General features: G+C 40.0%; 2 protein-coding genes and 3 non-coding genes across 5 annotated transcripts; 4 read left to right on the plus strand and 1 right to left on the minus strand.

The window, feature by feature from the left end:
* Window positions 1-3698: 3698 nt before the first annotated feature.
* Window positions 3699-6341, plus strand: LOC108043186 (protein gooseberry). Its single transcript, XM_017121759.1, has 2 exons — window positions 3699-3922; window positions 4966-6341. Exons 1-2 carry the CDS (start codon window positions 3868-3870, stop codon window positions 6204-6206), a joined length of 1296 nt encoding a protein of 431 aa, XP_016977248.1. The 5' UTR covers window positions 3699-3867; the 3' UTR covers window positions 6207-6341.
* Window positions 6342-17017: 10676 nt separating this feature from the next.
* LOC108043194 (protein goliath) lies at window positions 17018-40010 on the minus strand. The gene is made up of 8 exons (XM_017121774.2): window positions 39422-40010; window positions 21609-22243; window positions 21413-21545; window positions 20119-20236; window positions 19914-20065; window positions 19754-19850; window positions 17581-17937; window positions 17018-17519 (listed from the first exon to the last, which is right to left on the minus strand). The coding sequence occupies exons 2-8, from the start codon at window positions 22165-22167 to the stop codon at window positions 17094-17096; spliced, it is 1842 nt and encodes a 613-aa protein (XP_016977263.1). The 5' UTR covers window positions 22168-22243; window positions 39422-40010; the 3' UTR covers window positions 17018-17093.
* Window positions 20399-20470, plus strand: Trnaa-cgc. The gene has a single exon. It is a non-coding gene; the product is annotated as a tRNA-Ala (tRNA).
* Window positions 20902-20973, plus strand: Trnaa-cgc. The gene has a single exon. It is a non-coding gene; the product is annotated as a tRNA-Ala (tRNA).
* Trnaa-cgc lies at window positions 21267-21338 on the plus strand. Its single transcript has one exon. It is a non-coding gene; the product is annotated as a tRNA-Ala (tRNA).
* Window positions 40011-72089: the final 32079 nt, after the last annotated feature.

Consider the following 72089-nt stretch of genomic DNA (forward strand, 5'->3'; position numbering starts at 1 on the left):
GTGATTATTTCGTCTATGATACTTCGGGGATTTTTCCCGCGGTATCTGGTTAGAGTCTGGCCATGCTAATAATTCAATGTCAAATTAGTTGTAATCATAATGTGATAATAAATTAATTATTCTCCACGCGGACGTGGCTACGGATGAAAGGAGACGGAATCGAAGTGGATCCAAAATGCATATATTCTGAAAAGCTTAGCTGCTCACAACTCATAGGTAGCTCAAGGGTAGATCGCGACGGCGAATCCCTTTTATTGAAAAACATGGCCAGGCGTTATAATTGTGATTATTGACATCACACATTCAGATCACGGCCGCGCAGGTGCTAAACGAATTTTATGGCTTGACGCCATACAACACGAAGGGCTGAGTCGACCAGGAGGTCGAAACGAAGCAAAGGAGTTTGGCCTAATGTCCCTATTAGAAGGCGAGCGGAGTGCTAATCAAGGATCAGATCAAAATTAACAGGAATGCGTTAAACGAAGGCGCTACGCCGGGGCCAATTAGGCTGGGTCTCAATCTTCATCTCGATCATTTTCGACGTTTCGTCTCCATTCGCCCTTAGGTTTCAAAGAATCCTTACATTTCAGCGACTGTGACCGAATCTCAAACGCATTATTTACGACGAAACGCCGACGCGGGCTGTTGCAATTCACACATCGATAATAGCGGACCCCGCCAGCGGCTTGGGTGTCCTCCCTAACTCAGGTCACCCCTCCCCCGTTCTGTTCACACTCTTGCCGACAAAGCGCTGCAAACGGAGCTGCGCGGAGTGAAAGGGAAACCACAGATCATGCACACAATGGCCTCCTTTGTGCAGCCATCCAGAGTCAAGCAGTCCTTGGGCCTTGGGTGCAAGGCATCCTTTTGCCTCGTCATCCAGGAGGTGCTCGTGGCCGCCCGCACAACACTCCTGATTGGCTGACACGTCCTCCGGGCTGCCTCCGCAATTAGTCGATTTTGTTCTTGAATCCGCCAACTGGCACTCCACTTTTTTGGGGGCGGCCTCCGATCACACATTATTAATTCGTTTTTAACCGTTCCGAAGGAGTGATATATTTGTACATATTACTCTTCTCACCTCGCCGGCCAACTGTCCGAGCTGTTCACCCGATCCTCCTCTGCCGAGTAGCCGCCTTAATTAATCATCTTCCGGCTCAGCTCGCTCTGGGATTTCGGTTTGGAGTCATTTGGAGGCTTTAGTGCGCCAAGCCGCCCCTTTGTGGTAACATTTGCTGTGTAAACAGTTGCGGTTGAGTTTTAATTTAGTTTTCTTGTTTCACCGCTTCGCCCTTGCCACTGCCACTGCCCCAGCAGCTGTTGTTGTTGCCTACGGCGAGCGGGCAGTAAGGGCAGAGGGGCTTTTAGCTAAGCTGACATATGGGCGTTAGTGGTTATTTTTCAGTTTATTTATTGGGAGCGCTTTGGAAATCATTAACTCAGTATTTTGGCGGTCTCTTCATTACACACAGATGTACGACGCTTATGAAAAATTATTTCCGACGAGAAAGGCTTTCGGGGAGCTACTTTTATCGACACTAGAAAGAAGCCTTGTTGGAATCGCCTGTCGCTTTTGGTTCAAGGGAAAAATTTGAATTCCACAGCATTGTAAAGCCATCACTCAAGTTAATTCCCTTGGCCGCTTGTCTGCCAGTTCGCAAACGAATTTTCCAACTTGAACTGATACTCGCATTGCGAAGCTCGACAGCTTGGAAAATACATTGCCTTTGGCCCGAAGTGCCTTCCGTTTGCGGCTGGCTTACAGCAAATATTAAAAATTCCCACAAAAATGCCAAAGTCAACGAGAGAAAAGTATTTGGCCATCTGAGGCGTCGGGACTATTTATTTGCTGCAAATAATGTGTTTCGAAAAGTTGGTTCAGCTCAATGCGAAACTGAATGAAGGGGAGCTGAATGTGAAATACATGAACAGTCTAAGCAGATAAAACAGAGGCCGCACACTTGCCATTTGAATGCTCAATAGAGACAGATTCATCATTCCCGCTGACACACAATCAATATCGGTATCTGCATCTGAGGCGATGTCGGCATAGGCAACTTTGCCAATCGCACAGTAGCAGTTTCAGTTGTCGTTCGAATTGAACGATTGCCTCGCGGCAAAGCCACACACAGAGCGTGGCGGCCAACCAAACAATAGACCCACAATTATTGCCAAATGGCACACATTCAGCGACGCACCCACGCTTAAAGTATCTCACAGATACATGGAGACATGTGTACATGCTCGCTCGGCAAGTATCTCGGCAATTGCCTGCTCCCAACAACAGTGGCAACAACTTTGTCTATATTGTTCACGTCCACAGCCTTGCCTTGGGTATGATGCCGCATAATTTCAATGGTCGCACACGCGGCGTATACGCAACATGGCCGAAACCTCTTTGATTTACACCGCCAGCTAGCCAGCTAGCCAAGCACTCTCACAAAATTAACCAAAAGTCATGCACTCGGAAATGGAGTTTCCTTTTTTCTCTTCCATTTTGGCCGTGCGAAAATGTTTTTGTCAGCTTCCCACTCGGCCACACATATTAGTGGTCGTTCCGAGTCTCTTTTTCTCATGAATATTAATTTTGGGAGTTGGTTTGGGGATGGGGCCTTTTCTAATTAGTTTAGGCAAACAGCGGCTGGATTGGATTGCCTCAGTAATTGAATTACAGCTGCGAAATGAACTTTTAATGAAGCGTGTCCTCTGAGTTAAACTACGATGGTTTAAGTCGCAAAATAACAGTGTTGCCCTTCCGGTCGAAAGCAAATTAACAAACAATAAATAGGTTGAACTTGTTTAAAAAGGGAAATCTTGCCGCAGACTAAACAAGACACGGGTGCCTGAGCCCCAAGACATTCCCCATTTAGCCCAAGGCCATTGGTTTGGCCAGGCGTCTATCAGCCAGATAGGAATGCAATAAAATGCGCGTCATAGCCTGTCCGGGCCGAGTTGAAGGTGGAGCAAGGAAGAGAGGTCTGAACGTCACGCATTTTGAGGGCTTAGTAACTTTTTGCATTCTGCTTTCCTCTCCGGTTCATTCAACGCATTTCAATGGAGAGGAAAAAGTGTTTGCTTTTCTACGGGTTTCATAATGGAAATCTATTTTTGCGTCGCACCAAAATATGGTTTCAGGAAAACAGTGTACTTGAGAAGGCGTTGGAAATCGTATTTATAATATGAATACGATATGCGCAATCAACTTGGCCCTAAGGCCACCACCCACCCACCTCGAACCTTAGATCCCGGCTCCAAAGAAGCATAACTCCAAATCAAGCGCAAATAAAATAAACAATCGTAATGGAGTGCCAGTCTAAGCCCACTCGGAGTTATCCCAAATCTAGCTCCGCCAGAAAGGAATGTAAAAGAGCATTCAGTTCGGTTTTCTGGGGGCGGAGCCAAGCCAAATTGCAGCCATGCTATGAAAACTCACTGAGTTTTCTCTCTTGTTTCCGTTTCCCTTCACTGCTCTAGCACACAGGAGCAGGGCAGGCAGCCGCCCTGCTCTAACCACCGGCAGCGCTCTCGTGCGATCGCCGCCTCTCGCTCTCGCCTGGACCGGCTGCCAGACCGTACTTCCACCCTCGCCCGCACTGCCTCTCCGCCGACCAAAACTCGTTTTCTTGGCTCTGAGAATCTCACGGATTCGTTTTAGTCTTGCGGCTGACCGTTTCAAAATCAGTTTCGAGCTGTCAAGCAAACGAGCAGCACCACCATTCACTGCGCACTCGCCTTACCAGAGCTGGGTCTAAACCTATAAGTATTCTAACTTGTGAACTGTCGGGCTCTCTGAAGATTGTTAACCAAACGTAGAAAATAAAAAGTGTTGACACCGGAAAATCTCCCCAACGGATTACTGAAAAAGACATGGCTGTTTCGGCTCTCAACATGACTCCCTACTTTGCTGGATATCCCTTCCAAGGTAAGCACCGATTACAGATAGTATATCAGAGCCCACAACGAGCATTACCAATTACCACAATTACGAGTACAAAACGCCAGACTCGGACATAGAAAAGAGCTGGCTCATCATTTGGGGCAGCGCTTTCGCCCGCTGTTTTCAAACGAGAGATCATTACCCGTTCGGCAGCATGATCAGCTTTTTGACTTATTGATTGTGATCGGCCTTTCGGCCGGCCAGGCCCAGAGCCAGCCGTATCGCATCGCTTGGATCGCATCGCATCCCAGCTTCCAGTGCGGACTTTGCAGACTTTTTGGCGCGACCAGCCAGCTCTGGCCAGCTCATGTCTCGGCTCGTCTCTTTCGCTGGCGGCTTCGTGGCGCTGGGCTTTGATCTTGGATCGGCTCAGTGTCTGCGATCGAGCCGGGGTCTTGAGTAGCACGTAGCCGAGCAACGTCAGCGCCCCAAACAACAGACCCTGCGCATGGACTGGGTTTTATTTCTCTTTTCGGCTGTTTTGGGGCCGCCTTTTCACATACACACACTTGTGTTAGCTGGCACAGCTGGGCGTCTGCAGCGCTTATGGATTATTAGTTTGATTTGATTGCATGAGGCAACCCAGGATGCAGATGCGTTCGCAGCTCCGTTCCCCGGCGAGATCGGCATTTTTCCCCGCCACCGCCAGCAAGAGCCTTTCCATTCTCTGGAAAACTAGAAGAGGTCTACGCAAATTGCCAATTTGCGTTTTGTTTTGTCTACAAATGGCCATCGAATCGTTTGTACCCATCTGCAACAAAAGATTGTGCGAATTGATCCTCGAGCTTATCCAGCTTAGTGCGTTCCGAGTGCAATGCAGTGAAGTGGTCGATGCTGGCTAACTAGATTACTTGCTTCCGCTCAATCGAGCACAGAGAAAAGGTTAATTGAAAGATCGACCCAAAAACAAGGTCGCAAACAAACCTACTTGAACCTTTGTAATACGATCTGACTTCAATGGACGGACTTAAAGAATAAAAGTTGGCTTACAAATTTACTTATCATGCCCTTTTCTCTTTTGCTTTCAGGACAAGGTCGCGTCAACCAACTTGGTGGCGTCTTCATCAACGGGCGCCCGTTGCCCAATCACATCCGTCGCCAAATCGTTGAGATGGCTGCCGCTGGGGTTCGTCCCTGCGTCATCTCCCGCCAGTTGCGCGTCTCGCACGGCTGCGTCTCGAAGATTCTCAACCGCTTCCAGGAAACTGGCTCCATTCGACCGGGAGTGATCGGCGGCAGCAAGCCCCGCGTGGCCACGCCCGACATCGAGTCCAGGATCGAGGAACTCAAGCAGTCGCAGCCCGGCATCTTCAGCTGGGAGATCCGCGCCAAGCTGATCGAAGCCGGGGTCTGTGACAAGCAGAATGCCCCATCTGTAAGCTCTATTTCGCGCCTGCTGCGTGGATCCTCCGGATCGGGAACCTCCCACAGCATCGATGGCATCCTCGGCGGAGGATCTGGATCGGCCGGTAGTGAAGATGAGAGCGAGGACGACGCCGAGCCCAGTGTGCAGCTGAAGAGGAAGCAGAGACGCTCCCGCACCACCTTCTCCAACGACCAGATCGACGCCCTGGAGCGCATTTTCGCCCGTACCCAGTACCCCGACGTTTACACCCGCGAAGAACTGGCCCAGAGCACCGGACTGACCGAGGCCCGCGTCCAGGTCTGGTTCTCCAACCGCCGTGCTCGTCTGCGCAAGCAGCTGAACACTCAGCAAGTGCCCAGCTTCGCCCCCACAGCTGCCTCCTACGGTGCCCCTGCCACCACCAGTTCTGCCCCTGCTCCAAACATGGGAATGGGACTGTACGGTTCCCAGACCTGGCCAGCATCGGGAACGGCCTACGAGAACCACGCCGGCTATGGAGGCTCGTTGGCCTCCATGTCCCCGGCCAGCAGCACATCTGGCAGCAGCTCCGCCGCCCACAGTCCCGTGCAGACGCAAGCCCAGCAGCCAGCCGCCGGACACGAGTTCATGAACTCCACCTACGGTGTGGGATCGGGCAGTGCAGCCTACCCGTCCACCGGATCGGCAGCCTACACCATGCCCCCGGCTGCTGCCACTTCGGCGGAGCAGCTCCGGTCCCAGTTTGCATCCGCTGCCGCCTCGGGCTCCCACCACCCCTCTACGTGGGACAGCTACAACTTTGCCGGATCCTTCTTCCCCCCCACCGCTGCCGCAGCCAACCACGTTGGCGCCTACCATCATCAGGTCGACCAGAAGAGCACAATGATGCCCACTGCTCCATCCTATCCCTACTTCGGATTCTAAGCCGATGGGAAGTTAACTTTTTAAGCGTTTCGTACTTTAATGTTAGCAATAAGTCGATATCTTAAGACCTTAAGACTGTTTAAAATTATTTTAAATCATATTTTGGGACTTGTGTTCTTAATAGATGTAAGATGAAAGAGCGATAATCAAAAAAATAAAATTTTAAATATAAAATTAAAATATTAACATTTTGTTTTATTATGACGTGGTTCACAACACATTTGAAAAGGGGCTTTTCATTTTGTTTTGAAGCTATCTGGATGAAACTTTCCCAACATGTCCGGGAATAATTTAATCGACATAACTTCATTGTTTATTAACATAAATAAATAATGCAGAATATTTCAAGAATATAGTGTGAAAAAGTTTCATCAATCGGGAATACATTTTTTGTATTGCCAAAATACAGAACAATTCCACTAGATTCTAAGATTTGATCAAAACCCAAAAATGAATTACATTTTACCAAATCAACCTGGAATTTATTATATTAGTTTTCAGCTGCACAAAACAATCATTCTGTTTGCCGTGCGTATTATTTTGGGAAAGTTACAACAAAAAACCCTTAAAAAAATTTGTGTTTTCCAATCCATTGGTATTCTCAGCTAAAAATTTTTTTTTGGGCCAGTTTTCGCCAAAAATTATAGTGTTGCCCCTTATGAAAAATGCGAAAATCGGTTAAAAAATAAATTCTAACAAATCAACCTGGAATTGATTGTATAGGTTTTCAGCAGCACAAAACAGTCATTATCTTGGCTGTGCGGCCTTTTTGGTTAAAGTTACAACTAAAAACACTTCAAAAATGTGTGTTCACATATAGGTTTTTAATGACCAATATCCGGAAAAAATCATCTAAATTTTTTGGTTTTTTTATCAAAACCCTTGAAAATAATGGTCAGATCTTGGAATGTCATACCTCGTTGGATTCGGTATAAAATTTCCAATCCATTGGTATTCTCAGTAAAAAAATTTTATTTTGGGCCAGTTTTTTCCCAAAAATTATAGTGTTACCCCTATTGAAAAATGCGAAAATCGGTTAAAAAAAAATTTTTCCAAATCAACTTGGAATTGATTGTTTAGGCTCTCAGCTGCACAAAACAGTAATTTTCTTGGCTGTGCGTCTTATTTTGGCACAATTACAAAAAAAAACCTTAACAATTGTGTTTTTAAATATATGTTTTATATGGCCAATATCAAAAATCAGATCGATAATATTTCATCCAAACAATCGGATAAATTTGAATATTTCTTAACCATTTCGGAACACTTTCAAAAGGTAGAACAAAAAATAATGTGAAATATAAAACCATATTAATAAAACCATCGGCAGTGTTTCATAAAGCTGAAGAATATGAAATATACTATATTTTCCTTTTTTCTGAGAATGGAGTTTCACTATATCTGTATGTTAGTGGATATTATCTCTAAATACTATTTCTTATCGACATTAAATGTATATCCCATTATAAAAAAGCGCACAATGAAGACAAACCTCTCACACTCCATTAAACTAACAGCATTGTCTCTAAGGTTCAGGACCACACACATGGCCTTTTTTGGTCATGTCCCAGCGGCAGGCACTACCTAACAGGTTCACGAGCACAAGCAACTAATCCCTCAAAATAGTACAGATACTGTTCCCCTTAATAACAAGTTGACAATGTACAATGTACTAACATGTCGATCGCCCAAATATCCCTCTTAGCCTTGTAACGTGCATGGAGGTGGACGGGGTCTGGATGAAGGCGCTCTCGTGACATATCCAGACAACAAGCCGACTCATGATCTGACAATTAAACAATTAGAGACAAAAACGACAAACACGTACTGCAGATTCGATAATACGAAAATAATTTAGGAGCTGTGCATTGTCCAGGGACCCACACACACCGCAGTAAAATAGAGCAGTCGACAAAGAAGATGCGCAAAATATGAGCAGTGGAATCCTGCGACCACCAACGTCACTGAGGCAGGACTTTCAAGATGCCGCCAAAATGTGGGCCTGGCCAAAGATGAGAGGACCCGAAACAAAGCCATTGACAAAATGACAGCGAGGGAGGGAAGGACTCATACTTGTCCGGCCAGGCATCTCCCCATGCCCTAGTTACGGTAGTAGTAGTTTCGGAATCTTGGGCGATGCTGCTGGTACAGTCGTAGGTAGCCCATCTCGGACCCCGGCGATCGGTGTCTTTCTTCAGGTCCTTCCCGCTGCTCTCAATTATGTGTGCTCAGCGGGCGTCGTACTTACCACCTAGAATGAAAACGTTCTCCGGCCGTCAGGGTGCCCAAATGAAAACATCAATTAGCTCATATCGCCGGACCCTGCCTGCCACGACGACAGGTTCGGGAACTTTGCGAGGGCGATAATGTGTGTCAACTGTGACAATCATAATTGATCGCACATCTTGTCCTGGGGACTTCTTTCCTGCCCAAGGCATTTGCCTGTTTCCACTTTGTCATTCCATGCCATACAGTAGCCTGCGGCTTCGTTTGTCCTGACTGCTCTTATCCTGGGCTGGGTCCTGGGCCACCAACTTCGATATTTTTAAACAAATTTAATTTGGGTGGCCAGTTGAGAGCTGAGATACAAGTCCGAGTGCGAGTTCCGCAGCGGCTCATTTGACAAGGCTGTTGAAAGGCCTTTCCGACACAGAAAAGAATTCCGTGATTTATGCGTTTTTGATAGACGGACCCAGTCTCTTTGAGTTGGAGTCGGTACCATGCGAATTTTGTGGCCTCTTCATCTCAACGCAGACTTCCTGTGTGGCCAATTTGACTGAAGGTAGCTCTGGTAGCTGTATTCACTTTAGGTTCGTTTAGCGACGGTATCCTGTCTTTTGATTGATGATCGCAGGGCACCATCGCGAACGAGGTGGGATAATGCGAATTAGGTGGGAATCATTATAGTTTTCGATCTATATGGTGTCGACAAAACCGCGCCCGAATTACTTACATCCAATTGAAAATGCAGCCGTTAATTGCCCCCGATCTGAGGACGTAATCCAATAGCCCGGAGCAAAACAACCGTGTGCCGACGAATTAATATTCACTGTTCAAGTGTTGACGTTTTGGGCATTTTCCGCTAATTTTTCACACACTCATTCGCTTGTTTCGAGCCGCACGCCAAAAAATATTTATCATATATTCATTAAAAATTATATACGTATTAAACAGCACAGCCGAGGAGCAACAACAACCGTTCAGGCTCATGTTTATGTTCATGTTCATGGAAGCGGTGAGCAGCGAGCGTTGATAAAACATCAAAACCAATCTGATAAGGAACGCTTTAAATTCCGTTACGTAACGCAAATTTAGAGCGTATCTCTGTGTTGTTTTTGGATCGCTGTGTGGTAATGAGAGGGCTGGTTTTGCCATCGCACAACATTTGGATGCGGTTCGTCTTCCCCTGGGAGGGTTCCACTTTGCTGGCTCTCGCGTGCCCTTTTCATCCAAAACCGCTGTAAGGCAATTACGCATGAATTATTGATCGACTCGCCGGGTGTTTGACTTACGCATGTAAGCTTTTTACCAACAGTATTCTCGACACTGAGCGAGATGCGATTGTGTCTGTATTAAGGACCCTTTGACAGGTGAGGAATCAACATTTCTGGTTATGCACTTGATGCCGGCACTTATAATCCATCTAATCATATGCCTCCTACAATGTCTTCATACGCCACTGAAAGCAGCCCCATCGATGTTCCAAAGCTCCAAGGCCCCAGGCGACGATCGCTTCCACAAAGTCTGCAATCCACAGTCGATGACGTCGATCGAGGAGCTGCAGCGGCAGCCGCAACTAAATAACATTATAATTCAATAAGGGACCCCTCCAGACCGGGAGGAGCCCAAAGATCGGCTGAGTAATGGCAATGCAGCTGCGAGCTGATTTCGATGCCGATGCCGATGTCGATGCCGACTCGGACCAATTGGACCAGCGATGAAGCGGCAGCAGCCAGGCTGTCTGCACCGGCTATGCGAACAAATTGTTGTTATTGCCGCCGATGCCTGGCCAGCAATTGCAGAAATCATCAGAGGGGCCTGGAACGTGTAATTTCCATCTCCGATGGTGGCAGTTTGAACCAAGTTCGGGGCGGGGGCAGCGGTGGAGCCGTCGGCAGTCTTTGTGCCCGGCACTCGGTCGTTTTAAGCAAGCGTAAAAATATGCGCAAACGTCAGTCGAGGGATTTGGAAATGTGGATCGCAGAAATGTGATTACAACGGAGTACTTTGATTATTTATTAAGGCAGGCTTTTTGATGATCATCGAAGGGCGATCTGCGATCTGCGATCACCGATCTGGGCCTGCTGTAATGGTTTGATCAGGTTCCACAAATTGAATGTTATTTTACAAAATGCGCGCACGTAGTTAGTATCCATGCAGCGTGCGATGGCAGAAGATGTCCCAGGTGATCAGAGGGGATGGGATCGAGGCCGGACCGGACCGGACCGTGGCCAGGGTGGAGAGGACTGCCGGTCGGACTTGGCACAGCGCGCGAAGATTCTTTGATCTTTTTACGCTCATTTGCCGGCACACACAGTCACTGACACCCGATGATCTTTAGCATATTTTACGCTCAACTTGTGATCAAACCGTAGCTTTGGTGTCGTACCTGCTCTCAGCTTGCGGGATCGAGGAAGCGGCCACCAGGGCGGATGACTCATGGAACATTGGCTGTACCATCCATCAGGCAACTAGCCAGCCGGCGATATATTTGCATACTCGAACTGCTTGGGAAAGTTGGCGATGAACTCCGTTTGGCTTGGGTGCTGCAATGGAGATGGTATACAATGCTTCTTGTTGCCGTTGAGTCTGTGCCATTTTCGGTACACTATTTTTCCTTGGCTTATATTTTATTATTTTTATCTTTATTGCCATTGTTATTGTGCACGCTGGCAACGTTTGTATCTGTTATTTCCTAGCCTGCATAGCTTTGTGCTTTGCTTTGATCTTTCGCCGACCCAACTGGCATTTGTAATTGTAATTGTAGCCTTATTGTGCTTCTACCGAGTCGGACTCGAATACTTAGGTTCGTAGATTCGTTTACAGTTTTCTTCGCCTGCTTTTCTATCGGAACAAAAAGCGAGACAAGCGTTAGTTGTTATGTCAATTGTTTGTAATTTGAACAATTTACAAAGTCTCTTGTACCTGCAAAGCTCTGTCCCAAGCGAAGGTTGTGGTCAAGCAGCAGTTTTCTCGTCTGGAATTTATTCACAAAATTTCCCTAAAAAGCTAGGGCTTTTGCTCTTTTAATGTCCATGTTTCTGAACAACGCAATTTCGCTTGCATACATGTCTCTGTGAACGAAAGGAAAAACTAATTTCCACGGCTAGCAGAGCTCAGCTCCTCCCCTTCTGCCGTCCCCGCATCTGCAGTCTATACAAACAACCCAATCATTCAAATGAATTATATTCCGCGCCATCGGAAGTGATTCCCATGTCAGGAGAGGAAGGACGAATGTGAACAATATGCGAAAGGATGCAGCAGTTGAGGCCAGTCCCTATCGGAAAACTAGGATTGCATACAGACCCGGGATCGTAGCAAAGGGAAGTGGGAATGGGTTTTGGTATGAGTGTGGTATGGGTTTGCGTATGGGCACAGCAGCAACACCACCACCATCTCCCAGTTGATAAGCGCGCAAATTGGCGTGAAGCGTGCAGAAATCACGGGAAAAAGACAAAGACAGGACCATTATTTTTCAACAGATCTAAAATGAAACATTTTTTGACACTTTTTTCGCTGCCATTCTCTCCACGGCAGCTGCCCTGCCCTGATCCTGATCCTGGCCATGAAAGGCGACTATTCCGAAGGGAGGTCGAGGCAGGCCGTGCGCCCAAGTGTCAGAAGGGGCGAGGTGACGGGAGCGGACTGCAGCTTGCTTAGCGGAAAGATGGATTATTTTCACGCTTATTTCGAAATGCTCGGTGGATGTTTGCTTTTGGTGGTTATAAACGCTTGGTGTGACCGAGCCCAGGCTGAAGTTGCTCCGAGCTCAACGTCCCTTTTCTTTGGGGGTTGAACAATCCACACTTCCTCTTCTCTCCGCGGCAGCCATCATGATTTGCAATAGTTCTTGCCAAAAAGGGAAGTCATGAAAACGGCGGCCATTTCTACTCTGATGATCTCTAATAAGTCTTACTAGCATTTGAGAATAAGTATTTAACTATAAAATACATATATACGTGAGCCGTCTAAAATTCGGATAGTGAGATATTAAACATAAACCTATTCTGTATAATTGCATACTAATCTAGTCCTGAGCATAGTCTCTAATAAGGAAATTGGTAATTACGATTTGCCACACATTCCACTGCTAACTGGGAGTCCACACTATCCTTATCCTTTCCGGATTAGACGCCTGATCATTGATAATTTGACAAAAAGCAAAAAATGCGACTACAAGATGATCTGCACTGGTAATGAAACTGCACAAATTAATACCCCATGACCAAGTTGAATTTGTTTCACCCAAGGAGGTGACATGGAAAGTCACTGGAGGTGGACCGTTCATTTTCCAGCTTCTTAGTTTAAAGATTCACTTGCAAAATTGCGCATTGCTCTAAGCCTAAGCTGAAAATCCAATAAAAACTAATAAATATTGTCAAACCGTGCCCAGTGCTTTTTAAATGCAAGGATCAAGGGGAGGCCTTGATTTTATCCCGCAGCAACAACTGTACACAGACAAGGGTAAAAGAAATTGTGTCAGTGGTAGGGCAAATCCTTTTTGGCCCAACATGACATGACTTTTGGCCGTGTAGGCGTTTACTCGACTTAGCACCCTCTCGGGAAACTAATCCGCATTTATTCCAGACCAGGCAATCGGGATCAGTGCCGGTGTCCGACGGCTTTTCGGTTGTCAGAATCTGTCTGATCAGTTCATCTCCTCGCCTCTTGAACTTGGCCGTCTTTAAAGTCCCTACGACTGCGGTCTCCTGCAAGGATATGTAACAAGTGCACATGGATAATCTGCTGCACACGCGCAACTCCCGAACACATCCTTTCTTAAGGCGGACGCTCCTTATCCTGGACTTTTCCCACACGCTTGACCAAATAAATAAATTGTAATCTGCTTTTGTGTTTGATTTCAATCAAAATGCGGACACGCCCACGTTGCCTTCGGCAGAGGTTGATTCCTTGACACGCTCTTCATTCTTCTCGACTTCATCTCCGCGCATCGTCGTGCTCGGGTGCGAAGTCCCAACTTAATCTTGGCCTGCGGCTGAGCCAACTCAACGTTTGACAACATGCCGTTCTTCTGTTTTTTTTCGCCCGCTTGTTTTGTCCGCTGATCGTGCTGATCTATATAAGCGGATTTTTGGATATAGTTGTTCTGACTTCGGAGAATTCCAGAGTGCCTACGGGAAAGGGCTTAGGCAGGTCTTGAAAATATTTTGGTAGATTTTGATTTTGTGACAATTTAGAGATTAACTTTTCGATCAGCTTGAGCAGATTTGCAACTTGTGAATGAACTGGTCAAGAGCCGGAAACTATGAGGAAAATTCCCTGAAATCACTGAAAGGTACGTTTTTTGAGAGCACAGTAAAGTGCAAAAGATAAATTGCTAAGCGGTCGGGCTTAAAAGATTAAGATCGCGGTGGAGAATCGAAAATGCTAATCTGAATTGCCGTTAGTCTTCGCTTTGTAGTTGAGCCGACAAATCAGCGCAATACTCGCCCATTTATATTTATATCAGCGAGCAATCGACACGATCGCTATCTCAACAGGTCTAACGCAACGAAAAAGGCACCTAGGAAAGGTTGCCCAAAGAGCCCACCGGCATATGAATCACTCACAACAACAAGACGAAGTACATCATATTCAGAAGGAATATGGCTATGAAGTTGGGTTGTCCGCCGATCTATTTTGATCCACCACAAGAGGCGGAAGTTGGGCGCTTGTAGAAAGTCTTAAGTTAAGTGCATCCCATTGCCAATACAGATATCAAATTTGGATATTACAATTGAAACAACCTTATTAAACGAAAGCATATACGAACGTTTATTAAACGAGAACAAAAGAGAAAATTATTGTAGCTGGGATGCCGAATGGTTGAAGGAATCGTACCTTGTTGAGAATGTACATTACAAACACAAGGAAATTCGGAAAAGAAGAATCCGGAGGAGGGGAATACGGAGACGGAGACGTAGATAACCCCAGATTCCAAAATTATGGATTATGGATTGGCGATTAATTACGCCAACTCGTCTCCCCATTCCACGGTGCCGCTGCCGGCACCTCAACTGCTCTGGATAGCGACGACAAAGCGCCGTCAATTTATGACTTCTACTAATAAATATATTCATGTGTATTAACATTTTTCTAGGGAGGTGGCTTCTTCAATCTTTTGTCAATTTTACATCACTTAATTTGGAATTTCGTGCGGGCAACTGGTGTGAAAGATGAGCTTCAGCTTATCATTTCTAGGATTTGTAATCTTGGAGATACAGCTAGAGATTTTTAGTCTCCTCCACATAAAACAAAGCACAAAACAGTGATTCTTTTGCCTGTGCGTCGTATTTTAGCCAAGATAGAAACTCGCGGCTTTTATTTGATGGACAAATTCGAAAACATCAACGAGTTTTGGTTTTTAATATGTATAGGTTTAACCAAATCTGTGGACGTGAGTGAGACAGCACAAGGTAGACATTCACAATGGTGTCACCACACCCACTGGCAGATCCAGTTTGAGTCTCCGAGAGGGCAGTCGGGGACGATCGACAAACATGACAAGCTGGCGCATCGAATCGCCATTTTTTTGCTGTCCTCTTCTTGATCCTAGTAGCGGTCTTCCTGTCACGTGAGCCATGATCAGTCTACGTAATATTGGCAATAAAATTCTATTCCTAATCCTTGACCATGGCTTGCTCTATGATTATACTTACCTTGAAAATTCGTATGAGGGTTGAACAAAAATTTTATTATTCCCAATTAGTTCCGATTGGGAGAGCGGATTCATGGAGCATATGCAGGATCGTCAATAGCTGCCATGATTTCCATTGCTTCGTGTTACTCATTTACAGCAGATTATCGACGGCCCGGGTGATCGCATTGTAGACTGACCTGGGTTTGAGCCATCAACGATCTGATAAAGGAGACCAGAACCACATCTGCCGGCTGGCCGATTGGTTTCGCCTAAATGCCATCGCCTCCTACTTGCCACATTAGCTCAGTGCATTGTTTTTGTCGTGTGCCTATTTATTTATAGCCTGCAGCCCGACGAGAGAAATTTCGCGGGCGGGTCCAAGACATGATTTTGATCATCTATTGATTACATCAGGATTGGTTGATAAATTTTAAAACAATTTTGAGTACTGACGCTTTTAATTTATAATTGTCTTCTTAACCCCCACGTGCCTTGAAAACGATTAAACATTTATTTATTTAAGTTTATTTTTAAGAATTATTTTTGGCAATTTATTTAATTGGTAAAATAAGTCAATCAAATATTAATCTTGAATTTGGTTTAATGTTTATTAACCCTTAGGAGCAGAATACTAATTGTAAATGTATCCAACTAAATTTAATAAAATATCAAAATTGAATATTGTCATAAAGCTGGGTGCGAAAAGTTTCTTAGGTTCTGCACTTTCCATTTTTCTATGCCGCCGTTAATTATTATCTAACAATTCTAATCAGATCAAAAACTCTTTGTCGCATTGGAAGTACCATTTTAATTTTACACGAATTTAATTTACCTTACGATTATACATACATTCTACAGAGTTTCCACAGAGTTTTTGGCGACATCTAGCGCTCAAGCGCTATACTAAGCTGCAAAAGAAGGTTTTATTTAAGTCTTAAATTTAAATAAAATATTCATATTGTTATTTATTTAATATTATGACTCCAATTCTCACCGTCTTTGTTAGAAATCGTGACAGAGTTACGGAATGTAAGCGCGAGGGACGAACTCATTTTCTGTTTAGTTCCTGCCACGGCTTTAGAACGGCTATAAAACGGCGGCCCTCCAACAATATAATAATTTTATCATGAATGCTCAGTACAACGCCCACCTTGGACACGCCCCTTGTGCCCAGAGCTCACAAGAAACACAACGCGGCCGTGCCTCCAATCTCGAAAAGGGGCACCCAGACTCGTACGTGCTGTCATCGATCGCGATCGCGGAACCAGAGGAGTAGGCATGACGAGGAGGAGAGGAGGAGACGCGGAGTCGGCGGAGCTGGAGAAGCGGTGCGGGGCTCAGGTGATAAAGCTGCAGCAGTTTGGGCAGCAAAGCCAGGGCTAATGTGATTACGGACTTTAAGTTTATAAACATCGAACGGCTTCGAAGCTGGGGCTCCTGGTCCAGGCATCCGAGCCCTCCTGTTGCGTTGCAATTACGGCGCGTGCAGACGAAGCCGGCCCCCTGTCTTGCCTACCCCCCTGAAGAGTTCTCCCCCCGCTGCTCACTGGGGCGGCACATGATGAATTCTTATTAGCTGTCTTGGGCTGCGGCGACTTCAACCGCTGGGCTTCCTTATAACTTGTGCTCTATTTTTCTCGCTTCTCGCCTTAGGTGGGATCAAAATGTGGATCTCCCCTGAGCTGTCGATTTGAGACCTGCGGTCCGTTGTCAGTGGCCAGGGCTCTGTTGCTGCCTGGCTGTCTGCCCTGGCCAGCTCGAAGCCCGGTAACGTATCACTTGGCTGGGATCGACCGTGTTTTGCATTCCTTCTCCTTGCTCAAGGCACACGCGCAAATCCCTAATGGAATTCGCCCCCTCATCGGTAAGCGAGTACCGAATGAGCTCCATGGAGCAGCGGGAATCACCATGCCCTCTCCCCTAAATAATCGTCCACTCAAGCAACATAGCATTATTTTAACAGATTCTAAGATAGGCATTATATATTTTATACAATAATTTCGGCGAATAAGCGTAAGCAACTTTAATCACTCATTGAGATCGACGCCTTCACCATTCACTTGAATGGTGATCTGATCACTGGTCACATCGTGCTCTCTCTCCCGATGCAACTGCAGGGGAGGAGCAGGGGCCACTCCTCGCCTGGGTAGTGAGCGCAAGGATATCTCGTCGCTTTCGCGTCTCACGAAGCGACGCCGCGTCCTGGCGAAGTCGAAGGCTTCCCGCTGCCTCTGCCGCGACTGGGCGTAGGCGGCGTCCGTCAACTGCTGCAAGGCCTGCGTGGAGCTGGTGCGCCGGAGCTGGGCGACATCGGCTGGGAACTGGGGCTGCCCCTGGCCAGATGCCTGCACAGAGGGCTGGCGCTGGCGACCCCCGAAGCATCCAGTTGAGTAGCGTCCATCCGCAGAGCGCGACCGGCGGTGGCGTGCTGACTCCCGCGCACTAAGAAGTTGCTGGACAGAGAAAAGGTTGAGTAGTGGCAGAAGTGTATTTTCCCATATCGCTGTTCGTTACCTGCTGCATTTCATCCTTGCGCAGGCGGCGCAGACCCTGCTGCTCCTCGAGCTTGTTGCTCATCAGGCTCATCCAGTCGCGGGCTTGCCTCAGCGACAGGGAGCTCTGCGAGCGTTCGGGGAGTCGGGTCGGAAACAGCGTTTCGCGGGCTCCCACAACACTGCCGCTGTCGAGGACAAATACACGCGGGAAGTCGATTACGAAGTCGCGGCTTCGAATGAGATCTGCCAAGGCGCCGGGCCTTGTTTGAGCCGCTTCAGCTCCAGGCTCCGTAGAGCCGTTTCCCGCATCCACAATTGTCAGAACCTGTGGGGGATCCGGCTGGTACTCCAGAATACTTTCCTCGCTGCCTAGAAACTGCAACAAAAGAGATCTTTCTAGTTCTGGTTCGACTCCAAGAAATAGATGAAGCAAGCAGTTCTAAATGCAAGATGCGGCGACTTTCAAATACATTTTCAAATTTCAATATGTTTATTTGGTTGGTTCTTAAAAATTTTTGAGTCCACAATTTGTAAAAGGGGCTTAGCAAAGATAATATATTATGTCTTTTCGATTATTTAAACCGATCAGCATGGTCTTTTTTAGAGATTGATGCTTAAATAATCTAAATCAACAAAAAAAGGAAATTAGCTATTTATTAAACTATAAAAGAATCCAAATGGGAAACAAGTCCTGAAACGTTAATAAATGTTAAAAATGTAGAGCTATTGAAAGCCGAAGCCTTTTAATTATGTGAGGTTTTATAAGAGCAGCAACAAAATGTTTCAAAATGTTGTATACCATTTTGTTAATAAATGCAAATAAGACGCAGGCATTACGAAATAATTGAAATAAAATATTTTTTTGATTTATTCAATTTGAACAACTAAAAGCAAATACTTTGGCACCTTCAATATTACAGAAATCATTAATAAGTAATGTGCGCTGAGTGCGATTGGTTTGTGTAACTCTTTGTTGGTCTAAACGGCAGAGATCTCGACTTCGCATGCCTTTGACTAGCAAAACAGTCGCAGATTTTGCTAAAATTATTGCATTTAACATTACATATTCTACAGCTATAAGATATAGTCATTGTTTATAATTGTATTGGTATAGTATTTTAGGTAGGCATAGTTATTGTAGTACTCGCAATTAATTTCCTTCGTCTACGTTTATCGACAATTCTTACTCTTACATAGAACTTAAATATTTACCTTAAACCCTATGCGATTTAAGTTTATTCATAAATCCGTTTTCAAGTTGAACTTCTAGCGGTATTTTGTATTTTTGCTTAGATACATAAAATGTGCGTGGGTTCTTGTAAAACTAAAATTGAAGTCTTCTTATCAGCACATGTAAGTACACTGTTCTCAAATGAGTTTATTTACAAATAAGTGAATATATCATAGTCCAAAAAGCCTTTACGTTACTCTGAATCGGCATCAGCACTTGTAATGTCAAGCCAAGGAAAAGGTTGATCGTTATAATCAGTAATCAAGTTCTTGTTTATATATAGTACGTACAAAATCTCACACTTCAAGTTTTGAATACATAACTCAATTAAAATTATTTATGGTTGAGGCTGACAAAAGGATGCACTTCGCAGATGGCGTTCCTGTAATGTTGCAAGTTTACTATACAAATTTCGATGCAAGTCCTTGCCAAAGCAAGGTAAACATTGGTCTGGCTGTAAGGTTCTCTGATCGAACCAAAAACTATAACTCACTACAGCTTACTATTGAATACCTGCTCGCGGGCAGTTCATATGTACACAGTAAGTTGAATGCAGTATCTTAGACTTATTCGTGGGTGGCTTGGAGATATCTTAAACGTCGGTAACCTGATGGCTGGCAGTACAAATAATAGCGTGCGGCATTGTGGCGGGAGCGGAGTTGCGTCTGCCGCGCTCCGCTGCCGCCTGCCGCGGGTGGTGTTGGTACGCAAGCGGCGGCAGCTGCTGCTGGATACTACTGCTAGGACTACGACTACGCGGGAGGAAGTGACTGGGAGCGAAACTACTCATGTTGCTGGCTTGCAGCTGCTGGAGGGGCTGTAGGGGCTGGAGGGGCTGCGGCCCCATTGGCAAGGCCACCACAATGACGGGCAGCTCCTCGATGGAGGGCTGGGCCACAGCCACGGCGGCTATGGGCGCAGTGTGCTGCGGACTGGGGGTTTGGTAAATTTGGTCACCCACCACATATCCGTAGAACTTGAGCACGTCGAGCTTGCACATGGGGCATGTTCGGTGTTCGATGAGCCATGGATCGATGCAGTTTTTATGGAACTCGTGCCTGGAAATATGAAGTTCAGTAGTCATCCTTTTATAGATAATGATAATGCTGCTGGTCACTTACTTGCACGGCAATATCCGTATGGTGTCCGTGGGCTTATATGCCTCGATGCATATGGCGCAGCAGTCGCTGTCCAAGTCCTTCTCGTCGCTGATTTTCCCCGTCTTTGTTGGAATCTTCATGATGGCCTTTTTGGTGACAGAGCACAGATTGCGCTACGTGGGAGAATGGATTAGTCTTGGAATATATTTATTAGTGGGCAGCTTACCGATTGTTGATCCTTTGCCTGCATGTAACGGAACCTCTGAATGTAGTAGAATATGAGCCAAACCAGCGAAATAATCATCAAAACGATGAATGCTATGGACACGAACAGCACTGACGTCCTGAAAAATAAGTGGGATGAAAACATTATTTATTCAAAAACATTTGTTCACGAACAATATATCCTGACAGAACAATATTGCTAGCATTGCTTATCATTAGTGGGTAAAGCAGAACATTCGTTACTGCGGTTGTACTTGGAAATTGTCGCGAGAGTGCGGCAAGGGGACGTAGCTCAGTGGTAGAGCGCTCGCTTCGCATGTGAGAAGTCCCGGGTTCAAACCCCGGCGTCTCCATTTGAATAACGTATAGTGTTTATTTTTTTTAAATTTAAACATATTGTTTATATTTTTTAAATTTAAATGCGTATTTAATTTAAGCCCAAGCAACATTTGTTTGCAACAATTGGGATCAAAAATAACATAAATAATTTGAGCTTTATGCGGGTGATGAAACAGAAAGAAGCTGTTATATATAAAAGATACATTTTTAATTTAAAACAATATAAAGATATCTTTTAATTTGTTACGTAAAATGACCAAAAACATAGTAGGTAAGCTTTTCGTAATATAAATAATATTTTGCTCCTCTTTTACTTTAGAAGAGTATTTAACATTCCGTATAAATCAAATCTGCTTTACCGACGTCAATGTGATAAAGCAGTGCGTAATAAATGCGCGACTACTGCCCTTCCTCTAGATAACAATTGGTCACCGGTTTGCCACACGGGGACGTAGCTCAGTGGTAGAGCGCTCGCTTCGCATGTGAGAAGTCCCGGGTTCAAACCCCGGCGTCTCCAACACGAATATGGATTTTTTTCTTTTTCAACAAATATTTTTTTTTATGATATTAATCTTATTTTAACGAAAAAAGGTTGTTTAACTTAATCTTTCAGATTCTTCAACATCAGCAAGTGATATCCAAAACGAACCCTACACCAGACCTCAAAAAGGTCTATTATACAAATAAAATGAATTAACAATAAAAAGGTTTCAAGGGCTCGGTTATTTATCGGTAATCTTAATTGGCAATATAATATTACCAAACAATTGGCTAACTTGATTAATTACACGGAAGTTTCGAGGACTCCATGGGGACGTAGCTCAGTGGTAGAGCGCTCGCTTCGCATGTGAGAAGTCCCGGGTTCAAACCCCGGCGTCTCCAAGATAAAAGGAATTGCTACCTTCTTTTTTACCACCTTTTTACTTTAACAATGCAATAGAACTGATAGAACTCACCGATTCACGCTGCTGACGGTGCGTACTCCCCGTCGTCCTTCGATAATGGAAATGGTCACATTGGAGCCCCTGTCGAGTGTCATGGCCAGGTCCTGTCCAATATTCTGATAAGTTATCACTGCGGCTATGCTTCCTGCAGGAATACAAATGCACTGATTAGCAGGTTGAAACGTTAGGTATCAGGGCTGAAACTCACTTGTCTTGCCCTTGATCTGCATCTTCTCCAGCTGCATCACTTGCTTGTCGTTGTAGATAATGACACCGGCTGCGTTCTGCTGGTAAACATGTTTAACTTTTTCCTCGAAGGTGCAGCGCCCCCGGCGGACCAACGCTATCCAGGGGCCCTTGTCTGGCGTTGGGGCTCCTAGAGTTCCCCGGATGTATGGTGTGCAGGCGTAGTCGTCACTGACGTTGTCCGTGGCGCTGATGTGGATCAGACGCCCCGTGACGTTCAACACCTTGCCCTCTCCGTAGCGAGCCTGCTCCTGGGCAAAGTCCATAGTGCACAGCGTGTTGCCGTGGTCCACATACGACCAGTTGAGAAAGGCGTAGTTGTAGACATCGACTGCAATGCGGTCCTCCATGCTGGAGAAGGTGTGCGTGCCGTTTCCCGGCCTGAAGTAGCGCTCCAAGTCCTGATTGGCTATGGACATGGCGGCGACCAAAGTGGTTGTCGTTGTGGGGGAAGTGAGATGTGGCAGTCCCCCGAACAGCAGCACTAGGCAGGCCAGTAGGAGCATTTCCCGTAAATACATGCTGCGGTAGTTTTTCGGCTGTTTTTGTTTCTAATCAGAATAACTCATTTGCCTCTGAGCGAGTGTGGTTTGGCAACTGAAACGAAAAAGCGACGTAGAGCTTATCATAACTATTAGAGGACTGTGGTTATCAGGCATTAAGACGCCTTCCTCAAAAACCAGAAATAGCCGATGGTAGTTTTGTTATTGTTTGGTCTAATACTGTCCCACGTTACCCAACCCGATATGCATCTTATCAGAGTTATTCCATAGGCAACCAAATTTTTTGCGCATGAAAAATATGAAAAATAAAAGCTACTTTTATAAAGACTTTTAATGAAGCAATTTGAAGACATTTTAAAAGCCTTATACAGAGCCAGCAATGCATTGGACTTATGAGGCCTCTGGGCCTCGAAAAAAACCAATGCCACCAGAATGAAGCGTGGGTGTGTGCAGCTGGGCTGACTTTGAAAAGTGGATCGGAATCTGGTTTAGACGGCAACCGCCGACTCTTCCTGCCTCCGCGTTCACGGCACAAAAGACAATTTCCATGTGGACGGTCTTTAACTTCAGCTGAATCCTGACCCAAGACACATAACCACTCGGATTATAGTCTAAGGAGTATAATAAATAACATTTCTACTTGTTTCGGTTGAGAAACTAAAAGAAGTTTCCTCGAATAACCCTTAGCCAGACTTTAATTTGAGGTCAGTTCGTGTATGCTTGTTCTGTAATGTAAATACTTGCAAGTGAAAAATAATAAAAGTTTCCCAAGAGTCAAAACCAGTTTGTCAGGGCCGTATTGAAACGGCAGGCTTTTTGAAAAATATTTTAGTATGAAATAATCATCGATTTTAGCTAAGAATTCCACAGAAACAACAATGAAAAATGTGACTTGCTTAGGATAATGACCCTGAGAGTGTGGATACAGTTTAACCTAGTCTAAACATATGCATATATAAATGTATATTCAAGTGCGTGAATGCATCAAACAATATTAAAAACACAAAAAGGGAAGCTAAAATACACTTGCAGCTTTTACGTACATGTATTATTTTACATTTCATTTCAATGCGTAAACATGACCAACTTATATGTTGCTTTTTAAAGAATCAAATCTCAAGACTTAAGAGGTATGCCACTTTGAAATCGGATCAAATTTGGTAAAGTTATGGACTCTCGAAGTCCAATTGCAAGTAAGTAACCTTTTTACAAGGCCGATCCTTATGAAATTTGATAGGTCGGATTGGTCGGAACCCATAGAAAATCCCAACTTCCTAACTTAACAAAAACCAAAGTTATGGCATTTCCGATCAATCAGTTATATGGCAGCTATAGTATATAGTCGGCCAATCCTTATAAAATTTGGTAGGTCGGATTGATTGGCCAAATATAAAACCCCTAGAAAATTCCAACTTCCTAACTTTACAAACACCAAAGTTATGGCATTTCCGATCAATCAGTTATATGGCAGCTATAGGATATAGTCGGCCGATTCCGGCCGTTCCGACATATATACTGCGTGCAAAGGAAAGAAGGGTGTGTGCAAAGTTTCAATTCGATAGCTTTAAAACTGAGAGACTAGTTTGCGTAGAAACAAACAGACGGACAGACGGACATGGCTAGATCGACTCTCCTGGTGATGCTGATCAAGAATATATATACTTTATAGGGTCGGAAATGTCTCCTTCACTGCGTTCGCTTCCGTCTTTCATGTTCTCATAATAAGAACTCACCTTCAAGTATCCTTAAATTTTTCCATTAAATCACTTGGAAAAAAAGACGGACAGACGGACATGCTTATATCAACTCAGGAGGTGATCCTGATCAACAATATATATACTTTATAGGGTCGGAGATGTCTCCTTCACTGCGTTGCACACTTTTGACCAAAATTATAATACCCTCTGCAGGGTATAAAAATTTGAACGCAGATTTTTAATGAATCAAATCACAAGTCTTAAGAGGTATGCCACTTTGAAATCGGTTAAAATTTGGTAAAGTTATGGACTCTCGAAGTCCAATTGGAACAAACCTTTTTACAAGCCAGCGGAAACTTAGAAATATCTAACATGAAAATGGGTTCAAAATTTGATCATCGTTAAATTGAAAATTTTGAATGCAGATTTTTAGAGAATCCAATTACGAGTCTTTAGAGGTATGCCACTTTGGAATCGGCTTAAGTCTGGCAAAGTAATGGACTTTCGATGTCCCATTTTGGGTCAACATAAAACAAGTCATCGGAAAATTAGAAATGACTTACATGAAAATGGGTCCAAAATTTGATCATCGTTAAATTGAAAATTTTGAATGCAGATTTTTAGAGAATCCAATTACGAGTCTTTAGAGGTATGCCACTTTGGAATCGGCTTAAGTTTGGCAAAGTAATGGACTTTCGATGTTCAATTTTGGGTCATCATTAAACAAGTCATCGGAAAATTAGAAATGACTAACATGAAAATGGGTCCAAAATTTGATCATCGTTAAATTGAAAATTTTGAATGCAGATTTTTAGAGAATCCAATTACGAGTCTTTAGAGGTATGCCACTTTGGAATCGGCTTAAGTTTGGCAAAGTAATGGACTTTCGATGTTCAATTTTGGGTCATCATTAAACAAGTCATCGGAAAATTAGAAATAACTAACATGAAAATGCGTCCAAAATTTGATCATCGTTAAATTGAAAATTTTGAATGTAGATTTTTAGAGAATCCAATTACGAGTCTTTAGAGGTATGCCACTTTGGAATCGGCTTAAGTTTGGCAAAGTTATGGACTTTCGATGTCCAATTTTGGGTCATCATTAAACAAGTCATCGGAAAATTAGAAATAACTAACATGAAAATGGGTCCAAAATTTGATCATCGTTAAATTGAAAATTTTAAATATAGATTTTTAGAGAATCCAATTTCGAGTCTTTAGAGGTATGCCACTTTGGAATCGGCTTAAGTTTGGCAAAGTAATGGACTTTCGATGTCCAATTTTGGGTCATTATTAAACAAGTCATCGGAAAATTAGAAATGACTAACATGAAAATGGGTCCAAAATTTGATCATCGTTAAATTGAAAATGTTGAATGCAGATTTTTAGAGAATCCAATTACGAGTCTTTAGAGGTATGCCACTTTGGAATCGGCTTAAGTTTGGCAAAGTTATGTCCAATTTTGGGTCATCATTAAACAAGTCATCGGAAAATTAGAAATAACTAACATGAAAATGCGTCCAAAATTTGATCATCGTTAAATTGAAAATTTTGAATGTAGATTTTTAGAGAATCCAATTACGAGTCTTTAGAGGTATGCCACTTTGGAATCGGCTTAAGTTTGGCAAAGTAATGGACTTTCGATGTCCATTTTTGGGTCATCATTAAACAAGTCATCGGAAAATTAGAAATAACTAACATGAAAATGGGTCCAAAATTTGATCATCGTTAAATTGAAAATTTTGAATGCAGATTTTTAGAGAACCCAATTAGAAGTCTTTAGAGGTATGCCACTTTGGAATCGGCTTAAGTTTGGCAAAGTTATGGACTTTCGATATCCAATTTTGGGTCAACGTTAAACAAATCATCGGAAAATAAGAAATGACTAACATGAAAATTGGTCCAAAATTTGATCATCGTTGAATTGAAAATTTTGAATGCATTTTTAGAGAATCCAATTACGAGTCTTTAGAGGTATGCCACTTTGGAATCGGCTTAAGTTTGGCAAAGTTATGGACTTTCGATGTCCAATTTTGGGTCATCATTAAACAAGTCATCGGAAACAAGAAATAACTAACATGAAAATGGGTCCAAATTTTGATCATCGTTAAATTGAAAATTTTGAATGCAGATTTTTAGAGAATCCAATTACGAGTCTTTAGAGGTATGCCACTTTGGAATCGGCTTAAGTTTGGCAAAGTTATGGACTTTCGATGTCCAATTTTGGGTCATCATTAAACAAGTCATTAGAGGTATGCCACTTTGGAATCGGCTTAAGTTTGGCAAAGTAATGGACTTTCGATGTCCAATTTTGGGTCATCATTAAACAAGTCATCGGAAAATAAGAAATAACTAACATGAAAATGGGTCCAAAATTTGATCATCGTTAAATTGAAAATTTTGAATGTAGATTTTTAGAGAATCCAATTACGAGTCTTTAGAGGTATGCCACTTTGGAATCGGCTTAAGTTTGGCAAAGTTATGGACTTTCGATGTCCAATTTTGGGTCATCATTAAACAAGTCATCGGAAAATAAGAAATAACTAACATGAAAATGGGTCCAAAATTTGATCATCGTTAAATTGAAAATTTTAAATATAGATTTTTAGAGAATCCAATTACGAGTCTTTAGAGGTATGCCACTTTGGAATCGGCTTAAGTTTGGCAAAGTAATGGGCTTTCGATGACCAATTTTGGGTCATCATTAAACAAGTCATCGGAAAATAAGAAATAACTAACATGAAAATGGGTCCAAAATTTGACCAACGTCAAAATGAAAAATTTGAATGCAGATTTTTAATGAATCAAATCACAAGACTTAAGAGGTATGCCACTTTGAAATCGGATAAAATTTGGTAAAGTTATGGATTCTCGAAGTCCAATTGGAAGAAACCTTTTTACAAGCCAGCGGAAACTTAGAAATAACTAACATGAAAATGGGTCAAAAATTTGACCAACGTAAGAAAAATTTTAATGCAGAATTTTAATGAATCAAATGAAAAGTCTTAAGAGGTATGCTACTTTGAAATCATTAAAATTTGGTAAAGTTATGGGCTCTCGAAGTCCAATGGGAAATAACCTTTTGACAAGCCAGCGGAAACTTAGAAATAACTAACATGAAAATGGGTCAAAAGTTTGACCAACGTTAAAATGAAAAATTTGAATGCAGATTTTTAATGAATCAAATCAAAAGTCTTACGAGGTATGCCACTTTGAAATCGGTTAAAATTTGGTAAAGTTATGGATTCTCGAAGTCCAATTGGAAGTAAGCTTTTTACAAGACAGCGGAAACTTAGAAATAACTAACATGAAAATGGGTCAAAAAAATGAACGATATTAAAATGACAAATTTGAATGCAGATTTTTAAGGAATGAAATCACAAGACTTAAGAGGAATGTCAGATTGAAATTCGATAACATTTCGTAAAGTTGTGTAGTCAGGAAGTCTAATAGGATGTAACATTTTTATAAGTCGGCAAGCCGAAGTTTTGTAGGTCAAAGGTCATGACAACAAAAAAAAAAAACAAACTGCGGTATATTAAAACGCCTAAACCTTTGCATTAATAAATCTGCATTCCAAAGACAGAATTTAAGTTTGGGTGTTTTTTTTGCTTATTTATTTGTAGAGAAAACTGCTGCTAGCCGCATAACCGGAACAGAAAAATCAGTTGTTTATTGTGCGCTGTTGATATTCTTGATACTGACCTCGGAAGCTAACTTTGGCAAGCTCAAATATTAGCTTATAGTCAACCGATTTTAATCAAATCTCAAGGGATAAATCTATAAAAACATCGAAATTTAACATTTTTACCTGTTTGTCTCAGCTATTTGATAATTGTTTCTACTGTTTTCAAACTTTATTTGCGTACACATAAGAAATTACGATTGTAAAAGTTGTAAGTCTCTAGCTTTAAAACTGAGAATATATGTAGGGTCGGAAATATTTCCTTCACTGCGTTGCAAACTTCTTACCAATTTTATAGTTACCTCTGCAAGGATGTTATAATATCGATTGTTGTTAGGTGTATTTGTTTACTTTTAAGTCAACAATTTTTTTTGGCGCATGTGGCGGCTATTGCACTTCGTTCTGTTTATTTTTAAAATCCGCATTTATTCATTTTGGCGAATAGCCAGCGGGCAATGAAACGTTTCGCGTTTGTGTATTTGTGTACATGCATTATATTTTTCTTGAGTCTTAAACAATTTTTAATAGATCCCTTTGTCTAGTGCTTTTATTCACGGAGATCCACAAGTTGCAGTTTGCTTTCTCCTACAATACTGAGTAGGTAGCTTAATTAATGTACATATCTTTGAGCCATTGTATGACTTCAGAAGCGTTTTGAAACTTAAATGATTTAAATTAATTTCGTCAAAGAGTATTAAAAAATATATATAAAAAAACTGGTATATTGCACACAAAAAAGCTAAAGACAAATAGAAGACGCAAAGATAGAATACGAAAAACTGTCAATAGATTAAAACAAAGCAAAAATACTATGTAGCTCATAAATGGATTTTTGTATTTTTTGTTTGTTTCCATTGCGAAACGTGATTTGCAAAAACGTGCCTCGAATGATAATCGTTCACCAATATTTTATTGTACGCAAATGCGATACGTTGTCTGCTTGGTGGGTATATCCATGTGTGTGTGCATGGATGGCTCTGCATATAAAACAAGATAAATAAACCTTCGCTATACCCAGGCCATTAGGAAGATATAGCAAAGAACTAGGAAATGTTTGTTTAAATATATATATGTTGTATTAATTTGTATAATTCTAACTTAACATATTTTAGTTTTGTTTTGAAAGATATTTGGTATATTTTTGCTAGAAAAAACACTGGGAAGTGAGGAAGAGGTATTAGTATAAACTAGTTAACAATAAGCTGACAGCAAGTGTAGTTTAAGATTCGGTTTCCGAAAAATCTTGTATACCATTTCCAATTAACCACAACGGAAGCATTTCGTTGAACTTTACACAGACTCCATTGTCAAAAGGGTAACTTATGGAGAGTGCATGGCATTGTTTGGACAACTGTAATTGCACAGTGATATTTGTACCGCCGAGCTCTGCAGTGATTACGGGCCTCCTTTATTTAGCCCGATATTTTTAATGTATTTTTGTTGCGTATACACTGTTTATATTATACACAATCACAATTACAAAACAACAATGATTGTACATTTTGCAACCACACAAAAGATGAATGTACAATGTAGGCGCAAAAGAAATGGTGCGTCCAACAATTACCATGTGGAAAGCGAGCCGAACTATCCAGCGTTTCAATTAAACTTTGGGTTACTTTAAGACGGAATTGGAAATTCTCAATCTTTCATAGGCACGCGACTGAATGCGCCTTCTTTATCCATGCATTTCTTATTTGTTTTTTCCATAACAACTGAATTATTGGGTTGCAATTATTCTTGCCTGCAACTGTTTCTCATATTTATATTTACGATCCAAGAAATTGCTTTATCACAGTTACCAGTTTCCTTGTTTTACTACTGATAGTTAGAGGGGAAACAGAGGTGTGGGCTGTATAACTCTCGTTCTGTAATATGCATGGACATAATTAAGCGAGACGAAGTGCAACACACGAAGGCGACCCCCCTTTTCTTTCTCCTCTTTCCAACATTGCCACCTTGTTTTGGATGTCGTTGCAGCCACCGCCAGTGCTGTTCCGCTTGTTTGCATATTGCAACATCTGTGCAAGCCAGAGCAATTTAAAACATAGGCCAGCACATACTCACACATGTATTTTGATATATGTACTTTTCTACGTGTATACAAAAATAAGTAGGTATTTCTGCCCTCATACCGCTGCTGTATCTCCAAACTCTCGTCCCACACTTCTGAAAATATTACAGCAACATATTTTTGAACATTGTGTTTCTGCTTCACTGCACGACGCTTGAACTTCGGTTTGTCATTGCCACGTTTGACAGTTCAAGTTTTGCTTGTTTTTCTAAATTGAAACTAATTCTATATCTGTTAACGATTCGCATTCTTTCCAACGAGAGTGATATTTTTAAAGGGGCATATCGCATATAAAAACACATAATTATGGGAACATCCTATACATGAAGGCGCTGCGCTTAATGGCAACACAACCGCTTAAATTGTTTGTTTTATTTTGACACGAGTTGGAGTGCCCAAACTCCGAGGAATATATACATATAGTAAAAGTTTAAATGCGGCTGTTGAGGCTTCCTCTTTAGTTTCCCAAACTGCGTACTCTGAAACTTAATAGCGCACTCGTCGGGGCTGCAAGTTGTACAAATGATGAACACAATTCATTTCCAGAAAAGTTCAAAGCAAACTCCATCGATGGGATTTCCTCATGTTCTCCCCATCAACTGAGGCGTGAGGCCCCCTCCGCAAAGTTTCTAATTACTTGGCAGCTGCTGGGAAATTGTAGCCATTAAAGTCTCTGAATTTCCCCACTTTTGCTTTCAATTGTTTCTGTCCATGGAAGAAAGGCTTTGGGGGGTTCTTGGCTGCCTGCCCAATTTATAATGCTCGCTTTTATTTGGCAAGTGCAAGTGCATTTTAATGTCAGTCCCGCTTCAAATTATCTTGCAGCCATGCCATTCATCAGTGCTTCACTATCGTTGTGCCACTTTCATGTCATCATCATTGTCGTTGCTAGTTCCGTTGTTTGAGTGGTAGTCGCAAATGGTATTCGGAGCAAGGATATTCGAAAAATAGCTCGGGTTAATAAAAACGATGCTTCGGGAATAAAATTCAAGCTTAGTTTGTGGGGTTTCAGCTAATTCCTTTCGTCTTGGACTTGAAACGCTTGCAACATTTTTCTTGTATTGGCATTCCGTAGCCTTGGACCGTGGCCAAAAAGGACTCGTCCAATCTGTCGTCATAATGCGGTGCAGACTTGTAAATATTTATGATGCACTTTACTTTACGACTCATCGACAAAACCAATAAAAGCCCCGCCATACTAGGCAGGAAAAGTCTCTCGGAGAAACGCTCCTGGTAAAATGCATTTGGTTTTAAGTGTTGGAAGTGTCGGAGTGCAGGTAGCCCCTGCTGTCACGATCGTAAAAATATTAACACCCGCTACTTGGGAGCCGCGTTCTGAGTGTCTGAGCGGGGTCGGCGGTGGATGTAAAGGGCTAGAAATACCGCTGCGGCGCACTACCGAGTTGTTATTCTTCTAGTGTTTGTCGTTTCCCTTAGTTTCCCCCCCCACACTCCCCGCATTCGGGGGGATGGGGAGGGGCAGGCCAGAACATGTGCAAGCCAGCGCCGGCAACAACGTCATAAATCTTTACACACCTTCCGCGTGCTGTCCACCCACAACCGGCCCCACCACATCCACCCCTTTCGCTGTCGGTCGGAAGCAGACCTGGATCAGCTTTTCCAAGCCCCACCCACCCCCACTCGACTCGCCCATTCATTAGCCACTCGAACGTCAGCAGTGTAAAAACGTGATTTCCGCTATTTGCCTGCTGGCACTGTCTGGCTATAATTGTTTAGAACACTTCGGTTGTTTAGTGTTTAGTCGATTTTGCCCTCTAAGGGAAAACTTAGCTGGGATACCAATCATAACAGTTTATTCTTTCCGAAATGAATATTTGATATGATTTTTAAGCCATTAGAACTGTTTTGTTTTTAAACCAGGAAAGAATGGTTTTAACTTATTTCTTGGACTTAGGTTTTTTTCACTAGAATGCGTGGTTTTAATTATTGACCAATTAGGATTTTATTTAATTTAATTTTTGACCGTTTTGATTATCTTTGTATGTTTTTTTTTATTTATAAGGCGGTTCCAAATATTTATATCATTTCCCGAGAAAAACAATCCCCCAAAAAACAATGATAACTCAAAAGCAATGCCACGTGTTTGGCTCGAGCTGTTAAGCATGTCATTAGGAAACCCAGATTGCTATTGTGGTTATTGTATTCTATTTGTCTAGGCGGGGTAGGTATTGCATGTTAAGTAATAATGTACCTTTATCTGTAACCAAATGAATGCGATATGAGTGCGGATTCAAAGTGCCCAACTTTGGAGTGATTGATTGACGGAGGTGTATGTCACTTGGGACTAGCGAGAGCTCCTGGCTGCCAATTGAGCATAGTAAAAAATAAAACAGGGTCGGAAATGCTTTCAACTGATTGCAGATTTGGACCTTGTTTGACACTCTATGTACATCACTGTGGAAGATGTGCAACGATAGTCTTATGGAAACAAGGTTTTGAATTACATGATAAATAAATGAAAAAAATATTGTTATTATTAAAAGTAGCGATGTGCTTGTAGACTCAAAGCTTTATGGAGCCTGTCCCGATATGGTAACTAATTTATAATTTATTCGCGCTTGTACACTGACCAGATCCAATAAAAGTTATTTTACCACAAATTTCAATTTCCCTAGGCAATTTCCCTTGTGCAATTGATTTACGCAAATATACATTTATGGTAAACGCCAAGCGAATTTGACATCCAAATATATTAGAATATCAATTAGTGTATCGTTGTAAAAAATGTATGAGATGTATCACTTCAAATTACTGTGGCTGCCACTTTCGGTTTATTTAGAAAGATGAAGCAGTAAGATTTTACCTTTGGTAAAAAGAGCGTCCTGCTATAATGATCCTTGAACTTAGTAGATGCATTAATCTGAATTAATCTTAGTTTTGGTGTTTTTCGCACGTGATAGCCACCAACAACCCACTGGGTATACATGTTATCACCGAGATTAGACGCGGGGGTCGGGCGTCAGAATGCTTAGCACTTGCTAATTAGTGAGCAGCCCCCTTATAGACCGCACCCTCAACCCCTACACCACCCCACTCCCCCGAGTCCCCCTCCTTTTGGCCATGGCAACGTGCAGGCGATTTGCGATTTGCGTGCCGAGATTGCTAAACAATATTGATTTTTATAGTACGTCAAGCTATTTAATCATCGTCAGAAGGAAGCCTCATTTGGTCTCTGCCCCTACTCTATCCCATTTCGCCCAACATTAGACAAGTCGCAGTTGTATCCAATTAGTGGGGAAAATTGTATTTTGTTGGGTGACATTTTCAACGATATTAAATTCAGCGCACATGTCTAGTCGGTGTCTCTGCCTCGCTCTTTTTATTCCTTTTTCCTCTGGGTCGCACCTTTGTGTGTCTGCTTCTTGATTTGGCACTTAACATTTAAATTAATACACATTTGTGTTGCTTTCAGATTTCATATAGCAATCTCGAATGTGGGGAAATATTATAGTTCAGCATATCTTCTAGAACTCACATTCCCCGGTTCGAACTGACGACTGCTTGCCACATTTGTTGTTATGGGAAAATTGTTCTTAAGCAACTAGGCGATTCCTGGACTTGCCATCAAAATGTGTTGTGTCCAAATGGGAACTACGCCCACAATTAATACTTACAGATAGCTCTGAGAGGCAATGTCAGAAATAACAGAGATAATAAAGCTAATATTTTGATAGGACAGGCCAGTCCCGGCGAGCGATATGGTGTATCTTTAATAGATGGCGTATCTTTCGCCTTGAAAAAACAGTACCACAAATACAAGAGCCGAACGCAAGAAGTTCTGGCGAAGGGCGCCAAAGCGTATCCGTTCCCAGGCTCCGCACAAGCATTTGTCGTCTTAATTAAGGTCGCCTGGGTAGTCGGGATCCAGGCCCAAGCAGCGCCAAAGACGACGGCCCTCAAAAAGATATTACTCTTTGCCTTCGCAGGCAAATGCATCTCCTGCAGCGTCTTCGCCGGGGAAGGGGCTCAAAAGTGACGCACTCCTGGAGTGTGATTGGAGTCTATTCGTGACTGTGGCTATTTGTGAGTCATATTCCAAAGCGACGGCGGGGACGTCTCTGTATACCACGTCATGTGTAGTGTATGCAAATTAATTGCGGTTTACTTGGTGCCCATAAAAATACCCATTTGTTTTAACAAATTTATTGAAATGTTTCAAAATATGAAGCGCAGTAATGGAAGACCCGAGGAAAATAACCTTGAGCAATATGTTTATATGACTGCAATTTCGCTTGCCTTAATGGACTCTTATCAAACTCTCTTATCACTGGCTCCTGTTCAGGTTGTAAAATATACCAAGGAAAAAAAACAAATAATAATTGTTGGACACTTGAATTTCTTATTAATAGCTCTGAAAGCGTTGAAAGTAATTAAAAACTCAATGGGGCAAATAAAAGCAAATTTCCACTCTACAAACGTTAGACTTCAGTTTATTGAAACAGGTCTAAACTGGCCCCAGCTGTGCAAATGCGGGGATAACTGACTATAGCTTGGGACATTGGCCGCAATGACAGACTTCGTTAGACAAAGGTCTGTGGACGCACTTGCTAACACTCATGTCTGTTGACGGCGCTATATATTTTGTGCACCCTTGCAGAGGGTATTATAACTCGTTGTTGTTCGTGGTTTTTAAACAAAAACGAATATACTTATTTGATATAGCTACAAGGGTATAAAAACTAGCGATCGCCGAAGTTTGCTTCCCTTATTGTTGTTATAGCTGCCAGGGTATATAAACTTCGGCTTGCCGAAGTTTGCTTCCGCTTTGTTTAATTTCACGCTAAGGAAAGCTTTCTAGCACGCGTTTCTAATTTGTTAGACGAGAGTGCCGTATGAACACACACAAAAGTTTATCGATCATACACATATGCGTGACACATGCATTTTTCCTTTTCTAAAAAAAGACTGAACGGCTGGGCACATCTGGTCTATAAGGACTATTTGAAGATAACTATCGCTCAGCAGCTTTACAGCCATTATTATAGTAATTCCTGAAGCTGAATTAGTATTTTGGACGCTTTTATTTTTAGTGCTTCTGGGGACAGCTTCTGGGGACAGTTAACTTTTTGCCCGGGGCGTTTGAACTTTTAACGATTCGCATTCGCATTACTATTTTTATTTTGGTGTTACTGTCTTTGTTAACTCGCTTTCCCTCTTGGCTTTGTTCTTTCTTGGCTGTAGTGTAAAGGAGTGATTTTATTTAAGTCTGGAAAGTAATTGGATGGTAGGGCTGGAATCTTGGGCAGTGACTTTTATTTTGCATGATGGGTACATCTTTATTTTATCTAATTGAGCTCCATTTTCTAAAATTTTGCTTTCTCTCCATATTGGGTTATTATCTTTGTTGTAGATCTCCACCCTTCTTTTACATTTTGCTGATTTTCACTTTCATTTCACAAAAGCGCGTGTTGACTAAACGGTTATTTAATAAGTGGCGGCAATCGCAAGACAATTATGCCATAAATGTTTGCCAATTAACATAGTTCACACGTCAACAGGCATGTGGGCGCCTTTAAAACTCTCTGACTTTTTTTCTGTGACTCATTTTGAGAGGCATAGTTTGAATTGTGGCTGTAATATTGCGCTCCCTTAAAGTCAATACCTGTGGAGTGAGAATTTGTTTTTTTGTTTTTGCATTGACGTTAAGGCTTAATGAGCCATTAGCATAATCTGCAATTTTTGTATTTCTCTTTCGTGACATGTAGCACTAAGAGTGCCGTTAGGAAAGTCAACGATTAATGCTGATGTCAAAGCACTTGAATTCCTGAACTAATAGTTACTGCGAAATAGAGGTCAGGGAACTGTTGTTTTGTCAATTAGTATTCCGTTGTGTTCCTCAAATTTTCACATTACTTCAATTTTCGTTTGTATGTTCGTGTTTTATTTTATATCTCGAGTTGTGGCCACCCAAATTAGCTAAATTTAATTTTCCGACTTATAGTTAACCCCTTTACTTTGCAATAAAAACTAATGTGCTTAGTTAGGTAATTCGTGTGGTTCTATTTCTAGTCAAACTGTCGATTGAAATTTGTAATCCATTGTTATTAGCGCCAACTGATTAAATGTTTTCATTATAAAACAAGAAAGGAAAGCTAACTTCGGGCGGAGCCGAAGTTGATATACCCTTGCAGAATACTCTGTAAATTATATTCTCCAAAATTATTCAAATGATGCATTCTTAATACTCATAAAAAATCCCAACTTCCTAACTTTAACAACACCAAAGTTATGACATTTCCAATCGTTCAGTTATATGGCAGCTATAGGATATAGTCGGCCGATCCTTATGAAATTCGGCATGTCGGATTGATTAGCCAAATATAAAACCCATAGAAAATCCCAACATTCTAACTTTACAAACACCAAAGTTATGGCATTTCCGATCAATCAGTTATATGGCAGCTATAGGATATAGTCGGCCGATCCTTATGAAATTCGGCATGTCGGATTGATTAGCCAAATTCAAAACCCATAGAAAATCCCAACTTCCTAACTTTACAAACACCAAAGTTATGGCATTTCCGATCGTTCAGTTATATGGCAGCTATAGGATATAGTCGGCCGATCCCGGCCGTTCCGACTTATATACTGCGTGCAAAGGAAAGAAGGGTGTGTGCAAAGTTTCAATTCGATATCTTTAAAACTGAGAGACTAGTTCGCGTAGAAACAGACAGACGGACAGACAGACGGACAGACAGACGGACAGACGGACAGACGGACAGACGGACAGACGGACAGACGGACATGGCTATATCAACTCAGGAGGTGATCCTGATCAAGAATATATATACTTTATAGGGTCGGAGATGTCTCCTTCACTGCGTTGCACACTTTTGACCAAAATTATAATACCCTCTGCAAGGGTATAAATATTCTACATAAAACCGATAGCCTTTGGTAATTACCGCTGATTTCTAACCTTCTTTATTAATATTCAAAATAATGTATTTAACTATTTTTCTATTGCTGGTAATATATAAGTAAGAAGAGCAGATCAGAAATGGGTGCTCACCAAGCTACGATAGCAATGTTGCAAAGGCACAACTCGCGAGGTTAAATCTAAAACACAACAGCTCAAGTTTCAGGCGGATTCCCCCACATGGCACTCAATTCCGTTAAGTTATTAAACTAATGCAATAAACCATTTGTATTCGTTAACATTTTATTGAAATGAACCGGTCGCAGCCTGATTTTGTCTCGCTTTTTAGATATTTTCACGCTCAGCCAAGCTGTATTATTTAATCATCAATAAGCCAGAACGTGACTGTGACGTTGTGTCCCCAGCAGCTTAAATTCGCCGGCTGTTACAGGTTCCTATGAGGAAGCGTCTGTAGTACCCGTTTTTAGCCGGTCCGATCTCTAGTAGCGGCCATTTAGCCATTTATTTCGCACTGTTTGCTTAGCGCGTGCCGAATGCCTTTCACTGGCATTGGCACTGTGACGTCAAGACAAACGCTGTTATTGTGAAAAGTTCCTGTATCAATTAAATTAGTTGGGGGTCACGGATGCAAAAAAATGCGGGTGATTAATCTAATGGCTGTGAGGTTTTGAAATCTATTCCGATCGAAAATCTTTCCCTTGTTTTCGGAGGCTCTAAACCCAAATTGATATTACTTTTAAACTTTGGCCGTGTGTAGCTTTTAAAGCGAATGCATTCAGCGAATGGCCCAGTGTGAGGCCTCATGAAACCAAAAATAAACATAACATATGTAAGTGCGATTTAATGTGGATTTGCCGGAGGCCCAAGACTTGCTACAAGCATCTCCTTCAATCAAAAGAGTTTTCCCAGCATTCATAGTTGGGAAATACAGATGGGGCAGAAGACCAACTAAGTTGTGTCAGGCATAACAGGAAGATAACGAGGGTTCCCTTTCTCAATTTTTGGTTTTACCTAATTTATTATAGCGCCGCCTGGAAAAGTAATTATCTGAAGAGGCTCTATGCAGTACCATTCACAAGCATCCTTTTCCCAGAGTGGATAAAAATGGGGGTAATGCTGCTTGCTTTGAATAGCAAATCTGCTCATTGCTGGTCCCACTAGCACAATTTGCAAAAATTCTATCAGCTCTGGAAAACCTATTCTCGTTGACTTTGCCCTAGCTGCAAATTGTATTTACAACTCGAGAACGATTAAAAACTTTTCACTTAATTCCCTGGATGATTGCGATGGGGGTTCATTGCACTTAGTACTGAAGACGGGAAGGGAGTGGTGGCGAGTAAACAATGGGCGACAAACACAGAACACCATCGTAAGCAAGCGGCGATATCAACGACAATAAACATCCAACATATTGGCGTTGGCTAATTGAGGGGAACATCGTGTAAAATTACAGAATAATTTTTATATTTTTGGTCCATGTGAAACTGATAACGCTCCGTTGACTTCCCCTGCTAACTTCTTCAAATTCAACTTGGGAATTGTGCAAGTTTTTTTCAATGTAGTTTCTTTTTCTCTCTATGACGAAAGCATCCGCCCCAGATGTTGGTCAAGAACATTATTTCTAAGTGACCCATTTAAATCAGAGATTGGAGGGGGAGGATATATTTCTTGGAGTATTACGGGTACCCTTCAGTTGAGGTGGCACGATTTTGTGACACAGTTCTTAGGTATATACTCTTCAGGTCTTCAGAACTTAGTCCAAAACTTAAGTTCAGTTTTGTCACCATTGCAAATGCAGTTCTTTCAAATGAGAAACTCGTTTTTCACGACGTTTTTCAGTTGCCTCTTTAGTGCGGCTCAAGGAAAAATGCATTGGTAGAGAAGCTGGTTACGCTGGCTTCGTATAGTGCAACCAAATTCTCAGATACAGATATACATACAAGTGACACAGTTCGTTGCCAAAAATGTAGCATTAACAATAGACCAGTGACAATAATAACAATAACAACGGAATGGGGCTTGAATTTTGGTTGAAACAAGCTGTAGATAAAAAGAGAGTTGAAGAGATGCTTGCGCCTGCGCGGGTACCCTTTTCTCTTCAACTATTGCGATGGTTTTTGTTCGTTGACAACTAAAGGTTGAAAGCCTGCCCTTCTGAATTCGCTGCTGATTTTCCTTTTCGCTTGATGGCAATGACTCTGGCAGGACAACAACAAAGGAAGTAAAAGGGGGAGAAAATCCACGGGTATCAACCACCACCTTTGACTGCACTTTATCAGTACCATTTTTAAGCAGACCATCCTTAACTTGGCCCAGCCTTGTCCCTTTTGATTCTCAATTAGAACCACGTTCGAACCGCTTAAGGAGTTGTCCGATTTGCTGCCGGACTTTTCTAGCCTCCTAGTGCGATGCAGACGAGGGAGAAAAGCTTTGGGGCCGCCAGTCGTGCGTTTTTATTGATTTTTCCCAGACCTTGCCGTTGTTGTTGCGAAGCTGGTGCACTAATGTTCTATGGCTGAATTGCGAATATGTACCTATAATCTTTTGGATTTGAATGAAATGAAAGTAAAAGTAAATTGAAATTAAATGTTAAGTTCGAACTGGAGAATTAGTTTGAATCTAGATGAAAAAAAACTAAGTGGCTTAGGAAAGTGATTTAAATATTTTGCTCAGTACCTGTTGCATAAATTATCAGAACATATATTTTCCTCAAAAAACACTCATTGCCATAATTTTAAAGGCTATCTTGTTTTTGTTCAAGCTGTCATGCATTGAACTTTTGCTGAAATCTTGCAAGTGCATTGCCCAACTCTATGTTATCAGTCTGCGATGACAGACAAAGGTTTGCTAAAGAAAAACGTCACTTTCGCCATAATCATTTAATAAACACGTGTGCTATTAAACAAATTAACTCACCTTAATTCCAGTGGGAGAATAAAAAATCGACGATTTTTGAGAACAGCAAATGAGAGATAGGATGAGAGAATTTCAGTATTGTCGTCGCTTGTGGCTGCTGTCGAAATGTATTCAACACTAAAAGATTTTTATGTGGTTGATACTTTTGTTGCCCCAACAGCTGTTTGTACCCCCCACTCACACGTTCAACATAAATAAACAGAAGATACTTTCTTCGCTTTAGTGCATCGAAATTTATCTCTTTTTTTTTTCCTGGCGTATTTTCGTAATATTTTGAATTGTTGTTGCTTCACCTATTATTTTTTGTGTTACGCGAACGCGATTGGAAAATATTGAGGTATTTGTATTCTGTTGTTAGACTGCCTCTCGCTTGCTCCAAAACACTTGCTGCAGCGCTTTTGCGACCCTGTTGTTTTCTCTAGATACTACCGTTTGCTAAGCGGTTGGGTTAGTTCCGACACTATTATTTAATCATAAGACAACTGACTATCCGAGCCAAAAGACAATTAGTACAGATCGGTAGATACGCGCCACTCGGAGCGCCAATCTAGCAGCAGACGGTTGCCAGCCGACGGATGTATCCAATACGCTGCAGCTACGAGAAAAGACTGATTCAACCAGTCGGAGAACTCAAGTGGAGAGGCAAATTCGAATTCGAAATTGAAACAAAAATACTAATTCAAACAACGCAAGCGCAAGAGAGCGAGCAGTTGGAAGAGAGCAATAAAGAGCGCGGAGCCAGCCAGGGAAAGCATGAAGGCTTATAAACTTGTGCTAGTCGAAGAATTTATACCCCGCAGATTATAAACTTTAAACCAGTGAGGGACAAATAATACAAAAAAAATTTATATATATATTTTAAAGTATCGATTGTTTTATGGATGAGCAGTCATACGTTCGCTGATTATTAGCAGTACACAAATATTTTTACATCTCCACATGTGCAATATACCCAAGTTCTCAGCAAGTGTCGTTTCTGGGTTTTCGCTATAAAACACTTCCACCAAGGGCTTAGCACGTTATTTTTAGACCTGTGTGGTGGCAAATGCACATGTCACATGCCTACGCCCATGCATCGTCTTAGTCTTGTCCGCCTGATTCGGAAATGTGACCATCTCGATGGTGTAGGTCGATTGGCCAACTAGTCACTGAACTGTGTTAAGGCCTAGTAATTAGCTCAGTCTATTGCCGGTAAGCCCAAATCATCCCCGCCTGAAATTGGGAATCAGTTGGCAGAGTTCGCCACAAATTCGGGTTCGGTGACTTCGCAATTCTCTTAGCCCACCCCCCTCGACATTTCTCGGCGGCCTTCTTAGTCAAAATCAAAACAAAGAAATATCAGCACGTGTAAGATAATAGAGTTAATGATCTGTTGACTGCCTTGCAAGTTCAATGGCACAGAGCATAGAGAAGCATCAAGGTGCAAGGGAAAAACAGCGATAAAGTTTGCACTGAGCAGACCTTTGGCACAAATCAGGTCATCGAAACATATCTTTAGGCATAACATTGCTAATTAAAGTTCGGTCATAGAGTAATCCTTAATTTATTTTTTTTTAATGAAAAAAAATTCGGTAGAGCTTGTTGTTGTACATTTATGTTAATGTTCTTACGTCGGTAAAAATTATTCTTCTATATTCGATATTTAGATGCATTGTCATGATATTATCACATTTATGAAAATTACCAATAACATTTCATATTACCTAAAAAATAACTTATGACGCTTAAAGATAAGCATTTCCTTAATACAAATTAAGGTGTTTAGAGGAGAAGCGATGGCGTAATTGGCGAAAAAATCAATGATTTCAACTTAGTTTTTATTTAGTCGTTGCAATGTGACCTAAAATCTACCTTCTAAGCCCATAACTTTTCTAACAGACAACCGATTGCAAAGTGGCATACCTCTAAATGATTGTGGGTTAATACTCTAGAATCGTATTGTATGGATTTTTAATCATTTCTATGTTGTTACCCCTTACCAAATTTTCGAAAAATGGCTTTGCAGAAAAGTGACCGAAAACCTGATCTTCCAAGCCTATAACTTTTCTTACAGACATCCGATTTGAAAGCGGCATACTTATAAAAGATTGCCGTTTAATCCTCTAAAAATCTGTGTTTTCAGCTTGGTTTGTATTTTGGGGTCGATTTTCCATCATTTTTGTGATGTTACCCCTTACCAAATTTTCGAAAAATGGCTTTGTAAATAAGTGGACGAAAACCTGGACTTCCAGGCCTATAACTTTTCTTACAGACATCCGATTTCAAAGCGGCATACTTCTAAATAATTGTGGGTTAATCCTCTAAAAATCTGTGTTTTCATTTGGTTTGTATTTTGGGGTCGATTTCCCATCATTTTGATGATGTTACCCCTTACCAAATTTTCGAAAAATGGCTTTGTAAATAAGTGGCCGAAAACCTGCACATCCAGGCCTATAACTTTTCTTACAGACATCCGATTTCAAAGCAGCATACTTCTAAATGATTGTGGTTTAATCCGCTAAAAATCTGTGTTTTCAGCTTGATTTGTATTTTGGGGTCGATATTCCATCATTTTTGTGATGTTACCCCTTACCAAATTTTCGAAAAATGGCTTTGTAAATAAGTGGCCGAAAACCTGCACTTCCAGGCCTATAACTTTTCTTACAGACATCCGATTTCAAAGCGGCATACTTCTAAATGATTGTGGTTTAATCCTCTAAAAATCTGTGTTTTTCGAATAATGGCTTTTCGAATAATGGCTTTGCAGAAAAGTGGCAAAACCAACACCTCCTTCAGGCCTATAACTTTTCTTACAGACATCCGATTTCAAAGCGGCATACTTCTAAATGATTGTGGTTTAATCCTCTAAAAATCTTTGTTTTCAGCTTGGTTTGTATTTTGGGGTCGATTTTCCATCATTTTTTTGAGTTTACCCCTTACCAAATTTTCGAAAAATGGCTTTGTAAATAAGTGGCCGAAAACTTGCACTTCCAGGCCAATAACTTTTCTTACAGACATCCGATTTTAAAGCGGCATACTTATAAATGATTGCGGTTTAATCCTTTAAAAATCTTTGTTTTCAGCTTGGTTTGTATTTTGGGGTCGATTTTCCATCATTTTTGTGATGTTACCCCTTACCAAATTTTCGAAAAATGGCTTTGTAAATAAGTGGCCGAAAACCTGCACTTCCAGGCCTATAACTTTTCTTACAGACATCCGATTTCAAAGCGGCATTCTTCTAAATGATTGTGGTTTAATCCTCTAAAAATCTGTGTTTTCAGCTTGGTTTGTATTTTGGGGTCGATTTTCCATCATTTTGGTGATGTTACCACTTACCAAACTTTCGAGAAATGGCTTTGTAAATAAGTGGCCGAATACCTGCACTTCCAGGCCTATAACTTTTCTTACAGACATCCGATTTCGAAGCGGCATACTTATAAATGATTGCGGTTTAATCCTTTAAAAATCTTTGTTTTCAGCTTGGTTTGTATTTTGGGGTCTATTTTCCATCATTTGTGTGAAGTTACCCCTTACCAAATTTTCGAATAATGGCTTTGCAGAAAAGTGGCCGATAACCTGCACTTCCAGGCCTATAACTTTTCTTACAGACATCCGATTTCAAAGCGGCATACTTCTAAATGATTGTGGGTTATTGCTTTAAAAATCTGTGTTTTCAGCTTGGTTTGTATTTAGGGGTCGATTTTCCATCATTTTGATGCTGTTACCCCTTACCAAACTTTCGAGAAATGGCTTTGTAAATAAGTGGCCGAATACCTGCACTTCCAGGCCTATAACTTTTCTTACAGACATCCGATTTCGAAGCGGAATACTTATAAATGATTGCGGTTTAATCCCTTAAAAATCTGTCTTTTCAGCTTGGTTTGTATTTTGGGGTCGATTTTCCATCATTTGTGTGATGTTACCCCTTACCAAATTTTCGAATAATGGCTTTGCAGAAAAGTGGCCGAAAACCTGCACTTCCAGGCCTATAACTTTTCTTACAGACATCCGATTTCAAAGCGGCATACTTCTAAATGATTGTGGGTTATTGCTTTAAAAATCTGTGTTTTCAGCTTGGTTTGTATTTTGGGGTCGATTTTCCATCATTTTTGTGATGTTACCCCTTACCAAATTTTCGAGAAATGGCTTTGTAAATAAGTGGCCGAATACCTGCACTTCCAGGCCTATAACTTTTCTTACAGACATCCGATTTCGAAGCGGAATACTTATAAATGATTGCGGTTTAATCCCTTAAAAATCTGTCTTTTCAGCTTGGTTTGTATTTTGGGGTCGATTTTCCATCATTTTTGTGATGTTACCCCTTACCAAATTTTCGAAAAAGTGCTTTGTAAATAAGTGGCCGAAAACCTGCTCTTCCAGGCCTATAACTTTTCTTACAGACATCCGATTTCAAAGCGGCATACTTTTAAATGATTGTGGTTTAATCCTCTAAAAATCTTTGTTTTCGGCTTGGTTTGTATTTTGGGGTCGATTTTCCATCATTTTTGTGATGTTAACCCTTACCAAATTTTCGAAAAAGTGCTTTGTAAATAAGTGGCCGAAAACCTGCTCTTCCAGGCCTATAACTTTTCTTACAGACAACCGATTTCAAAGCTGCATTCTTCTAAATAATTGTGGGTTAATCCTCTAAAAATCTGTGTTTTCAGCTTGGTTTGTATTTTGGGGTCGATTTTCCATCATTTTTGTGATGTTACCCCTCACCAAACTTTCGAGAAATGGCTTTGTAAATAAGTGGCCGAATACCTGCACTTCCAGGCCTATAACTTTTCTTACAGACATCCGATTTCGAAGCGGCATACTTATAAATGATTGCGGTTTAATCCCTTAAAAATCTGTCTTTTCAGCTTGGTTTGTATTTTGGGGTCGATTTTCCATCATTTTTGTGATGTTACCCCTTACCAAATTTTCGAAAAATGGCTTTGTAAATAAGTGGCCGAAAACCTGGACTTCCAGGCCTATAACTTTTCTTACAGACATCCGATTTCAAAGCGGCATTCTTCTAAATGATTGTGGGTTAATACTCTAAAAATCTGTGTTTTCAGCTTGGTTTGTATTTTGGGGTCGATATTCCATCATTTTTGTGATGTTACCCCTTACAAAATTTTCGAAAAATGGCTTTGTAAATAAGTGGCCACAAACCTGCACTTCCAGGTCTATAACTTTTCTTACAGACATCCGATTTCAAAGCGGCATTCTTCTAAATGATTGTGGGTTAATACTCTAAAAATCTGTGTTTTCAGCTTGGTTTGTATTTTGGGGTCGATATTCCATTATTTTTGTGATTTTACCCCTTACCAAATTTTCGAAAAATGGCTTTGTAAATAAGTGGCCGAAAACCTGCACTTCCAGGCCTATAACTTTTCTTACAGACATCCGATTTCAAAGCAGCATACTTCTAAATGATTGTGGTTTAATCCGCTAAAAATCTGTGTTTTCAGCTTGCTTTGTATTTTGGGGTCAATTTTCCATCATTTTTATGATATTACCCCTTACAAAATTTTCGAAAAATGGCTTTGTAAATAAGTGGCCGAAAACCAGCACTTCCAGGCCTATAACATTTCTTACAGACATCCGATTTCGAAGCGGCATACTTATAAATGATTGCGGTTTAATCCCTTAAAAATCTGTCTTTTCAGCTTGGTTTGTATTTTGGGGTCGATTTTCCATCATTTTTGTGATGTTACCCCTTACCAAATTTTCGAAAAATGGCTTTGTAAATAAGTGGCCGAAAACCTGGACTTCCAGGCCTATAACTTTTCTTACAGACATCCGATTTCAAAGCGGCATTCTTCTAAATGATTGTGGGTTAATACTCTAAAAATCTGTGTTTTCAGCTTGGTTTGTATTTTGGGGTCGATATTCCATTATTTTTGTGATGTTACCCCTTACCAAATTTTCGAAAAATGGCTTTGTAAATAAGTGGCCGAAAACCTGCACTTCCAGGCCTATAACTATTCTTACAGACATCCGATTTCAAAGCGGCATACTTATAAATGATTGCGGTTTAATCCTTTAAATATCTTTGTTTTCAGCTTGGTTTGTATTTTGGGGACGATTTTCCATCATTTTGATGATGTTACCCCTTACCAAACTTTCGAGAAATGGCTTTGTAAATAAGTGGCCGAATACCTGCACTTCCAGGCCTATAACTTTTCTTACAGACATCCGATTTCGAAGCGGCATACTTATAAATGATTGCGGTTTAATCCCTTAAAAATCTGTCTTTTCAGCTTGGTTTGTATTTTGGGGTCGATATTCCATCATTTTTGTGATGTTACCCCTTACCAAATTTTCGAAAAATGGCTTTGTAAATAAGTGGCCGAAAACCTGCACTTCCAGGCCTATAACTTTTCTTACAGACATCCGATTTCAAAGCGGCATACTTCTAAATGATTGTGGTTTAATCCTCTAAAAATCTGTGTTTTTCGAATAATGGCTTTTCGAATAATGGCTTTGCAGAAAAGTGGCGAAAACCTGCACTTCCAGGCCTATAACTTTTCTTACAGACATCCGATTTCAAAGCGGCATACTTCTAAATGATTGTGGTTTAATCCTCTAAAAATCTTTGTTTTCAGCTTGGTTTGTATTTTGGGGTCGATTTTCCATCATTTTTTTGAGTTTACCCCTTACCAAATTTTCGAAAAATGGCTTTGTAAATAAGTGGCCGAAAACTTGCACTTCCAGGCCTATAACTTTTCTTACAGACATCCGATTTCAAAGCGGCATACTTATAAATGATTGCGGTTTAATCCTTTAAAAATCTTTGTTTTCAGCTTGGTTTGTATTTTGGGGTCGATTTTCCATCATTTTTGTGATGTTACCCCTTACCAAATTTTCGAAAAATGGCTTTGTAAATAAGTGGCCGAAAACCTGGACTTCCAGGCCTATAACTTTTCTTACAGACATCCGATTTCAAAGCGGCATTTTTCTAAATGATTGTGGGTTAATACTCTAAAAATCTGTGTTTTCAGCTTGGTTTGTATTTTAGGGTCGATATTCCATCATTTTGGTGATGTTACCCCTTACCAAACTTTCGAGAAATGGCTTTGTAAATAAGTGGCCGAATACCTGCACTTCCAGGCCTATAACTTTTCTTACAGACATCCGATTTCGAAGCGGCATACTTATAAATGATTGCGGTTTAATCCTTTAAAAATCTTTGTTTTCAGCTTGGTTTGTATTTTGGGGTCTATTTTCCATCATTTGTGTGAAGTTACCCCTTACCAAATTTTCGAATAATGGCTTTGCAGAAAAGTGGCCGAAAACCTGCACTTCCAGGCCTATAACTTTTCGTACAGACATCCGATTTCAAAGCGGCATACTTCTAAATAATTGTGGGTTAATACTCTAAAAATCTGTGTTTTCAGCTTGGTTTGTATTTTAGGGTCGATATTCCATCATTTTGGTGATGTTACCCCTTACCAAACTTTCGAGAAATGGCTTTGTAAATAAGTGGCCGAATACCTGCACTTCCAGGCCTATAACTTTTCTTACAGACATCCGATTTCGAAGCGGCATACTTATAAATGATTGCGGTTTAATCCCTTAAAAATCTGTCTTTTCAGCTTGGTTTGTATTTTGGGGTCGATTTTCCATCATTTTTGTGATGTTACCCCTTACCAAATTTTCGAAAAATGGCTTTGTAAATAAGTGGCCGAAAACCTGGACTTCCAGGCCTATAACTATTCTTACAGACATCCGATTTCAAAGCGGCATACTTATAAATGATTGCGGTTTAATCCCTTAAAAATCTTTGTTTTCAGCTTGGTTTGTATTTTGGGGTCGATTTTCCATCATTTTGATGATGTTACCCCTTACCAAACTTTCGAGAAATGGCTTTGTAAATAAGTGGCCGAATACCTGCACTTCCAGGCCTATAACTTTTCTTACAGACATCCGATTTCGAAGCGGCATACTTATAAATGATTGCGGTTTAATCCCTTAAAAATCTGTCTTTTCAGCTTGGTTTGTATTTTGGGGTCGATATTCCATCATTTTTGTGATGTTACCCCTTACCAAATTTTCGAAAAATGGCTTTGTAAATAAGTGGCCGAAAACCTGCACTTCCAGGCCTATAACTTTTCTTACAGACATCCGATTTCAAAGCGGCATACTTCTAAATGATTGTGGTTTAATCCTCTAAAAATCTGTGTTTTTCGAATAATGGCTTTTCGAATAATGGCTTTGCAGAAAAGTGGCGAAAACCTGCACTTCCAGGCCTATAACTTTTCTTACAGACATCCGATTTCAAAGCGGCATTCTTCTAAATGATTGTGGGTTAATACTCTAAAAATCTGTGTTTTCAGCTTGGTTTGTATTTTGGGGTCGATTTTCCATCATTTTTGTGATGTTACCCCTTACCAAATTTTCGAAAAATGGCTTTGTAAATAAGTGGCCGAAAACCTGCACTTCCAGGCCTATAACTTTTCTTACAGACATCCGATTTCAAAGCAGCATACTTCTAAATGATTGTGGTTTAATCCGCTAAAAATCTGTGTTTTCAGCTTGCTTTGTATTTTGGGGTCAATTTTCCATCATTTTTGTGATGTTACCCCTTACAAAATTTTCGAAAAATGGCTTTGTAAATAAGTGGCCGAAAACCAGCACTTCCAGGCCTATAACTTTTCTTACAGACATCCGATTTCAAAGCGGCATACTTTTAAATGATTGTGGTTTAATCCTCTAAAAATCTTTGTTTTCGGCTTGGTTTGTATTTTGGGGTCGATTTTCCATCATTTTTGTGATGTTAACCCTTACCAAATTTTCGAAAAAGTGCTTTGTAAATAAGTGGCCGAAAACCTGCTCTTCCAGGCCTATAACTTTTCTTACAGACAACCGATTTCAAAGCTGGACTTCCAGGCCTATAACTTTTCTTACAGACATCCGATTTCAAAGCGGCATTCTTCTAAATGATTGTGGGTTAATACTCTAAAAATCTGTGTTTTCAGCTTGGGTTGTATTTTGGGGTCGATATTCCATTATTTTTGTGATTTTACCCCTTACCAAATTTTCGAAAAATGGCTTTGTAAATAAGTGGCCGAAAACCTGCACTTCCAGGCCTATAACTTTTCTTACAGACATCCGATTTCAAATCAGCATACTTCTAAATGATTGTGGTTTAATCCGCTAAAAATCTGTGTTTTCAGCTTGCTTTGTGTTTTGGGGTAAATTTTCCATCATTTTTGTGATGTTACCCCTTACAAAATTTTCGAAAAATGGCTTTGTAAATAAGTGGCCACAAACCTGCACTTCCAGGTCTATATCTTTTCTTACAGACATCAGACTTCAAAGCGGCATTCTTCTAAATGATTGTGGGTTAATACCATAGCTCGCAAATAACTGTTGACCGTTTTTCTTCCTGCGTTCTCGTTGCGAGCACAACCGAAAAAGTTCATACTCTCTCGCTCTCGCTCTGAGCAAGAGACTCTTGCTGTCTTCATTTATGTTTTCTGTTGAGCGCTTTTCGTTGAGATCTTTGTATATAGCTCTTTCAATGAGCAGTGCGTAAAGAGCGGAATGAGAAACGGTCGCAAAATGAGAGTCAGCAAAAGACCGATTGACCGAAAAACTCAATGCAAACGGTCTTCACATTTACTTTCGTTGTTGTGAAAAAGAAATAATATAATTTTTTTAATACAGAATTTTAAATTTATTTACAAATATTTTTGTTTACAAGATCCATTTTGATTCCATATTCGATATATCTGCAAAACAGACGCTTAACGAAAAAACTCGAAAGACCTTTTGCTTAACTGAATACGACAAAACGGTCTTGGAACAACCAGAACCAAAAATAATAGAAATAAACGGTTTCGCTCTGAGCGCGAGCGAGCTCATTCAAGAACCCATAAATCGGTTGCTTTCCGAGTCTTTTCGTAAAGGGTCAGGAGAAGACACTTATTTGCAGACAACGAGAAACGGTCGACTGTTATTTGCGAGCTCTGGTTAATACTCTAAAAATCTGTGTTTTCAGCTTGTTTTGTATTTTGGGGTCGATATTCCATTATTTTTGTGATTTTACCCCTAACCAAATTTTCGAAAAATGGCTTTGTAAATAAGTGGCCGAAAACCTGCACTTCCAGGCCTATAACTTTTCTTACAGACATCCGATTTCAAAGCAGCATACTTCTAAATGATTGTGGTTTAATCCGCTAAAAATCTGTGTTTTCAGCTTGCTTTGTATTTTGGGGTCAATTTTCCATCATTTTTGTGATGTTACCCCTTACAAAATTTTCGAAAAATGGCTTTGTAAATAAGTGGCCGAAAACCAGCACTTCCAGGCCTATAACTTTTCTTACAGACATCCGATTTCAAAGCGGCATACTTTTAAATGATTGTGGTTTAATCCTCTAAAAATCTTTGTTTTCGGCTTGGTTTGTATTTTGGGGTCGATTTTCCATCATTTTTGTGATGTTACCCCTTACCAAATTTTCGAAAAAGTGCTTTGTAAATAAGTGGCCGAAAACCTGCTCTTCCAGGCCTATAACTTTTCTTACAGACAACCGATTTCAACGCTGCATTCTTCTAAATGATTGTGGGTTAATACTCTAAAAATCTGTGTTTTCAGCTTGGTTTGTATTTTGGGGTCGATATTCCAGCATTTTTGTGATGTTACCCCTTACCAAATTTTCGAAAAATGGCTTTGTAAATAAGTGGCCGAAAACCTGCACTTCCAGGCCTATAACTTTTCTTACAGACATCCGATTTCAAAGCAGCATACTTCTAAATGATTGTGGTTTAATCCGCTAAAAATCTGTGTTTTCAGCTTGATTTGTATTTTGGTGTTAATTTTCCATCATTTTTGTGATGTTACCCCTTACCAAATTTTCGAAATGTGGCTTTGCAGACAAGTGGCCGAAAACCTGCACTTCCAGGCCTATAACTATTCTTACAGACATCCGATTTCAAAGCAGCATACTTATAAATGATTGCGGTTTAATCCTTTAAATATCTTTGTTTTCAGCTTGGTTTGTATTTTGGGGACGATTTTTCATCATTTTTGTGATGTTACCCCTTACCAAATTTTCGAAAAAGTGCTTTGTAAATAAGTGGCCGAAAACCTGCTCTTCCAGGCCTATAACTTTTCTTACAGACAACCGATTTCAAAGCTGCATTCTTCTAAATGATTGTGGGTTAATACTCTAAAAATCTGTGTTTTCAGCTTGGTTTGTATTTTGGGGTCGATATTCCAGCATTTTTGTGATGTTACCCCTTACCAAATTTTCGAAAAATGGCTTTGTAAATAAGTGGCTGAAAACCTGCACTTCCAGGCCTATAACTTTTCTTACAGACATCCGATTTCAAAGCAGCATACTTCTAAATGATTGTGGTTTAATCCGCTAAAAATCTGTGTTTTCAGCTTGATTTGTATTTTGGGGTTAATTTTCCATCATTTTTGTGATGTTACCCCTTACCAAATTTTCGAAATGTGGCTTTGCAGACAAGTGGCCGAAAACCTGCACTTCCAGGCCTATAACTATTCTTACAGACATCCGATTTCAAAGCAGCATACTTATAAATGATTGCGGTTTAATCCTTTAAATATCTTTGTTTTCAGCTTGGTTTGTATTTTGGGGACGATTTTTCATCATTTTTGTGATGTTACCCCTTACCAAATTTTCGAATAATGGCTTTGCAGAAAAGTGGCCGAAAACCTGCACTTCCAGGCCTATAACTTTTCTTACAGACATCCGATTTCAAAGCGGCATACTTCTAAATAATTGTGGGTTAATCCTCTAAAAATCTGTGTTTTCAGCTTGGTTTGTATTTTGGGGTCGATTTCCCATCATTTTGATGATGTTACCCCTTACCAAACTTTCGAGAAATGGCTTTGTAAATAAGTGGCCGAATACCTGCACTTCCAGGCCTATACCTTTTCTTACAGACATCCGATTTCGAAGCGGCATACTTATAAATGATTGCGGTTTAATCCCTTAAAAATCTGTCTTTTCAGCTTGGTTTGTATTTTGGGGTCGATTTTCCATCATTTTTGTGATGTTACCCCTTACCAAATTTTCGAAAAATGGCTTTGTAAATAAGTGGCCGAAAACCTGGACTTCCAGGCCTATAACTTTTCTTACAGACATCCGATTTCGAAGCGGCATACTTATAAATGATTGCGGTTTAATCCCTTAAAAATCTGTCATTTCAGCTTGGTTTGTATTTTGGGGTCGATTTTCCATCATTTTTGAGATGTTACCCCTTACCAAATTTTCGAAATGTGGCTTTGCAGACAAGTGGCCGAAAACCTGCACTTCCAGGCCTATAACTATTCTTACAGACATCCGATTTCAAAGCGGCATACTTATAAATGATTGCGGTTTAATCCTTTAAATATCTTTGTTTTCAGCTTGGTTTGTATTTTGGGGACGATTTTTCATCATTTTTGTGATGTTACCCCTTACCAAATTTTCGAATAATGGCTTTGCAGAAAAGTGGCCGAAAACCTGCACTTCCAGGCCTATAACTTTTCTTACAGACATCCGATTTCAAAGCGGCATACTTCTAAATAATTGTGGGTTAATCCTCTAAAAATCTGTGTTTTCAGCTTGGTTTGTATTTTGGGGTCGATTTCCCATCATTTTGATGATGTTACCCCTTACCAAACTTTCGAGAAATGGCTTTGTAAATAAGTGGCCGAATACCTGCACTTCCAGGCCTATAACTTTTCTTACAGACATCCGATTTCGAAGCGGCATACTTATAAATGATTGCGGTTTAATCCCTTAAAAATCTGTCTTTTCAGCTTGGTTTGTATTTTGGGGTCGATTTTCCATCATTTTTGTGATGTTACCCCTTACCAAATTTTCGAAAAATGGCTTTGTAAATAAGTGGCCGAAAACCTGCACTTCCAGGCCTATAACTTTTCTTACAGACATCCGATTTCAAAGCTTCATTCTTCTAAATGATTGTGGGTTAATACTCTAAAAATCTGTGTTTTCAGCTTGGTTTGTATTTTGGGGTCGATATTCCATTATTTTTGTGATGTTACCCCTTACCAAATTTTCGAAAAATGGCTTTGTAAATAAGTGGCCGAAAACCTGCACTTCCAGGCCTATAACTTTTCTTACAGACATCCGATTTCGAAGCGGAATACTTATAAATGATTGCGGTTTAATCCTTTAAAAATCTTTGTTTTAAGCTTGGTTTGTATTTTGGGGTCGATTTTCCATCATTTGTGTTACCCCTTACCAAATTTTCGAATAATGGCTTTGCAGAAAAGTGGCCGAAAACCTGCACTTCCAGGCCTATAACTTTTCTTACAGACATCCGATTTCAAAGCGGCATACTTCTAAATGATTGTGGGTTATTGCTTTAAAAATCTGTGTTTTCAGCTTGGTTTGTATTTTGGGGTCGATTTTCCATCATTTTTGTGATGTTACCCCTTACCAAATTTTCGAAAAATGGCTTTGTAAATAAGTGGCCGAAAACCTGCACTTCCAGGCCTATAACTTTTCTTACAGACATCCGATTTCAAAGCGGCATACTTCTAAATGATTGTGGGTTAATCCTCTAAAAATCTGTGTTTTCAGCTTGGTTTGTATTTTGGGGTCGATTTTCCATCATTTTTGTGATGTTACCCCTTACCAAATTTTCGAAAAATGGCTTTGTAAATAAGTGGCCGAAAACCTGCACTTCCAGGCCTATAACTTTTCTTACAGACATCCGATTTCAAAGCGGCATACTTCTAAATGATTGTGGGTTATTGCTTTAAAAATCTGTGTTTTCAGCTTGGTTTGTATTTTGGGGTCGATTTTCCATCATTTTTGTGATGTTACCCCTTACCAAATTTTCGAAAAATGGCTTTGTAAATAAGTGGCCGAAAACCTGCACTTCCAGGCCTATAACTTTTCTTACAGACATCCGATTTCAAAGCAGCATACTTCTAAATGATTGTGGTTTAATCCGCTAAAAATATGTGTTTTCAGCTTGATTTGTATTTTGGGGTTAATTTTCCATCATTTTTGTGATGTTACCCCTTACCAAATTTTCGAAATGTGGCTTTGCAGACAAGTGGCCGAAAACCTGCACTTCCAGGCCTATAACTATTCTTACAGACATCCGATTTCAAGGCGGCATACTTATAAATGATTGCGGTTTAATCCTTTAAAAATCTTTGTTTTCAGCTTGGTTTGTATTTTGGGGACGATTTTCCATCATTTTTGTGATGTTACCAAATTTTCGAATAATGGCTTTGCAGAAAAAAGGCCGAAAACCTGCACTTCCAGGCCTATAACTTTTCTTACAGACATCCGATTTCAAAGCGGCATACTTCTAAATGATTGTGGGTTATTGCTTTAAAAATCTGTGTTTTCAGCTTGGTTTGTATTTTGGGGTCGATTTTCCATCATTTTTGTGATGTTACCCCTTACCAAATTTTCGAAAAATGGCTTTGTAAATAAGTGGCCGAAAACCTGCACTTCCAGGCCTATAACTTTTCTTACAGACATCCGATTTCAAAGCAGCATACTTCTAAATGATTGTGGTTTAATCCGCTAAAAATCTGTGTTTTCAGCTTGATTTGTATTTTGGGGTCGATTTTCCATCATTTTGATGATGTTACCCCTTACCAAATTTTCGAAATGTGGCTTTGCAGACAAGTGGCCGAAAACCTGCACTTCCAGGCCTATAACTATTCTTACAGACATCCGATTTCAAGGCGGCATACTTATAAATGATTGCGGTTTAATCCTTTAAAAATCTTTGTTTTCAGCTTGGTTTGTATTTTGGGGACGATTTTCCATCATTTTTGTGATGTTACCAAATTTTCGAATAATGGCTTTGCAGAAAAGTGGCCGAAAACCTGCACTTCCAGGCCTATAACTTTTCTTACAGACATCCGATTTCAAAGCGGCATACTTCTAAATAATTGTGGTTTAATCCGCTAAAAATCTGTGTTTTCAGCTTGCTTTGTATTTTGGGGTCGATTTTCCATCATTTTGATGATGTTACCCCTTACAAAATTTTCGAAAAATGGCTTTGTAAATAAGTGGCCACAAACCTGCACTTCCAGGTCTTTTCTTACAGACATCCGATATCAAAGCGGCATACTTCTAAATGATTGTGGGTTAATACTCTAAAAATCTGTGTTTTCAGCTTGGTTTGTATTTTGGGGTCGATTTTCCATCATTTTTGTGATGTTACCCCTTACCAAACTTTCGAGAAATGGCTTTGTAAATAAGTGGCCGAATACCTGCACTTCCAGGCCTATAACTTTTCTTACAGACATCCGATTTCGAAGCGGCATACTTATAAATGATTGCGGTTTAATCCCTTAAAAATCTGTCTTTTCAGCTTGGTTTGTATTTTGGGGTCGATTTTCCATCATTTTTGTGATGTTACCCCTTACCAAATTTTCGAAAAATGGCTTTGTAAATAAGTGGCCGAAACCCTGGACTTCCAGGCCTATAACTTTTCTTACAGACATCCGATTTCAAAGCGGCATTCTTCTAAATGATTGTGGTTTAATCCGCTAAAAATCTGTGTTTTCAGCTTGCTTTGTATTTTGGGGTCAATTTTCCATCATTTTTGTCATGTTACCCCTTACAAAATTTTCGAAAAATGGCTTTGTAAATAAGTGGCCACAAACCTGCACTTCCAGGTCTATAACTTTTCTTACAGACATCCGATTTCAAAGCGGCATACTTCTAAATGATTGTGGGTTAATACTCTAAAAATCTGTGTTTTCAGCTTGGTTTGTATTTTGGGGTCGATTTTCCATCATTTTTGTGATGTTACCCCTTACCAAATTTTCGAAAAATGGCTTTGTAAATAAGTGGCCGAATACCTGCACTTCCAGGCCTATAACTTTTCTTACAGACATCCGATTTCGAAGCGGCATACTTATAAATGATTGCGGTTTAATCCCTTAAAAATCTGTCTTTTCAGCTTGGTTTGTATTTTGGGGTCGATTTTCCATTATTTTTGTGATGTTACCCCTTACCAAATTTTCGAAATGTGGCTTTGCAGACAAGTGGGCGAAAACCTGCACTTCCAGGCCTATAACTTTTCTTACAGACATCCGATTTCAAAGCGGCATACTTCTAAATGATTGTGGTTTAATCCTCTAAAAATCTTTGTTTTCGGCTTGGTTTGTATTTTGGGGTCGATTTTCCATTATTTTTGTGATGTTACCCCTTACCAAATTTTCGAAATGTGGCTTTGCAGACAAGTGGGCGAAAACCTGCACTTCCAGGCCTATAATTTTTCTTACAGACATCCGATTTCAAAGCGGCATACTTCTAAATGATTGTGGGTTAATACTCTAAAAATCTGTGTTTTCAGCTTGGTTTGTATTTTGGGGTCGATTTTCCATCATTTTGATGATGTTACCCCTTACCAAACTTTCGAGAAATGGCTTTGTAAATAAGTGGCCTGCACTTCCAGGCCTATAACTTTTCTTACAGACATCCGATTTCCAAGCGGCATACTTATAAATGATTGCGGTTTAATCCCTTAAAAATCTGTCTTTTCAGCTTGGTTTGTATTTTGGGGTCGATTTTCCATTATTTTTGTGATGTTACCCCTTACCAAATTTTCGAAATGTGGCTTTGCAGACAAGTGGGCGAAAACCTGCACTTCCAGGCCTATAACTTTTCTTACAGACATCCGATTTCAAAGCGGCATACTTCTAAATGATTGTGGTTTAATCCTCTAAAAATCTTTGTTTTCGGCTTGGTTTGTATTTTGGGGTCGATTTTCCATTATTTTTGTGATGTTACCCCTTACCAAATTTTCGAAATGTGGCTTTGCAGACAAGTGGGCGAAAACCTGCACTTCCAGGCCTATAACTTTTCTTACAGACATCCGATTTCAAAGCGGCATACTTCTAAATGATTGTGGTTTAATCCTCTAAAAATCTTTGTTTTCGGCTTGGTTTGTATTTTGGGGTCAATTTTTCATCCTTACCAAATTTTCGAATAATGGCTTTGCAGAAAAGTGGCGAAAACCCGCACTTCCAGGCCTATAACTTTTCTTACAGACATCCGATTTCAAAGCGGCATACTTCTAAATGATTGTGGGTTATTGCTTTAAAAATCTGTGTTTTCAGCTTGGTTTGTATTTTGGGGTCGATTTTCCATCATTTTTGTGATGTTACCCCTTACCAAATTTTCGAAAAATGGCTTTGTAAATAAGTGGCCGAAAACCTGCACTTCCAGGCCTATAACTTTTCTTACAGACATCCGATTTCAAAGCAGCATACTTTTAAATGATTGTGGTTTAATCCGCTAAAAATCTGTGTTTTCAGCTTGCTTTGTATTTTGGGGTCAATTTTCCATCATTTTTGTGATGTTACCCCTTACAAAATTTTCGAAAAATGGCTTTGTAAATAAGTGGCCACAAACCTGCACTTCCAGGTCTATAACTTTTCTTACAGACATCCGATTTCAAAGCGGCATACTTCTAAATGATTGTGGGTTAATACTCTAAAAATCTGTGTTTTCAGCTTGGTTTGTATTTTGGGGTCGATTTTCCATCATTTTTGTGATGTTACCCCTTACCAAATTTTCGAAATGTGGCTATGCAGACAAGTGGGCGAAAACCTGCAGTTCCAGGCCTATAACTTTTCTTACAGACATCCGATTTCCAAGCGGCATACTTATAAATAATTGCGGTTTAATCCCTTAAAAATCTGTCTTTTCAGCTTGGTTTGTATTTTGGGGTCGATTTTCCATTATTTTTGTGATGTTACCCCTTACCAAATTTTCGAAATGTGGCTTTGCAGACAAGTGGGCGAAAACCTGCACTTCCAGGCCTATAACTTTTCTTACAGACATCCGATTTCAAAGCGGCATACTTCTAAATGATTGTGGTTTAATCCTCTAAAAATCTTTGTTTTCGGCTTGGTTTGTATTTTGGGGTCGATTTTCCATTATTTTTGTGATGTTACCCCTTACCAAATTTTCGAAATGTGGCTTTGCAGACAAGTGGGCGAAAACCTGCACTTCCAGGCCTATAACTTTTCTTACAGACATCCGATTTCAAAGCGGCATACTTCTAAATGATTGTGGTTTAATCCTCTAAAAATCTTTGTTTTCGGCTTGGTTTGTATTTTGGGGTCAATTTTTCATCCTTACCAAATTTTCGAATAATGGCTTTGCAGAAATGTGGCGAAAACCCGCACTTCCAGGCCTATAACTTTTCTTACAGACATCCGATTTCAAAGCAGCATACTTCTAAATGATTGTGGTTTAATCCGCTAAAAATCTGTGTTTTCAGCTTGGTTTGTATTTTGGGGTCGATTTTCCATCATTTTTGTGATGTTACCCCTTACCAAATTTTCGAAATGTGGCTTTGCAGAAAAGTGGCGAAAACCCGCACTTCCAGGCCTATAACTTTTTTTACAGACATCCGATTTCAAAGCGGCATACTTTTAAATGATTGTGGGTTATTGCTTTAAAAATCTGTCTTTTCAGCTTGGTTTGTATTTTGGGGTCGATTTTCCATCATTTTTGTGATGTTACCCCTTACCAAACTTTCGAGAAATGGCTTTGTAAATAAGTGGCCGAATACCTGCACTTCCAGGCCTATAACTTTTCTTACAGACATCCGATTTCGAAGCGGCATACTTATAAATGATTGCGGTTTAATCCCTTAAAAATCTGTCTTTTCAGCTTGGTTTGTATTTTGGGGTCGATTTTCCATCATTTTTGTGATGTTACCCCTTACCAAATTTTCGAAAAATGGCTTTGTAAATAAGTGGCCGAAAACCTGGACTTCCAGGCCTATAACTTTTCTTACAGACATCCGATTTCAAAGCGGCATTCTTCTAAATGATTGTGGGTTAATACTCTAAAAATCTGTGTTTTCAGCTCGGTTTGTATTTTGGGGTCGATTTTCCATCATTTTTGTGATGTTACCCCTTACCAAATTTTCGAAAAATGGCTTTGTAAATAAGTGGCCGAAAACCTGGACTTCCAGGCCTATAACTTTTCTTACAGACATCCGATTTCAAAGCAGCATACTTCTAAATGATTGTGGTTTAATCCGCTAAAAATCTGTGTTTTCAGCTTGATTTGTATTTTGGGGTCAATTTTCCATAATTTTTGTGATGTTACTCCTTACCAAATTTTCGAAAAATGGCTTTGTAAATAAGTGGCCGAAAACCTGCACTTCCAGGCCTATAACTTTTCTTACAGACATCCGATTTCAAAGCGGCATACTTATAAATGATTGTGGGTTTTTTCTCAAAAATCTGTGCTCTCAACTCGGTTTATATGTAATTTGTAATTTTTCTGTAATTACAGATACTTTTTTTACAATGTGAGTGAGGCTCAGCTTGGTTTGTATTTTGGGGTCGATTTTCCATCATTCTTGTGATGTTACCCCTTACCAAATTTTCGAAATTTAGCTTTTGCAGAAAAGTGGCAAAAACCTGCACTTCCAGGCCTATAACTTTTCTTACATACATCCGATATCAAAGCGGCATGCTTCTAAATGATTGTGGGTTAATACTCTAAAAATCTGTGTTTTCAGCTTGGTTTGTATTTTGGGGTCGATTTTCCATCATTTTCGTGATGTTACCCCTTACCAAATTTTCAAAAAATGGCTTTGTAAATAAGTGGCCGAAAACCTGCTCTTCCAGGCCTATAACTTTTCTTACAGACATCCGATTTCAAAGCGGCATACTTCTAAATGATTGTGGTTTAATCCTCTAAAAATCTGTGTTTTCAGCTTGATTTGTATTTTGGGGTCAATTTTTCATCCTTACCAAATTTTCGAATATTGGCTTTGCAGATAAGTGGCCGAAAACCTGCTCTTCCATGCCTATAACTTTTCTTACAGACATCCGATTTCAAAGCGCCATACTTATAAATGATTGTGGGTTTTTTCTCAAAAATCTGTGTTTTCAGCTTGATTTGTATTTTGGGGTCAAGTTTTTACTCTTACCAAATTTTCGAATAATGGCTTTGCAGATAAGTGGCCGAAAACCTGCTCTTCCATGCCTATAACTTTTCTTACAGACATCCGATTTCAAAGCGGCATGCTTCTAAATGATTGTGGGTTAATACTCTAAAAATCTGTGTTTTCAGCTCGGTTTGTATTTTGGGGTCGATTTTCCATCATTTTTGTGATGTTACCCCTTACCAAATTTTCGAAAAATGGCTTTGTAAATAAGTGGGCGAAAACCTGAATTCCAGGCCTATAACTTTTCTTACAGACATCCGATTTCAAAGCGGCATACTTCTAAATGATTGTGGGTTATTGCTTTAAAAATCTGTGTTTTCAGCTTGGTTTGTATTTTGGGGTCGATTTTCCATCATTCTTGTGATGTTACCCCTTACCAAATTTTCGAAATGTGGCTTTGCAGACAAGTGGGCGAAAACCTGCACTTCCAGGCCTATAACTTTTCTTACAGACATCCGATTTCAAAGCGGCATACTTTTAAATGATTGTGGTTTAATTCGCTAAAAATCTGTGTTTTCAGCTTGCTTTGTATTTTGGGGTCAATTTTCCATCATTTTTGTGCTGTTACCCCTTACAAAATTTTCGAAAAATGGCTTTGTAAATAAGTGGCCACAAACTTGCACTTCCAGGTCTATAACTTTTCTTACAGACATCCGATTTCAAAGCGGCATACTTCTAAATGATTGTGGGTTAATACTCTAAAAATCTGTGTTTTCAGCTTGGTTTGTATTTTGGGGTCGATTTTCCATCATTTTTGTGATGTTACCCCTTACCAAATTTTCGAAATGTGGCTTTGCAGAAAAGTGGCGAAAACCCGCACTTCCAGGCCTATAACTTTTTTACAGACATCCGATTTCAAAGCGGCATACTTTTAAATGATTGTGGGTTATTGCTTTAAAAATCTGTGTTTTCAGCTTGGTTTGTATTTTGGGGTCGATTTTCCATCATTTTTGTGATGTTACCCCTTACCAAACTTTCGAGAAATGGCTTTGTAAATAAGTGGCCGAATACCTGCACTTCCAGGCCTATAACTTTTCTTACAGACATCCGATTTCAAAGCGGCATACTTCTAAATAATTGTGGGTTAATCCTCTAAAAATCTGTGTTTTCAGCTTGGTTTGTATTTTGGGGTCGATTTTCCATCATTTTGATGATGTTACCCCTTACCAAACTTTCGAGAAATGGCTTTGTAAATAAGTGGCCTGCACTTCCAGGCCTATAACTTTTCTTACAGACATCCGATTTCCAAGCGGCATACTTATAAATGATTGCGGTTTAATCCCTTAAAAATCTGTCTTTTCAGCTTGGTTTGTATTTTGGGGTCGATTTTCCATTATTTTTGTGATGTTACCCCTTACCAAATTTTCGAAATGTGGCTTTGCAGACAAGTGGGCGAAAACCTGCACTTCCAGGCCTATAACTTTTCTTACAGACATCCGATTTCAAAGCGGCATACTTCTAAATAATTGTGGGTTAATCCTCTAAAAATCTGTGTTTTCGGCTTGGTTTGTATTTTGGGGTCGATTTTCCATTATTTTTGTGATGTTACCCCTTACCAAATTTTCGAAATGTGGCTTTGCAGACAAGTGGGCGAAAACCTGCACTTCCAGGCCTATAACTTTTCTTACAGACATCCGATTTCAAAGCGGCATACTTCTAAATGATTGTGGTTTAATCCTCTAAAAATCTTTGTTTTCGGCTTGGTTTGTATTTTGGGGTCAATTTTTCATCCTTACCAAATTTTCGAATAATGGCTTTGCAGAAAAGTGGCGAAAACCCGCACTTCCAGGCCTATAACTTTTCTTACAGACATCCGATTTCAAAGCGGCATACTTCTAAATGATTGTGGGTTAATACTCTAAAAATCTGTGTTTTCAGCTTGGTTTGTATTTTGGGGTCGATTTTCCATCATTTTTGTGATGTTACCCCTTACCAAATTTTCGAAATGTGGCTATGCAGACAAGTGGGCGAAAACCTGCAGTTCCAGGCCTATAACTTTTCTTACAGACATCCGATTTCCAAGCGGCATACTTATAAATAATTGCGGTTTAATCCCTTAAAAATCTGTCTTTTCAGCTTGGTTTGTATTTTGGGGTCGATTTTCCATTATTTTTGTGATGTTACCCCTTACCAAATTTTCGAAATGTGGCTTTGCAGACAAGTGGGCGAAAACCTGCACTTCCAGGCCTATAACTTTTCTTACAGACATCCGATTTCAAAGCGGCATACTTCTAAATGATTGTGGTTTAATCCTCTAAAAATCTGTGTTTTCAGCTTGATTTGTATTTTGGGGTCAATTTTCCATCATTTTTGTGCTGTTACCCCTTACAAAATTTTCGAAAAATGGCTTTGTAAATAAGTGGCCACAAACTTGCACTTCCAGGTCTATAATTTTTCTTACAGACATCCGATTTCAAAGCGGCATACTTCTAAATGATTGTGGGTTAATACTCTAAAAATCTGTGTTTTCAGCTTGGTTTGTATTTTGGGGTCGATTTTCCATCATTTTTGTGATGTTACCCCTTACCAAATTTTCGAAATGTGGCTTTTGCAGAAAAGTGGCGAAAACCTGCACTTCCAGGCCTATAATTTTTCTTACAGACATCCGATTTCAAAGCGGCATACTTCTAAATGATTGTGGGTTAATACTCTAAAAATCTGTGTTTTCAGCTTGGTTTGTATTTTGGGGTCGATTTTCCATCATTTTTGTGATGTTACCCCTTACCAAACTTTCGAGAAATGGCTTTGTAAATAAGTGGCCGAATACCTGCACTTCCAGGCCTATAACTTTTCTTACAGACATCCGATTTCAAAGCGGCATACTTCTAAATGATTGTGGGTTAATCCTCTAAAAATCTGTGTTTTCAGCTTGGTTTGTATTTTGGGGTCGATTTTCCATCATTTTGATGATGTTACCCCGTACCAAACTTTCGAGAAATGGCTTTGTAAATAAGTGGCCTGCACTTCCAGGCCTATAACTTTTCTTACAGACATCCGATTTCCAAGCGGCATACTTATAAATGATTGCGGTTTAATCCCTTAAAAATCTGTCTTTTCAGCTTGGTTTGTATTTTGGGGTCGATTTTCCATTATTTTTGTGATGTTACCCCTTACCAAATTTTCGAAATGTGGCTTTGCAGACAAGTGGGCGAAAACCTGCACTTCCAGGCCTATAACTTTTCTTACAGACATCCGATTTCAAAGCGGCATACTTCTAAATGATTGTGGTTTAATCCTCTAAAAATCTTTGTTTTCGGCTTGGTTTGTATTTTGGGGTCGATTTTCCATTATTTTTGTGATGTTACCCCTTACCAAATTTTCGAAATGTGGCTTTGCAGACAAGTGGGCGAAAACCTGCACTTCCAGGCCTATAACTTTTCTTACAGACATCCGATTTCAAAGCGGCATACTTCTAAATGATTGTGGTTTAATCCTCTAAAAATCTTTGTTTTCGGCTTGGTTTGTATTTTGGGGTCAATTTTTCATCCTTACCAAATTTTCGAATAATGGCTTTGCAGAAAAGTGGCGAAAACCCGCACTTCCAGGCCTATAACTTTTCTTACAGACATCCGATTTCAAAGCAGCATACTTTTAAATGATTGTGGTTTAATCCGCTAAAAATCTGTGTTTTCAGCTTGCTTTGTATTTTGGTGTCAATTTTCCATCATTTTTGTGATGTTACCCCTTACAAAATTTTCGAAAAATGGCTTTGTAAATAAGTGGCCACAAACCTGCACTTCCAGGTCTATAACTTTTCTTACAGACATCCGATTTCAAAGCGGCATACTTCTAAATGATTGTGGGTTAATACTCTAAAAATCTGTGTTTTCAGCTTGGTTTGTATTTTGGGGTCGATTTTCCATCATTTTTGTGATGTTACCCCTTACCAAATTTTCGAAATGTGGCTATGCAGACAAGTGGGCGAAAACCTGCAGTTCCAGGCCTATAACTTTTCTTACAGACATCCGATTTCCAAGCGGCATACTTATAAATAATTGCGGTTTAATCCCTTAAAAATCTGTCTTTTCAGCTTGGTTTGTATTTTGGGGTCGATTTTCCATTATTTTTGTGATGTTACCCCTTACCAAATTTTCGAAATGTGGCTTTGCAGACAAGTGGGCGAAAACCTGCACTTCCAGGCCTATAACTTTTCTTACAGACATCCGATTTCAAAGCGGCATACTTCTAAATGATTGTGGTTTAATCCTCTAAAAATCTTTGTTTTCGGCTTGGTTTGTATTTTGGGGTCGATTTTCCATTATTTTTGTGATGTTACCCCTTACCAAATTTTCGAAATGTGGCTTTGCAGACAAGTGGGCGAAAACCTGCACTTCCAGGCCTATAACTTTTCTTACAGACATCCGATTTCAAAGCGGCATACTTCTAAATGATTGTGGTTTAATCCTCTAAAAATCTTTGTTTTCGGCTTGGTTTGTATTTTGGGGTCAATTTTTCATCCTTACCAAATTTTCGAATAATGGCTTTGCAGAAATGTGGCGAAAACCCGCACTTCCAGGCCTATAACTTTTCTTACAGACATCCGATTTCAAAGCAGCATACTTCTAAATGATTGTGGTTTAATCCGCTAAAAATCTGTGTTTTCAGCTTGGTTTGTATTTTGGGGTCGATTTTCCATCATTTTTGTGATGTTACCCCTTACCAAATTTTCGAAATGTGGCTTTGCAGAAAAGTGGCGAAAACCCGCACTTCCAGGCCTATAACTTTTTTTACAGACATCCGATTTCAAAGCGGCATACTTTTAAATGATTGTGGGTTATTGCTTTAAAAATCTGTCTTTTCAGCTTGGTTTGTATTTTGGGGTCGATTTTCCATCATTTTTGTGATGTTACCCCTTACCAAACTTTCGAGAAATGGCTTTGTAAATAAGTGGCCGAATACCTGCACTTCCAGGCCTATAACTTTTCTTACAGACATCCGATTTCGAAGCGGCATACTTATAAATGATTGCGGTTTAATCCCTTAAAAATCTGTCTTTTCAGCTTGGTTTGTATTTTGGGGTCGATTTTCCATCATTTTTGTGATGTTACCCCTTACCAAATTTTCGAAAAATGGCTTTGTAAATAAGTGGCCGAAAACCTGCACTTCCAGGCCTATAACTTTTCTTACAGACATCCGATTTCAAAGCGGCATACTTATAAATGATTGTGGGTTTTTTCTCAAAAATCTGTGCTCTCAACTCGGTTTATATGTAATTTGTAATTTTTCTGTAATTACAGATACTTTTTTTACAATGTGAGTGAGGCTCAGCTTGGTTTGTATTTTGGGGTCGATTTTCCATCATTCTTGTGATGTTACCCCTTACCAAATTTTCGAAATTTAGCTTTTGCAGAAAAGTGGCAAAAACCTGCACTTCCAGGCCTATAACTTTTCTTACATACATCCGATATCAAAGCGGCATGCTTCTAAATGATTGTGGGTTAATACTCTAAAAATCTGTGTTTTCAGCTTGGTTTGTATTTTGGGGTCGATTTTCCATCATTTTCGTGATGTTACCCCTTACCAAATTTTCAAAAAATGGCTTTGTAAATAAGTGGCCGAAAACCTGCTCTTCCAGGCCTATAACTTTTCTTACAGACATCCGATTTCAAAGCGGCATACTTCTAAATGATTGTGGTTTAATCCTCTAAAAATCTGTGTTTTCAGCTTGATTTGTATTTTGGGGTCAATTTTTCATCCTTACCAAATTTTCGAATATTGGCTTTGCAGATAAGTGGCCGAAAACCTGCTCTTCCAGGCCTATAACTTTTCTTACAGACATCCGATTTCAAAGCGGCATACTTCTAAATGATTGTGGGTTTTTTCTCAAAAATCTGTGTTTTCAGCTTGATTTGTATTTTGGGGTCAAGTTTTTACTCTTACCAAATTTTCGAATAATGGCTTTGCAGATAAGTGGCCGAAAACCTGCTCTTCCATGCCTATAACTTTTCTTACAGACATCCGATTTCAAAGCGGCATTCTTCTAAATGATTGTGGGTTAATACTCTAAAAATCTGTGTTTTCAGCTCGGTTTGTATTTTGGGGTCGATTTTCCATCATTTTTGTGATGTTACCCCTTACCAAATTTTCGAAAAATGGCTTTGTAAATAAGTGGGCGAAAACCTGAATTCCAGGCCTATAACTTTTCTTACAGACATCCGATTTCAAAGCGGCATACTTCTAAATGATTGTGGGTTATTGCTTTAAAAATCTGTGTTTTCAGCTTGGTTTGTATTTTGGGGTCGATTTTCCATCATTCTTGTGATGTTACCCCTTACCAAATTTTCGAAATGTGGCTTTGCAGACAAGTGGGCGAAAACCTGCACTTCCAGGCCTATAACTTTTCTTACAGACATCCGATTTCAAAGCGGCATACTTCTAAATGATTGTGGTTTAATCCTCTAAAAATCTTTGTTTTCGGCTTGGTTTGTATTTTGGGGTCGATTTTCCATTATTTTTGTGATGTTACCCCTTACCAAATTTTCGAAATGTGGCTTTGCAGACAAGTGGGCGAAACCCTGCACTTCCAGGCCTATAACTTTTCTTACAGACATCCGATTTCAAAGCGGCATACTTCTAAATGATTGTGGTTTAATCCTCTAAAAATCTTTGTTTTCGGCTTGGTTTGTATTTTGGGGTCAATTTTTCATCCTTACCAAATTTTCGAATAATGGCTTTGCAGAAATGTGGCGAAAACCCGCACTTCCAGGCCTATAACTTTTCTTACAGACATCCGATTTCAAAGCGGCATACTTCTAAATGATTGTGGGTTATTGCTTTAAAAATCTGTGTTTTCAGCTTGGTTTTTATTTTGGGGTCGATTTTCCATCATTTTTGTGATGTTACCCCTTACCAAATTTTCGAAAAATGGCTTTGTAAATAAGTGGCCGAAAACCTGCACTTCCAGGCCTATAACTTTTCTTACAGACATCCGATTTCAAAGCAGCATACTTCTAAATGATTGTGGTTTAATCCGCTAAAAATCTGTGTTTTCAGCTTGCTTTGTATTTTGGGGTCAATTTTCCATCATTTTTGTGATGTTACCCCTTACAAAATTTTCGAAAAATGGCTTTGTAAATAAGTGGCCACAAACCTGCACTTCCAGGTCTATAACTTTTCTTACAGACATCCGATTTCAAAGCGGCATACTTCTAAATGATTGTGGGTTAATACTCTAAAAATCTGTGTTTTCAGCTTGGTTTGTATTTTGGGGTCGATTTTCCATCATTTTTGTGATGTTACCCCTTACCAAATTTTCGAAATGTGGCTTTGCAGAAAAGTGGCGAAAACCCGCACTTCCAGGCCTATAACTTTTTTTACAGACATCCGATTTCAAAGCGGCATACTTTTAAATGATTGTGGGTTATTGCTTTAAAAATCTGTCTTTTCAGCTTGGTTTGTATTTTGGGGTCGATTTTCCATCATTTTTGTGATGTTACCCCTTACCAAACTTTCGAGAAATGGCTTTGTAAATAAGTGGCCGAATACCTGCACTTCCAGGCCTATAACTTTTCTTACAGACATCCGATTTCGAAGCGGCATACTTATAAATGATTGCGGTTTAATCCCTTAAAAATCTGTCTTTTCAGCTTGGTTTGTATTTTGGGGTCGATTTTCCATCATTTTTGTGATGTTACCCCTTACCAAATTTTCGAAAAATGGCTTTGTAAATAAGTGGCCGAAAACCTGGACTTCCAGGCCTATAACTTTTCTTACAGACATCCGATTTCAAAGCGGCATTCTTCTAAATGATTGTGGGTTAATACTCTAAAAATCTGTGTTTTCAGCTCGGTTTGTATTTTGGGGTCGATTTTCCATCATTCTTGTGATGTTACCCCTTACCAAATTTTCGAAAAATGGCTTTGTAAATAAGTGGCCGAAAACCTGGACTTCCAGGCCTATAACTTTTCTTACAGACATCCGATTTCAAAGCAGCATACTTATAAATGATTGTGGTTTAATCCGCTAAAAATCTGTGTTTTCAGCTTGATTTGTATTTTGGGGTCAATTTTCCATAATTTTTGTGATGTTACTCCTTACCAAATTTTCGAAAAATGGCTTTGTAAATAAGTGGCCGAAAACCTGCACTTCCAGGCCTATAACTTTTCTTACAGACATCCGATTTCAAAGCGGCATACTTATAAATGATTGTGGGTTTTTTCTCAAAAATCTGTGCTCTCAACTCGGTTTATATGTAATTTGTAATTTTTCTGTAATTACAGATACTTTTTTTACAATGTGAGTGAGGCTCAGCTTGGTTTGTATTTTGGGGTCGATTTTCCATCATTCTTGTGATGTTACCCCTTACCAAATTTTCGAAATTTAGCTTTTGCAGAAAAGTGGCAAAAACCTGCACTTCCAGGCCTATAACTTTTCTTACATACATCCGATATCAAAGCGGCATGCTTCTAAATGATTGTGGGTTAATACTCTAAAAATCTGTGTTTTCAGCTTGGTTTGTATTTTGGGGTCGATTTTCCATCATTTTCGCGATGTTACCCCTTACCAAATTTTCAAAAAATGGCTTTGTAAATAAGTGGCCGAAAACCTGCTCTTCCAGGCCTATAACTTTTCTTACAGACATCCGATTTCAAAGCGGCATACTTCTAAATGATTGTGGTTTAATTCTCTAAAAATCTGTGTTTTCAGCTTGATTTGTATTTTGGGGTCAATTTTTCATCCTTACCAAATTTTCGAATATTGGCTTTGCAGATAAGTGGCCGAAAACCTGCTCTTCCAGGCCTATAACTTTTCTTACAGACATCCGATTTCAAAGCGGCATACTTCTAAATGATTGTGGGTTTTTTCTCAAAAATCTGTGTTTTCAGCTTGATTTGTATTTTGGGGTCAAGTTTTTACTCTTACCAAATTTTCGAATAATGGCTTTGCAGATAAGTGGCCGAAAACCTGCTCTTCCATGCCTATAACTTTTCTTACAGACATCCGATTTCAAAGCGGCATGCTTCTAAATGATTGTGGGTTAATACTCTAAAAATCTGTGTTTTCAGCTCGGTTTGTATTTTGGGGTCGATTTTCCATCATTTTTGTGATGTTACCCCTTACCAAATTTTCGAAAAATGGCTTTGTAAATAAGTGGGCGAAAACCTGAATTCCAGGCCTATAACTTTTCTTACAGACATCCGATTTCAAAGCGGCATACTTCTAAATGATTGTGGGTTATTGCTTTAAAAATCTGTGTTTTCAGCTTGGTTTGTATTTTGGGGTCGATTTTCCATCATTTTTGTGATGTTACCCCTTACCAAATTTTCGAAATGTGGCTTTGCAGACAAGTGGGCGAAAACCTGCACTTCCAGGCCTATAACTTTTCTTACAGACATCCGATTTCAAAGCGGCATACTTCTAAATGATTGTGGTTTAATCCTCTAAAAATCTGTGTTTTCAGCTTGATTTGTATTTTGGGGTCAATTTTTCATCCTTACCAAATTTTCGAATAATGGCTTTGCAGAAAAGTGGCGAAAACCCGCACTTCCAGGCCTATAACTTTTCTTACAGACATCCGATTTCAAAGCGGCATACTTTTAAATGATTGTGGGTTATTGCTTTAAAAATCTGTGTTTTCAGCTTGGTTTGTATTTTGGGGTCGATTTTCCATCATTTTTGTGATGTTACCCCTTTCCAAATTTTCGAAAAATGGCTTTGTAAATAAGTGGCCGAAAACCTGCACTTCCAGGCCTATAACTTTTCTTACAGACATCCGATTTCAAAGCGGCATGCTTCTAAATGATTGTGGGTTAATACTTTAAAAATCTGTGTTTTCAGCTCGGTTTGTATTTTGGGGTCGATTTTCCATCATTTTTGTGATGTTACCCCTTACCAAATTTTCGAAAAATGGCTTTGTAAATAAGTGGCCGAAAACCTGCACTTCCAGGCCTATAACTTTTCTTACAGGCATCCGATTTCAAAGCGGCATGCTTCTAAATGATTGTGGGTTAATACTTTAAAAATCTGTGTTTTCAGCTCGGTTTGTATTTTGGGGTCGATTTTCCATCATTTTTGTGATGTTACTCCTTACCAAATTTTCGAAATGTGGCTTTGCAGACAAGTGGGCGAAAACCTGCACTTCCAGGCCTATAACTTTTCTTACAGACATTCGATTTCAAAGCGGCATACTTCTAAATGATTGTGGGTTATTGCTTTAAAAATCTGTGTTTTCAGCTTGGTTTGTATTTTGGGGTCGATTTTCCATCATTTTTGTGATGTTACCCCTTACCAAATTTTCGAATAATGGCTTTGCAGACAAGTGGGCGAAAACCTGAATTCCAGGCCTATAACTTTTCTTACAGACATCCGATTTCAAAGCGGCATACTTCTAAATGATTGTGGGTTATTGCTTTAAAAATCTGTGTTTTCAGCTTGGTTTGTATTTTGGGGTCGATTTTCCATCATTTTTGTGATGTTACCCCTTACCAAATTTTCGAAAAATGGCTTTGTAAATAAGTGGCCGAAAACCTGCACGTCCAGGCCTATAACTTTTCTTACAGACATCCGATTTCAAAGCAGCATACTTCTAAATGATTGTGGTTTAATCCGCTAAAAATCTGTGTTTTCAGCTTGGTTTGTATTTTGGGGTCGATTTTCCATCATTTTTGTGATGTTACTCCTTACAATGCACGGATTCGAGCCCACTCGAACCACCTAGCTGCAGCATTGGCAACCCCTATGATTAGAAGAAGGCTAAAGAGAAGGCATCAAGCAGACCTATGGATAGGAGGGCGGCATAGAACGAGAGTCCTTCCCCAATAAATAAAATATTATCGTGATCGTCACCAAAATCTCCAATTATTTTTAAAGTCAAAAACATATTGATATTTATCGCTGCTGTTATGTTTTTCCATGTTATGTTTGTTAGTCTTTCTAGTCCCTACGTTTTATAGCCATTTAATTGGCTGATTAACGTATAAATAAAATATATGTTATATTAAAAAAAAAAAAAACACCTTACCAAATTTTCGAAAAATGGCTTTGTAAATAAGTGTCCGAAAACCTGCACTTCCAGGCCTATAACTTTTCTTACAGACATCCGATTTCAAAGCGGCATACTTATAAATGATTGTGGGTTTTTTCTCAAAAATCTGTGCTCTCAACTCGGTTTATATGTAATTTGTAATTTTTCTGTAATTACAGATACTTATTTTACAATGTGAGTGAGGCTCAGCTTGGTTTGTATTTTGGGGTCGATTTTCCATCATTCTTGTGATGTTACCCCTTACCAAATTTTCGAAATTTGGCTTTTGCAGAAAAGTGGCAAAAACCTGCACTTCCAGGCCTATAATTTTTCTTACAGACATCCGATTTCAAAGCGGCATACTTATAAATGATTGCGGCTTAATCCTCTAAAAATCTGTGTTTTCGGCTTGGTTTGTATTTTGGGGTCGATTTTCCATCATTTTCGTGATGTTACCCCTTACCAAATTTTCAAAAAATGGCTTTGTAAGTAAGTGGCCGAAAACCTGTTCTTCCAGGCCTATAACTTTTCTTACAGACATCCGATTTCAAAGCGGCATACTTCTAAATGATTGTGGTTTAATCCTCCAAAAATCTGTGTTTTCAGCTTGATTTGTATTTTGGGGTCAATTTTTTACCCTTACCAAATTTTCGAATAATGGCCTTGCAGAAAAGTGGCCGAAAACCTGCACTTCCAGGCCTATAACTTTTCTTACAGGCATCCGATTTCAAAGCGGCATGCTTCTAAATGATTGTGGGTTAATACTCTAAAAATCTGTGTTTTCAGCTCGGTTTGTATTTTGGGGTCGATTTTTCATCATTTTTGTGATGTTACCCCTTACCAAAATTTCGAAATGTGGCTTTGCAGACAAGTGGGCGAAAACCTGAATTCCAGGCCTATAAATTTTCTTACAGACATCCGATTTCAAAGCGGCATACTTCTAAATGATTGTGGGTTATTGCTTTAAAAATCTGTGTTTTCAGCTTGGTTTGTATTTTGGGGTCGATTTTCCATCATTTTTGTGATGTTACCCCTTACCAAATTTTCGAAATGTGGCTTTGCAGACAAGTGGGCGAAAACCTGCACTTCCAGGCCTATAACTTTTCTTACAGACATCCGATTTCAAAGCAGCGTACTTCTAAATGATTGTGGTTTAATCCGCTAAAAATCTGTTTTCAGCTTGATTTGTATTTTGGGGTCGATTTTCCATCATTTTTGTGATGTTACCCCTTACCAAATTTTCGAAAAATGGCTTTGTAAATAAGTGGCCACAAACCTGCACTTCCAGGCCTATAACTTTTCTTACAGACATCCGATTTCAAAGCGGCATACTTCTAAATGATTGTGGGTTAATACTCTAAAAATCTGTGTTTTCAGCTTGGTTTGTATTTTGGGGTCGATTTTCCATCATTTTTGTGATGTTACCCCAAACCAAATTTTTGAAATGTGGCTTTGCAGACAAGTGGGCGAAAACCTGCACTTCCAGGCCTATAACTTTTCTTACAGACATCCGATTTCAAAGCGGCATACTTATAAATGATTGCGGTTTAATCCTTTAAAAATCTTTGTTTTCAGCTTGGTTTGTATTTTGGGGTCGATTTTCCATCATTTTTGTGATGTTACCCCTTACCAAATTTTCGAAAAATGGCTTTGTAAATAAGTGGCCGAAAACCTGCACTTCCAGGCCTATAACTTTTCTTACAGGCATCCGATTTCAAAGCGGCATGCTTCTAAATGATTGTGGGTTAATACTTTAAAAATCTGTGTTTTCAGCTCGGTTTGTATTTTGGGGTCGAT

The sequence above is a fragment of the Drosophila rhopaloa genome, unplaced genomic scaffold, assembly GCF_018152115.1.
Source record: "Drosophila rhopaloa isolate 14029-0021.01 unplaced genomic scaffold, ASM1815211v1 contig_115, whole genome shotgun sequence".
In the NCBI taxonomy this organism is placed as follows: domain Eukaryota; kingdom Metazoa; phylum Arthropoda; class Insecta; order Diptera; family Drosophilidae; genus Drosophila; species Drosophila rhopaloa.

Excerpts from the sequence above, each read along its gene's own strand:
- LOC108043194 (XM_017121774.2), bottom strand. The coding sequence starts at position 22,167 with ATGTATTTACGGGAAATGCTCCTACTGGCCTGCCTAGTGCTGCTGTTC. Across the intron at positions 20,237-21,412 it reads ACCGTCAGCAGCGTGAATCG|GACGTCAGTGCTGTTCGTGT; the intron begins GTGAGTTCTATC and ends CTTATTTTTCAG. Across the intron at positions 17,520-17,580 it reads GCAAGGATGAAATGCAGCAG|CAACTTCTTAGTGCGCGGGA; the intron begins GTAACGAACAGC and ends TTCTCTGTCCAG.
- LOC108043186 (XM_017121759.1), top strand. The coding sequence starts at position 3,868 with ATGGCTGTTTCGGCTCTCAACATGACTCCCTACTTTGCTGGATATCCC. Across the intron at positions 3,923-4,965 it reads TGCTGGATATCCCTTCCAAG|GACAAGGTCGCGTCAACCAA; the intron begins GTAAGCACCGAT and ends TTTTGCTTTCAG.